The following is a 72,089-nucleotide window of genomic DNA, read 5'->3' as shown; positions in this document are numbered from 1 at the left end:
ATGAGTAAGCTACATTGCAGGTATATTACTATTGTTCCTGCAGGGTAGGTGATTGTAATCTTTTAGAGTAAATTCCAAAAAAAAGGAACTGCTCCAATAAATTTGGTGTTTTACAATAAACGCACTCAACATGTTCATCTTTTATATGGTCATTGTCTAGAAGAAATATCCGTGGTAGGTAGTTAAGACACCCCTGTAAGTCACTAGAGCAATATGCTTTCTATTTCACATTAGGACAGCCAGGCATTATTCTTTAAGGCTGCTGTAAAACCTAAAAAAAAAAAAAAAAAAAAAAATCTAAATGAAAGGTGTTAAACGGTGAAGTTACACAAAGGTGTGTTTCATTAAAATCTTACTGGAAAGTGGTTCTGGTTTTTTAACTCGCAGTGTATTTCTGAAGGTGTGGTATAAATCTGGGGAATTTCTACTGGCACTGAGCAAGCCTTGCACATTTATTGCTTAATTGGAGATAATTGGCCTGGCTGTAGAAGTGTACACCTGGCCATTCCAAGATCACGACAGATAAAGGTTAAGTATCACTTCCAGTAAAATCCTCTCAGGGAATTTGAAAGTTGCAAAGCAAAGTTTGGTGAGATATCCAATTTTCTTGCTGACTGCGATCTTTCTGTTTTTTAATTTAAGGTTAATACACCATTTGAATTTATTTATAACACATCTGCCCTGACCAAAAATGATTATTAAAGCATTTAATGTCACTTTAATAACTGCATTCATTTTGGTTTTTTTTTTTTTTTTCTGAATGGCTTGTGAATTAAGGCTTTCTCAGTATAACGTAATTATTTGAAATAGAATAGGACAATAAAGATATTCTTTCATTAAAACCGAAATAATAGGAAAAAAGTTTAATATTTCCCTCAGGAAATTAATCTGATTATTGGACAAAGCAAATTGTGAAATAACTACTATTCAAAGTAACTATACTAAGAAATCCATAAATATTTATTTAGCATTGTCACCTCAAAATTATATATCATAATTTTATGGCAGTACAGATATGATATAATTTATTTTGTGTGCTGCTGTAATAAACTCTCAGCTGGCACCAGATTGAGCTTGATTCCTGTGTGGGTGAACTGTATCAAAAAAATAAACATTGCATCTTCCAGCTGTAGGTTTGCCATGGGGACACATCGGATTTTCTACTTCTCCATGTGCCACCTAGAAATGAAATATATTAACTTGTATCACAGTTCTATTAGAAAGCAAGACTTTTAGGTATTTATGACTAAGCTGTAAAGCTTGTTTCTGAGTGAAACGCAGAGATTTCCATCTTCTCTAACAAGTTTGTCTCTCCCATTTTCAGACAAAACCAATCTGTTTTATTATATTGTGTGGTTTTGCACTGCAGTTAACGAGTGCAAACACACCATGAAAGATTGCATGGGTCCTTGTGTAATATGAGCCTCTCTGCTACCTCAGGTGAGGGTAAATCAGACAATTTCTAGTTTGCAATTAGATTGAAAGGTCCAAGTTAACACTGAATATATCAGCCCTTCACCCCTCTTCTGTCTGTGCAAACAGCCAGGTGCCCTCCACACAAGCCAGCAGTTCTACTTTGAGTGGCCTTCTGGACAGCTGGATAATAAGCTGAAAGTTAAGGTTGATTAAAGAAAAAAAGAAGTAGAAAATTAATTTTTAAACAATTTTTAAACAGCTTGATTATTGGTGTTGGCACAAGAGAGGTGCTGGAAGTATGTGGCCAACACAAGAGATCTTAAACCTTCATTAAACTGTGTGTTCAATTTTATTTCCTTGCCATAGCAAGGCCAAAAGTTTCATTTCAAGGGAAATGGGGAAGGATTTGTACCCTTTTCCCAGGGGCAAGTACTGCTCATCTTCAGTTTTCATCAGGCTATGAGCTGCCAGGGATCATTTATAGCGACATGAATAATTAGAAAATGTCCCTATGCAGGTGTGTGTTCTCTGCTAATCACATTCGTCCTTCTTTAGTCAGGGGAAAGGGAGGATTAGAGAATGGGATTTTCACAACTTGTTGTTAATTGCTCCAGCATCTGATAGCAGACTTTTAAAACCAAAACTCCCTTCGTTACTTAGTTGGTGTTAAAACGTTTATATTTAAATATAAAATTCCATTTTTATGCACATATATGTGGGCTGTTTCCATCATGAATATTCTTCCATAATACAATTTCTTTACTTATTAGTAGGATTTTAATTCAGAGCTTATTATCCTGTGGACCCCATGACTCAATTTCTTTGTGCATGGGGTCACTGTTGCTTCCTGATGGGAACTTTCTCCTCTGCAGGGCAATATCTCCTGCAGGAGCAGGAAAACCTGGGTTTGTAGCTGTGCTGTGCTGAGCGCTGAGCAGCCACTCCACTCCCAGCACAATCATGAATGGTATCACTGCAGCTCTCAGTAGTTTCTGACTGATTTCATGAGTAGTGCCTGCTGTTGCACTGAGGTTTTTTAGCTCAACATATATATATATATATATAATTTTTTTTCCTGTAAAAATAACCTTCTGGAGGAGGTAGGGTATAACTCCAGCAGTGAAATCCCTAAGACTTACACTGGGAGGACATGTAAGAGGTTTTATTGGTGGTATTTATAGATCTTTTGCACTAGAGGAACTGTAGAAAAAGCCTGTGGTGAGGCTGAGAGCTTGGCTGGGAGGACTGGCTCTTACCTGGCGGATGCTGCATCTTAGCTCTGCTCTGAGAGGCTTGAAAATAGCAATACTTACATGTGGTACAGAACAGGATTAGGTATTGATTAATAGCAGTTAGGGATAGCCTGCAGGGAGGTGTTTTTCCAATCGCCCCTGAGACATCAAAATTATGGTGCTGTCTTTAGTAAAGCTGTAATAAACTCTGGTTTCAGGCTTTTTTAATGGAGTGCAGAGGAACATCTGAGGGCATTTTGGGGTTAAGGCTGATATACTGTAGAAATACCTCAACATGTATGCCGCTTGTTTTCAAATAGCTGAACTGTGGTTTTTGGTCTTCTTGTTTGTTGTTTTTTCTTTTCTTTTTTTTCTTAAATGAGAAATGCATTGAGAATTGAACCAGCCAGGTATTTTATTTTCAAAGGTAGGTTAATATATATACCAGAGTGGGACAACTTGAAATCCTGATCAGAGCTTCAGTGCCTTTTGTTCACGTAATCATTATCTTTTATTTTTTTGTCAAAGCTCATAATGCTTGTGGAAAGATATTGGGGTCCTTTAGGGTCTGAACTTCCATAATGAAAAGGTGCACCCTGCTGCAAAAAGTTTATCTTAAACTTGATTCTGAAAGTGATTGTGAAGTCACGGCCTCATTTTTTTGACACTTATATGGGAGAAGGACAGTGGAGAGTTCACAGACAGGTAAAGCTGGTGGAAACACACACGTGGATAAGTCCTTGGTTTTAAATTGTTGGAAACTCCTTCCTCCAAGGTCAAGTGGAATTTGCTTTCTGCCAGAAATGTGCAGCCTGTGCACATATGTCAGTAAACCATTTTTACAGGCTCTGTCTCTCAAAATCTTTGGCTGGTATAAACTTCATCTTATGCCAGTGGGAACCACATTTTGCCTTTACTTCATTAAAGGAAGATTGTAGAATAACCTTTCTGAGGCAAAAATTAGGGGGGCAATGAAAGGGGCTTTTGTTTTTTCATGTTTTAGCAAAGAGTATCTTCCACTACCTCTTGTGCCAAAGATGGTATGACTGCTTGAAGAGCAGCATCTTCACTGGACCTGATTGAGGGAGCTGGGGATACTCAGCCTGGAGCAAAGGAGCTCAGGGGGGACCTCGTGGCTCTGCACAAGTCCCTGACAGGAGGGGGCAGCCAGGGGAGGTCGGGCTCTGCTCCCAGGGAACAGGGACAGGAGGAGAGGAAATGGCCTCAAGTTGCACCAAGGAAGATTTATACTGGATTTTAGGGAACATCTCTTCCCTGAAAGGGCTCTCAAACACTGGAACAGGCTGCTCAAGGCAGTGCTTGAGTCACCATCCCTGGAGGTGTTTAAGGTGTGTGGATGTGGCACTTGGGGACATGGGTTAATGGTGGACTTGGCACTGCTGGGGGAGAAGCTGGACTTGATGATCTTGAGGTCTTTTCAACCTAAATGATTCAGTAATTCTAAAAGCCTAGTCTGAATGACTCTGGACATGCCTGGGGTCATCCTGACCTGGCCAACAAAGGATGGGGCCTTGCAAGGAGAGAGAGTCATCCAGGAGAAGAAGGTCTGTGTCCAAGTTCAGGATACACCTTACAAAGGAATAAAGACATAAAATAGCTTCATAGTGCCTGAGTGTGGGCTTGGCCAAGAGGAAAAAAGTATTTGTGTAAGAAAAGTTATCTCATAAAGGGAACAGCTTGGTCCCCCAGCCTGCCTCTACATCTGTGTCTGGCTGTCACTGAAGAATAACTGCCGAGGCATCGTGCTGGGACACGCTTCCTGAGAAGATCCATGAGCAGGAATCAGGTGGGCACAGCCCCGTGGACAGCCCATGCTGTGGCCACCAGGCATTTATCTCCCTCTCAGGAGATGAATGGTGAGGGTGGCAAGCACAGGCTGACCAGTCTGTCCCTCAGGAACAACCAGCAGATGGCATTCCCTCGGAGCCCTGGGGTGGCTGGAGATGTGCTCCTTGGGGATAGGATGTTTTAGGGGTTTTTTAATGGGGACCTGCTCTGCTCCAGCTCTTCTAATGATGAGCAGCAGTTATTGTTCCTCCTGAGCCACACTGGGCACCTGCCTGGACTGCAGAGTGGTCTCAGCAAAGCTCTCTTTCCCCTGTGTTAGTCCAAAATCCCTGTTTGCAAAAGGCCTTTCCTGTTCTCCAGGTGCATCTCCTCCCAGCTCTCATCTCAGCTGTCAGCATATACAAATGCATGTGTCATTTGGTCAGTGGTGGCCACCAGCCCAGGGAAGGTAAAGCTGAACCAGCCTCCAGCAGGTTTTGCAGCTCCCATTTGGAGGATTGCCTCCGACACGGAGCACACCCTGGTGCCCAGCGTTTTCTGCCCACCAGCTGCTCTAATCACCCTTTCTGTGCCTGCTCATGATGCTGCCTCCCACTTTAGATTTTGGATGTGCTCAGTTGGTTGAGAATCTAAAACACAGATACCTACAAATTCAATCTAAATCTAACATCAAACCCTTGGATCCTGCCCCAAGTCACTACAGTGCAGAGGACACTCCCACCTTTTCCTTTATTACCATTTGTATTAAAATATTTTTTCCAGGTATCTGGACATCCAAATCATTAACAATACCCAACAGATTTAGCATATAAAAAAATAATCAGTTGTGCATCTTCAATGTAATCTCCTGAATTATGCAATATCACTATGTTACCTATTCTTTCCAAAAAATCTTTGGTATTTTAGCTTTAAAATCATGTTAAAATTAAGTGTTCAAAACCCAGCAGCCTTCAAAAGGCCCCTGCCCTTTCTTTCTTTTTTTTTTTTTTGGTGCAGAAGAATATACAAGGAACTGTGGCAAATAATTAAACATTCTAATTTGAGATAATCTTTGATTAATGAAGAAGCTGCTTTCAAATGCTCTTCTCTGGCTCTAATAATTGATCTCTAATTGTCCCATCTAAAGGTTATATATTGCCTTTCCTCCTGCTTGTGTCCTCCTAATGCCTTATAACTCAGATCAAGCTATTAGCAATGTTCATTAATTCCTCTGGAAAATGCTGTGAACTTTCCAAGCTGAAAAAAAAAAAAAATAGTTCTTTCTAAAACCAAGTTTAGTTTTGTATCAGTTTTATCAGTTTTGAGACTGTTGAGAAAACCACAGCAAATGATGTCACAAACATGATGGGTAATTTTTCAGTTCTAAATTATTTAAGAATTTACAAATAAACTATTTAAGGATGTTGGACAGAGGAGGTGTAGGAGGATAACCTAATTAAAAATAACAGAACAGATGCTTTTTGTTCTCTTACTGCACGTAAACAGGTGGTGGATTTGCAATTAAGTGCATGATGCCTGAGTGGTAAGTGCCTTTATGCAAAAATAGGAAAACTGTGGAATTTAGGATCTGGTGAAGTGTTTGTGATGGTAGAAGAACTCTGTGTTGTTACAAAGGAATTTTACTTGGATCTCTAACAAGATGGGACAGCTAAACATTTATTTTACTGTGTACCTGAGAGATGAGGCTTTTCATAAATTGTTAATTCATTTCTGGAATAAGCTGTGTTTTAATCTTATTCTGCTTTAGTTAGACAAATCCTTCTAACCTGTTGCTTAGCAGACTTCCTTTTGTAAGGTCAAAGAAATATGGCTAAAATTCTTTGTTTTTCCTACTAGTTATTGAATTATGTGCCCCAAATATTTATGTATCTGGTGCTTGACCAGAGCACAACAGCACCAAAGGCTTGTGATTACCCAGCACATTTTCTTTATAGTTTGATATTAAAATATGCATAAGGTACTTGCATGAGCACAGGTTTTTACAAATATCTAATTAATACAATTTGAAAATATTGTTATTTCCTTTGCTCCTGAAATTTTCAGTCTAATTTTATTAAAAGTGAAATACTTATTCATGTGCTTCTTTCCCCAATTTTCGCTTAATTGTTTCCAGTCTGTACAGCCCGGCTGTCTGGAGATGTTTATTACCAAGTAAATGTATTCTGGAAGGAGAGAGCCTGGCTAAATTGCTGGAAAGAAAAATTCTGCAGTCTGACCTTATCAAGGCAGGATCCAGAAGGTTCCTATTTTTCATTTTGACTGCGGACCGTTAGCAAGGCAAAAAACAATCCAAAGAAGTTAACTAAAGTCTATCTCAACAGTCAGTGGTGCTGGGGAAAGGGAAAAAAGAATGAAAAAAAACCAAACAAACCACTGTCAAACTCTTGTAATCCATTCTGCAGAATAGCACAAAAAGCATTACATATTCTGGAATGATACAAAGGTATTTTCTTCTGGCTTTGGAAAACACATACCTCTTCCAGGCAAATGCACTTGGTATTTAGGGAATCTTTTAATATACTTTAAGTATATGATGACACAAAATGAGAGTACGGCATCAAAGTGTTCAATAATCTATTTTGAGTGATCTTTAGCAACTCTCCTAAGCATTTATAGCTTGCTAGAGGGAAATGCACTTTTCAAAGATCATGAGCAGTCCCTATGGAGACCTGTAACCTTCCTCGGAGCAATTCACCACATCCTGATAGGTCTGATCCCAGCACAAGGGAGACAGTCAGTGGAAAAGAAACGCTCTGGGAATACTAATGGAGCCCTGTGACGGCTGAGTCACCTCCTGGAACCAGGGAGAGGGCAAACAAAGGGTTATTTGGGGATTATAAATATCAATCGGAAGTTAAGCATTGGCTAAAGCTTCGTTTAGACCTTGGTCGGTTTGTGGTCTGATTTGCTGCTTAATCAGTTTATTAGTGAATCAAACAATGATAAAATCTGTGCTTAGGGAGGGCTGGGAGGTTCGACTCTGGGGCTGGGGAAAGGAGGAGTCAGAGTGTGTGGATAGCAAAAACCTCCTCCGAGCAGCACAAGGACCTGTGTTTGTTCTTCTAGGCAGAGTTTGGTGCCGATGTGTCGCTCCCGTACAACCCGCTGGCTTTGTGAATAAAGCACAAGCTTTTCTCCTCACCTCTGGCCCCTTGCAAGGGTCGTGCTGTGCCCTGGTGGCCTTAAAGCTTGTTGCTTTTCTCGGGTTGTTTGGCATTGGAGTGGTTTCAGCTTTGCCAAGGAGATCTGCCCCTGTTTGTGTGTGTGTGCTGTTAAACCCGCTCGGAGAGAAAGCTGCAGAATGAGTTGCTTATGACAGGATGTGTGTGACTCTATCCCCTTCCTAAGCCACCGCTGGCCTCCCTCGGGTGTCACACGCCACTTTGCTGCCTGTCACCATCCTTTACCTGCTGTGGGTTCCTCCGTGCATTTACGCTCATTCAGAACCGTAGCGTGCCATTTAAATCAGCCAGAGCCCGGCCTTGCAGTTTCAGCTTTTGGAGGGTCCAGATCCACATGATGCTTCATTAACCCGTATGTGCTATGTGTATTTTATTTTATTTTATTTTATTTTATTTTATTTTATTTTATTTTATTTTATTTTATTTTATTTTATTTTTTTCATTTCATTTCATTTCGTTTTACTTTTCTTACAGCCCACGCGAAGTAAAAGCTCAGCTTGTTATTTTCCGTCCTGCCCTTTCTTCCTTTTCCCCTCCCTGAGCCTTGTTCCAGGCGGTAACTGCTGCAAGAACTTAATAACAAGAGTGAAAAGTGTGAGGTGCATTCACTTTTATGGAGCTGCAAACAAGGGGCAGGGGAAGGAGGGAAAAGGCACCGGGATTGTTTGTCTGCCTCAGTTCCGTTCATGTCAGCTATTTGTAAGCCTGCAATGGTGTGAAGAGCATCATAAGAGACATGGTACACAAACATTTAGGACAAAAGGAAAGTTCTGGTGCTGTGGGAAGCCTCTCAGTGAGGTATTGTTGTTGTTATCCCATTGCATCTGGCTTGCTGCTGGTGTCTGATTTCCCCTTTCTCAGAAGCTCTGTGACCACAGGCAGGAAATGTGCTACAAGCAGATGGAGAAGTGGGCGGTTGTGTTTTTCTGTGAGATCTGGACACACAGCTGGTCACTGGCGGGTGAGGACACCGTGGCTAGATAGAAAGAGGTTACATCTGATACACAGACACCTTTGAGATGACCTTGCAGAAAGAGTAATTAGGATGTTTGCTGGAAATCCATCCCCAAGGCGCTCACTTTGATTTTTAAGACTTTATAAAACACAGCAAGCTGCTGCCATGACAAAAGGGGGTGTAATGAGAAAAGGGAGTGCCACGTCCCCCATTTTACTTTCAGTCTCTCAAATGCCCCTGTGGCCATCCCAGTTCTGATCCCTCGGGTAGGGACAGGCACACTCCCCCTCCCGTCCCTGCCTTTGGTAAAAACCACTCGAAATATCCTTGCTGTCCGGAGCGAACACTGAGACCAAATATTTGACCATAGGCAGGGGAAATCTCTTATTCTTTGCAAAACATTAAGATCAACAACAGTGATAATCCATTCCGTAGAGCAAGAGGCTTTTAAAAAAATATTTATATCTGTGCATCCAGCTTGGACATACAGGTGAGGGCACCCGAGGTACAGCAGCCATCTTTGGTTAGTAGCAGCTAACTTGGAGAGACACAAGGAAATTTCATCTATTCAAAATGTGTTCCTCCTGCTGTTGCAGCTACCATGGAGTTATCAGAGCCGTGGGGAGTTACTGCTCTTGTTTTCTTTACGTGGAAATCACTTGACTCTCATTGCCTTATTGTCCCTCTCTCGGTATTACTATTATTGGTGCAGTGGTGCAATAGCTCTCCTTAAAAGTTACTGCAGAAAACTGAATAATTTCTTATTTCTGTGATTCTATTTTCTTTTCATAGAGGCACTACATTGACAATAGATTTTAGAGGACAAATATTGTGTTTAATGAATCAGAAAGAAATGAAAATGATAACTGATACAGAGCCTGAAGATAAACAATATTAGGAGCAAGTCACATAACAGGAAAAACCCATATGTATTTAGGGAGATGTGCCTAACAGTCTGACCTAAAAGAAAATAGGGAAAATCCATTCAGACAAGGAGGAAGATTTCAGGAGCTCGTTTTGGCTACTTAAAGGGCAGTTAATTATTTAGCAGGAGCTACTAATGACTGCATCATAAATAAATAAAAGAAATAAACACTGGATCATCATTATAGGGAGTTAAGTTTCTATAAAGTAAAGTTTAACGGACTGAGTGAGGGTTTTTCAGTCTTAATCAGAAGACCAAAAGTTAAAATCAGACAACCAAAGCAATCCACTCCCACAAATAGGCCAAATATACATGTTCTTTTCAAATAACTTCAGAAGGAAAAAGCAGCTCCCTGAGATCTGAGGGAGAGGGAGGGGAACCACTTAAGTGAGGGCAGGTGTAGGGCACCCTCATCACACAGGGTTTAAACGGGACCTGAGGTAAGAGAGGAGTTTTCAGGCAGAGCAGGGGTGTTGATGGAGCAGAGAGAAAACAAAAGTGGTAAGAAAGTTGTTATAGCAAGCTCAGCAGGGAGGAGACCAAAGGTTTTATGCTGTTGTTTACCCAGCGATTGCTGTGAAGCCTGAGGTGAAATGCATCGTGCCATCACAAGGTGCAGATGGCATGCTTTAAAAAATAGCTGGGGGGCTGGCCTTGTAAATACAGACAGTCTTGGTTTTTCTGAGCATCTGTGCCTGAGCAGAGTTCTGTGCTGCAGGTGCAGTGTGTGCTGCTTGGACACATCACTGCTTTGCTGCTCCTCTTCTGACTGTAAGAGCCACAGTTTTCCTGCCTGAGGGCCTTCCAGGCCATCTCATTCTGGGTAAGACCTGCCTATTCCTGTTAAAGAGAATACTGCTTTGTTTGCTGGGTCATTTTACCCTCTTGACAGCAAGAAGGCTCAGGGCTAGCAGTGCCAAGGCAAACTTCCATGACCCAATGGACCCAGTGTCCTGGCATCCCATCTGGCACGGGGTGAGTTTGCTTTAGGGTGCCCTTGGTTATTTGTTGTTGTCACATGCCTCCAGAAGAAGGCATATGTTTTGTCAAATTAATTTGTTACAGCCTTTACTGGTGCTTCTGTGGAAAAACTCCCACAGTTTCTTCCAGTCAAGGGACAAGGCTCCCATGGCTGGGGCTTGAGTGGTCTCTGGTCAGTCTGGGAGTGGCAGTGATGGAAGGCAGATGGGCACAGCAAATAATTGGGGTGAAGGCTGAGATGAAGCAGTGTCAGCAGCACACTCGTGGATGTGGCTGGCAGTGTGTGGCTCAGTGTAGTTATGACACAAGGAAGCTGTTGGTATGGGAAATGCATTTTCCTGCCCACCCCTCAATCCCTTCTCTGCCCCACCTATCCCACACAGCCCTTAGTTACGGACACGGAGAGCTCCTTTTTTTCTTCTTTTTCCTTCTCTAAAGTGTCTGTCAGATCTCCCTGCTTTCCCATCACTCTCCTAACAGCGCCTCTGAGAGCAGGAGGGCTGAGCTGCCCTCGGTTGCATTCTCGGCCTGCTCTCTGCCACATCAACCTGTGCCCACTGGGACTTTGGCCATCTCGTGCAGCCTCACTCCCTTGTACATTGATCTTGCTGTAACTTACAGCAGCTCCTTCTTCTCTTCCTGTCCTCTGGCTGCTTCACAGCAACACAGGAAAAAAAATCCAGACCATTTTACTTGTTCTGCAGCTACAAAAACGTATCTAGGCTATATGTTTGCTGATGTTTGAGCCTTGAATTTGGGGGCAAAGGTTTTTGTCTCTGTTTTTCTTTCATTCCATCAGAAGGGTTGAGAAGAATAGCTGGGAAGGAGAAGTTGAGAATTTATTCCAATTCTCATAAAAGTCTGCAAACATATGGCCTTTGCCAGCACAGCTGCTTTCACCACCACCGACAATCAAGGTTAAAACGCATGATGCTCATTCAAAGGGAAATACAGTGGGAAGATTTTCACTCCACTGTTTGTGTAGTTTTATTTCTAAAGGCAAATTGAAAAGCTGCTGTGTATTTCAGCTTGGTTTGACCTAAATGGCCAACCAAACAAGAAATAAATACCCTTTTGACTTTGAGTTGAGACTGTTTGACTTTGGATCCCTTTTGCTTCAGTAGCTGAAGTGCCCCAATCTCCTGCTTCTTTCTCAGACCATATTCCTGGTGGGATAAAGTTTCTTGAGCAGCAGTCCCATTGTCTTGCTGGTGGAGTAAACAAGACGAGTTAGTGGGAAGCCCCAGAAAAAGTCATTTGAGAGTGTGAAAGAGGGCAATGGTGCTGCAGGAGCTGATGGATAGAGGTCAGCTCTGTTTTGGGTCAATATTAAGTGCTCTGTGTGGTTGTTTTGTTGGGCTTTTTTCTCACAAAGAAGATGAAATGTTACAGTTCAAGAGTGTCGCATCTATTGGTGCTTACTGAAAATGGAAATCCAGATAATAAACAAGCATTACTGCAGGGGTCTGGGCACACAGAACTCTAGGATGGAGAGGTATCTCTGAATTACATTGTTAGTCCACAACTCTGACCCTCCTGCCCCTGTATCTCTCCTCACTGTTGCGTTATATTTTTTTGTGGTTTTCTTTTTTTCTTTTTTTTTTCTTTTTTTTAACCCTGCTCTGAAGCTTCAGAGGCTGGATAGAAACAATTTTTCTTGTCCACATTCCTGCATTCTAGCTGTGTGTAGGAATGGGTGTTACTCAAGCTTGAATGGAGGGGATTGAGTAAACACGTGGCTGGTTTGAGATAATGTTTATAGAGAGCAAAGAGAGATATCAACTCTGTTCTTTCCTAATTTCACCTTTAATTCTTCTTCTGTTTTCCACCCTGGCAAATCTGCATCCCATGTAAATTCCCACCACTCCCTCTGCCATGTGGTTGCAAACACAACTGGCTTCTTGCTGTTCTGCTATCGATTGTCTCCTTCACGAAAGTGAAAGAGTTTGGTCTAAAACCACTTTCATCACAACTGTGTTTATTTTCCCATGCCCATACGGAAGAGGGGTGCCTTCTGAATTTAACCAGAGCTTTAAATTTTGCCATGCTGACAAAGGAAAAGATAATAATAAAAGAAATAATTCCATACATAGCTGGTTTTTGGTTAACTCGGAGGTTATGTGGCTGGTGGGGTCAGAGTCTGGGGAACCAGGCACGTGACTGTGGCCGTTTCTTCATGCAACAATGAGTATTTGCTCAGGAGTTTCATCACCCTCTCCCAGGAACAGCTGCTGACCACAGGGTAATGTGGTTTCACTGCAGAGGAGAAAAGATGAGTTTTCTATGTAAAATTACTTTTAGCACCATAGCGCTTCTTGACATGAAGGTCAATAAGTGCCTAAATTACTCTAAGTAACTGAGTTTATTATAATTCCTCTCTGTCACATTCCCTTGCTGCTGCTGTGACACTGTGCTGTATAACTTATTTAATTATACAGTGGTGGTTGCTGCTGCATGTCTGTTGTTGGGGATGCTATGAATATTTAGATTTTTCTTTCTCTCCAGTTCCGTAATTTAAACAAATTCACTGAAGTGTATTTAACCTGAAGTAATCTAGGCTGCATGCTGCCTTGGGCTGTGCTGTTTTAGAAACTTCCTTCTGCAAAATCATAGTCAACCAAAGCAATTTCTTTGGTGTAAAGATGGGAAAAGAATAAGCCCTTACACGCCATGCAGTTCTGGAGTTCCTCTTTTGTTTGTTTTCTAAACCAGCCTCAATTACGGTGCTATTGGTGCTTTCAGTGGGTGTATTTTGACAGCCTGGACCTGTGCTGCAAACTTCCCCACTCACATGTGTGCACACCCCCAGTTTTCATTCCCAAAGGGCGCATTTGGACACCAGCCTCAACGTATCAAAGGTCTGTGGGCTGAGCTGTGTTTAGCAACCTGGAGAACAGCTATTGGAGGGCAGAAAGTGCAGGACGGGCTATTTCCATGACAAACCCTTTTCCTCTGAGGATATTGATACAGCGTAAAGTAGGGATTCATTGTGTGCCTGTCAGCACTGTGCTGGGTAGGAAGACTGTGAGTAACATCTTGGAATATTTAAAGAAAATGCTTAAGGGGAGGGTTGAGGGAACTTTTTTGTTTTGACAAAGACATCAAGACAGAGGGGAGATCCATAAAGACACAAGCGGATCTAAAACAGGATGAATTATCATTCTTATAATTAAGCCTAATGGACCTTCCTGAGAAGGTTTGATAAGATGACTTGCTAATATTCACACTTTTTTTTTTTATTTAGTCAGTAAATTATGCATAAAGGACAAAACTGAAATAATCACCCAGACATTCGTGTCACTTGTGCCTGACTAATTCTCATCCATTGTCTTTCATAGTTGTAAAATGGGAAATAAGTAGTAGGGGCCAATGTCTGTGCTGTTAAAGTGTGGAAAAAATGACTGTTTTCTTAATTTAAGTTGTATGTTACCTTTTTGAAGATGAAAGATTGCCTACAGTCATAGCTGAGCTTTTACATGGAATCAGGGTGTAGTACAAGCAAGCCCCGTGGAAGAGTCAAAAGAGCAATGGAAGAAGAAAAAAGTAAAAATATACTGACTTCATGTCATCTGTTAAGTCAAAAAGTGTAATAAAGTTTCAAGGAAAGGAAGGAAACCTGGTCTAGTGGAAGGTGTCCCTGCCCATGGCAGGGGTTGGAACAAAATGGTCTTTAAGGTCTCTTCCAACCCAAACCATTTTGGGGTTATATGAGAACACCTGAATGCTTTTTTTTTTAGAGTAGGTGGTGGGGACAAATTGTTTCTCTCAAAATATTTTTTTTCTCTAAGCTGTATGAAAAAAAAATCCTGGTAAAGAGCCATGTTTACCAAAGTGGGAAATGCATTTTTCACTGATGGGTCTGAATTATAGTTTGAAGAGGTTACTGAATATTGTTTTCAGTTACAAGGAGATAAAGATGTGCTGTTCTTATACAAATGTGTTTGCTCTACATGTAGAAAAAACCAAATTACCCATGAATTATTATAAAATAATTGCACAGGACTCTATTCTGCAAATAAAGAAAAACCCAACAAAAATGCCAGTCAGAGTAAAGCGAGGGGGAAAAACCCAACCCCTAACAATTCTGGGATTCCTCTCTATGGAGCCTAATTCCTACTCAAAGGACATAAGTACTTTCTTGTGCTGGTCTCAGAACTGGATCTCTGGGATTTCGTTCCTCAATAGGATTTTGATTGATTTCATTTAAGTAGTTTTATCTTATTTCATCGTGCTTGTATTAAATCAGATATCTCTGAGCACTTAATCATTTTTAACTTCTAGATCTTTGTATCTAATATTATATTTGCTGTCAAAATCTTATATCAATGAGAATCCCAATAAATGTAAGTCATTGATCAGATACAGCAATGACAGGGAACGAAAAGCCTGATCGAGGTGTTGCTGTCTGTAATAGAGACACTTATTGACTTCAGTGGGGTTTGGGTCAGGCCTCAAATGGAAACAAAACCAATCTGTGCTTTCCAGGCAGGTCAGTGGATGATGGCCATTAATCCACTGTAATTACTGGGTGACCTTGCTGAAAAATGGTGACTGGTAAGATAAATATTGGGATGCTGTGCTGTGTTCATGAGGTGTAGAGCAGGGAAGCTACAGGCTAGATGAGAAGAATACGGTTATAATACCAAATAGTCCTTCAAGCACCCTTATCATCCACCTCCTGATCACAAATTTCAGAGCAATTACCTCAGTGGTCCCAGGAGATGAATGCTGGAGGCTCCCAAACCACCTTCAGGCTGTTTTCAGGAGAGGACACAGGTGTTGGCAACACTAAAGCTCCATGGTCTCCTTCCTAGGGACCATGGGGGCTGAGCATCACTGAACAAATATTCTTAACTCACAGTTCACCTGTTTAGAGAGCTGAAAAGGCTCCTTACCTTACTTCAGGAGGTATGTCACCAGGGAGCAAAATAAAAACAATAAAAAATAAAAAATCCAGGCATTAACTTGAGTGGGAAGGAGATTGTACAGAAAATATTGCATAGGCAACTGCGTGGTCCTTTACCTAGGAGGAGACAGTCAGGGAGACATGGTTTTCAGCCCCTCATCTAAGGATTTTTTAACATAATTTGCATTAAGTACTCATTAAAAATAGAGGACTATATCTTTATTATGTATGTGCTGGACATGCTTTGATAATGGGATCAGGACATCCATGCTGAAGTTGTAAATCAGATAAACAAGCCTCTGGAAACAAAAACTAATTCTTCCTTCCAAGTGCTGATCCAAGTATTGCTTGGAAATTAGCGGTCATTTACTGGTTACGCCCATGGGTTCTTAACATCTGTAATTTGTGGAAGTGAAACTTAAGTTACCTTGCAGTGTCTGTAGATTATAATGAGGTGCCTGTATTATGATAGCCATGGTTTCTGTGAACATGACTTGCTTTTCTCGTGGTTCACAACATCTCCTGGTAACACTGTCCCTGCCCGGCTCCGTGGGGCCCCGCGTGCCCCCACAGACGCACGGGTGGGTTCAGTGTCACAGTCAATACCAAAGAGTCCAGAAGGGCGTTTGGGTGCATCCTGGCAGGAGCATTTATTGCTGCTACACTGTCCAGGGGTGCAGAGGCAAATACCAACATGAGCCCAGAACTCACAGTTTTATCTGGGGGAAAAGGTGGGACCAGGGAATGGAGGCCAATGGGGAAGCTCTGGGGGAGTGATGAGGGGCGGAGGCTGACAGGCAACTGGGGAATCCAAATTGGGATAGATGAACAGAACAGAACAAGCATCCTGGGAGGAGCCTTTCTGGTCACCCTAACGTAAAGTGATTCCTGTGGTAGGGGGGACTCGTCTTACTGAGAACTCTCTGTCCTTTGTAGTGTGTGTTCAGCAGCCACCACATCCTGGAGGCAATAAAGATCCCTGAGCCATCCTTCCTGGTGTCTGCCAAATCAGGTGCAGAAGGTCGATGCTCTTCTGACCTGCAGAAAAGCACATCTGTTACTGAGATCCCAGCAGGGAATGGACCCTCGGATGTGCTGCTCAGCTGTGGAGGAACTGAGGAGCAGTTCCCTGGGGCACAGGGAGCCTCGTCACACCTTCTTCAGGGCTTTCAGTGGGGTGGCAGCCCTTTGTGACATGGGGAGTACTGACCCCAACCAGCTTGGCCACTTGAGCATCACACTCAACTACCAGTCTTGATGTAGCCCTCTGCCTCCTAGAAATCTTGAAAAGCACTCTGAAAACCAAGATGCTGAAATATCTTTTTTTTTTTCCTCCCAAAACATTTTTGCCATTTTATTTTCCTTTTTACAATGTAAAGGATGATTAGCGAGAATGAGTGGGAATGATAAATTTGGCGACAATGAGGAGGTATGAACAACCTGTGTGGAGACAGCATAAAAATAGGATGTCTCCAGTAACTCCCAGGGGAGGGTGAACATTAGCTAAATGAAACCTGTTGTTTTAAAGAACTCTGCTGGTATTGGCTTTTTTTTTTTTTGAACTCTGCATGCTGGTGGGAGGGAAAAAATTGTTAGTGTAAGGTATCAAGTCTGGAGGGGAAAAAGATTATATTCTCATCATAAACCAAATGATAGCAGATTAAAGCAGGTAAGTAGCATCATGCTGGCCATTTGGCCAGAGTATAAACAGGTTTGGGTTAATTGGCACTAAGGAGGCTGTGCTGTTTAGGGGTTTATATTTAAATGCCAACTGTTGTCTTTCCCGTATGTGTTGACAAAGCTCTTCTCAACAGTCATCTGTTGTTCTACCCACAGCTTGTTTCTGGATAACTGTATGGAGGATATTTTGGCTTTGAGAAATGAGAGCTTATGGAAGATATGTGCTTAAAGAGCTTTCTTTCTCAAACAGAGAGAAAAAGTGATATTCTCTAGTGGCTCTGTGCTGCATGTCATGTGCTAATCCATCCTATTTCAGCCTATCCCCTCGAGTGTTCCTTTGCAGCAAGACTCCTGGGGATGTTAAAAAGGCAGAGAACATTGTGTGGTGTAACTACACATTTCTCTCAACTGGGGCAGCCACCAAGCATCTCACTGAGCCTCTTGGCTGCCTGCTGCCACAAAAACACAGCAGTGAAGTCGTGCCCTAAAGTGCAGAGTATGTGTTGCAAACCTTCTTTGCCAACTGTAAAGCCAAGTGCACAAGTGCTGTCTGGAAGACAGTGGTGTCTCTGAGCATTACAGTTACAGGACTGTTTTCATATCAAGATCAACGAGCTTGTAAATTTTGCAGTTAGTTTTGGATGTTCTCGTAGAGTCCATGGTCTGTCATATTTCTGATTTCACTTAGGCTTCTCTCCTCTCCCAGAAGAAACAGAACTAAACCAGCAGGATACGTGGTGTAGCTGAAAGGAAATATTAATTCAAGGCTCTGATCCTGAAAGCTGTGTTTGCCTGACACCCGCATCCTGCCTGCTCTCCCCTTGCACATGAGCATGGCCGTATACAAACACCCCCTCCAATTTTTGAGGCAAAAAATGCTGCAAGGGGCTGAACGTTGCACAGCCTGGAAACAACTTCAGTGTATCTGTGCACCTGCTATTCTGAGGAGCTCAGACTGCAGAAACAATAATGCTGCCTCTGGCTTTGACATCTCCAAACTGTGAGTGACACTCCAGCATTTGGAACTCCTGTCAGTCTGGCAGGAGAATTTGGAGTCTGATAAAGCTTAAAAAGGGAAGAGCTTTGTATCTATAGAAGGGAAAGAAAAAAGCCTTTGGGGGTTACAGCAATATGTTGCCTTGGAAATATTTGATCAGGCTTACCAGTCTATTCAGACACTTCACTTTTTAAAAGCTTTAAATCAAGTAACTTTGGGTCCTGAATGATGCAGCTTTAGTGACTGCTTATCAGCCACTCGTGACTATGCAAACTGCAGAAGCTAAACTGTCATTTCTGACTTTCAGGTGAAATTGAATGACCTGAAAATGGATCTATCTTCTCCTGTGCTCCCAGCAAGCATTTTGGAACAAACTGCCTTGCAGCTCGGGTGCAGTCCCACAGACAAAAAACTCGCTTTCCACTTAGATGAAAAAGATGAGTTAAAGCATCTTCGGGAATGTTTCTGTATCCCCAAAGTCAAGGATCTGCCTCCAAGTGAGAATTATAATTACTGTGAGGGAGAGGGAGGGGGAAAGGGCTGGGCTTCACATCTTCTGCATGTGTTTATCACAAGTCTTTGGAAATCATCGTCACTTATGAGATAATTGAGCAATTGTAGTCATATCTGAGCACAGAATGTCCCTGCTGTTGCTAAATCAATCCATCAGCTTATTCTAGCACCAAAAGCTCTATGTTCTCGTTCCCATCCTGAATCAAATGTGAGGATACAGTACTTACACGGTGCTTATGCTGTCAGTCAGCAGCTTTGAACAATGTAGTGACTGATTGAAAATTATAGGCAGTAGCTTTTCTGTCTAATGGCTTGAAACAGCAGCGTCGCTTGGGATAGTTCAGTGCAGTTGCTTCCTTGGTGTGATTCAGTTTGGTATTATCTGTCTAGTTACAATTATTTTAGTTAATGAAAGAGACAGTATATATATTATGTGAACATTTATGTCTTATTGCTAGTGTTGGAGCTATTTTCTCACTGAGGCCAAATGGAAGACTGTGCCTCAGAACAAATAATTGATCTGAGCAAATAATTCATAATGAAGTCTTTTATTTGAAGATATTTTCCACTTTCCTCATGAATTGCCTAAAAATAGATAGCACCTGACTTCAGTGTAGCTATGTAAAATTGTTCTGGACATTTTTCTCCTTCTTTCCTGTTCCATAGATTGTTTTGAGGAGCCTGTGGGATGTCTGGGCATGGGGAGGGCTTGGTGTGGAGGCAGGAGGGGTAGAAAGAGGGGTGGCAGACTGAGAGGGAAGCATTTGCTTCAGGCTAGCACTCCCAGCCCACCAAAACTAAAAACCAACTCCACATTCTTTTTGATACCTGCAATAGCCGCATTCATGCAGGGAAACATGGTAGGAGCAGCCACCTGTGGAGGCAGCAAGGTCCTGGTCTCTTCTCATGCTTCCCAGGTCCTGTTTGGGTTTATTTTCATCTCAGTTACATGGAGAGCAAAAGCTGGGCTGGCTCTGCAGACCCTGGTCACTGAACACTGGCCACTGGAGAAATGGCAGATTATTTCCTTAGATAGTGAACACATATAGGCATAGTCACTCTCCTCCTTTCCTGCCTTGGCAAAATGCACCTATTGAAAATCAAAGGAAAAAATATGATAGAACTTTCTTGTTTGTTTGTTTGTTTGTTTTTTCCCCAGTAAATTCAGATAGAATTTTCCACAGATTTTCTGAAAGGAACAGTACTGATGGTAAATGAGAAATTACAGGTGCATTCACCAAACTGTGTCCAGTAAGAAACTGTGACAGAAAATGATGTCAATAGTCAGAATTCCAGGGAATCTTTTGAAACTGTTTCTGTCTTCAGTATCTTCCTGCCAAGCAAAGATGAGTGTTGGGAATGCTGTCTGCTCCTGCCCTTAGGATACAGGGATGATAAATCTCAGTTTTTTATGTTCTGGGGACATTGGCTTTTTTTTCTCCACATTCAAATCCTTGAGTTATGCTGTTTCTATTATTCAGAGCAGGACTGGACACTTTGCAAATATTTAAACTATTGTGCTTCCTCCCTGCCTCCTTAATTTTTCATTTTCATTTTTTTTACCCTGGTCACTTAAGAGAGTTTGCTAAACCCCTCTGTTTGGATAGTTGACTCTTCTGTACTCAAAGCTCCTTCAGCTGCCACCATGGTGCTGCAAGATGTGCCACTAGAGCTGGAAAGATGCTGGAACACAGACCCCATGGAAGTGGTGCTGCTGGAATCCAGCCCAAGAAGGACACATGAGCAGCAGCTGCATCTTTGACTGCAGAAAGTCAAATGTCTCTCCACAATATCAAAGGTCACTTTTCAGTGTACTGTTGTAGCAGCTTCAGATCAAAGAATCTTCTGAGAAGTAGGCAGAGGTTTTGATACCCACGTGACAGTTTTGGTTTCTTCCCTTCCAAACTCCTTTATTGTTTGGTTTTCAATTACCACAATATTTAGACCCGTGGACTGCTGATGTGGGGTTTTTCCCCTGTCACTACAATAATATTTAGTCCTGAGACTGTGGAGATCTATATGTTTTAGTGAAGATAAACAATGTACAAAGTAGTACCAGTTGAAAAGCACAAAGAACCCACCATTCTGATGTTCCTAAATTGAGGGGTTTTTCCCTCTCCTTTTTTTTTTCCTGTCCTTCTTTTCTGTGCTTCAGCTGTCATCATGAACAGCTTCCCCGCTGAAGAACAGCGGGGGTGTAAAGATATATATATTTGCATTGTGTGTCTATACCATAGAGACAGATCTGCCGTGACATTTATCTGCGCCCAAGAGCGGATGCCAGATAACGCGTTCCTGAAGATAAATGTCATTACAGATATTAGCCATCAAATATTCTTTATATATTTACATAAAACATTACAATGAGGCTTTAAAATGAAACCTTACAAGAAGCAGATGAGAACATCCATAGGAGACAACTGTAAGATGACGTACAGGAAAATATTTAGGAAGTCATTATAATAGTTTAATTTAGTTATCAAGTTATAACCTGTCAGAGCTGTTTATTTGTTGTATCAATCAAGAGGAAACCAGTAGCAGCCTAACTCCCTGCAAAGCTCAGAGGCTTTATGTGCAAGCATGAGGGACGAGGCTCAGGTGAGCAAATGAGGAGAAAATGACAGCAGAAGATTTAGAGAAATGCTTGCATCTCCTCGCCCTTCTCCCAGCTGACAACAAAGTCTCTTTAACGCTCTCTTCTCACACCACAGGGAGCAGGCAGGAATGACTGGATTGCAGTTGAGCACCTAATCACCCATCTGATTAAGGCTATGGCTTGTGCTTTGTCACCTTGTGAAGGAGTAGGGCATCATTTGGGTTTCTTGGGAATAAAAAGATGCCCCGGAGTGAAAGCGCTGAGCTGTACTTCCCAGAAGAAATGGTTAAAGGTAGTGGTTAATCATAAAAATCTGGCTCTTTGGAGGGCTGGTGAGGGGGGTACAGGCAAGTGTGAAAGACAATCTTTTATCATTCAGCTAAGGACAGAGCTCAGATAAGTATAAGCAGATTTAGTCCTTCCTTTCTGATTAATAAACCCATTATATTTTTCCCTTTTATATTTCTGACAATAAACTTGCTTTTCCTTTTAGGTTTAAAAGAAGTGCATCTTTAATACAGATGAATGAGGATAATTAGTATGCAAAATAATGTATGTGATTAGATTTGACCAGTTTGCATGAATCTGAGTAGGTGTGTGAATATATAATATATTTAAGTAATCTTAATGTAAATGTATTTTTTGATCCAGGCTACTCTAAGAACATATTTCAATATTTTTTTTCTTTGCCTTTATTTCCTCAATTGTGTTTATTTCCTGTTGGAATATTTCAATATGTGTTTCAAATCAGCCACAGCTCCTCCAGAAATTAAAAGGGCCAATACCAGGAGAAATAAATGTAATTTGGGGAAAGACAGGTGCTAGGCTTAGGGAAAAAAACTGTATCATTCTTAAGAATATCACAGTGAATGTGGAGTTGTTGGAGCACGAGGGGGTGGTGATCAGGAGAAATTACAAAGATGGTAGAAAAAAAAAAAAAGGCAGCAATGTCCAAAAGGAGTCTTTTAGTGATGTCAGAGAGGAGGAAGTAAATAGCTTTTTTTGTCAAAAGGAAAAAAAGTTCATCCAGATTCAGATTTGATAACACACCACAAAAAGAATATCCAAAGAAACAGGTATAGAAGTGCCAAAATACACTTTATCAAAAAGGTAATGCCCTATATATCCAACAGTGAACAAGAGATGTTTTTATTTAGAAAGGACTGTGGTGTAAGAAAAGCTGGCTTGCTAATATTTCCTCACCTGTTTTACTGCTTGGTGACTATTAGTCAGACTGAGCTCCAAATTCTTGAGCAAAGATCCTTCTCTCTAATCCCAGTGGAAAAGTGTTATTGTGTTTCTTGGTAGGAAAAGAACTGTTAATAGAATCAATTTGGGGGCATGGATAATATTTATGCCTCTCTGTTTTCATTCATATTAGAATGGAGATGAAAAACAGACGTTGTGTCTGCAAAACAGATTAGGCTGAGATTGCTCCCTGACTTATGCTTTTTAAAAGCCTCTAAAACTTTAATTAAGAAATTACCCAAGTTGTCTATACTCCTGAAAAATGTGTTTCTGGGCAAGCACAATGAAATTGGTAACTGTTAGTGCAAAAGGTAGTAAGAAACCTTTTCCAAGCTGTTTTTCTACAGGTCTTATAAAATTTTCACAGACTGAATTGCGATCTTATGGTTCATTTTTAGCATGTATCTTAACATGCTCATTCATTTTATCTTTATTCTGAGGCATATTGATTATATTTACCAAAATTATATGTGGTATTAGCTTTTGGGATATTGTAAGTATTGGGTGTAGAAGAATGCAAATTACTGCTTCCAGAAGGTCACCATCACTTGTCCCTCCAACAATCTCTAACATGAGAAATAACAGAAGAAGGCTGTGTTTGGATTGATAGATGATGACACAGGGTAATTAGATTGTTCAGAACCTCACTAGAGCTATTATTTATAAATTTCTACTGCCTTGCTTTTCTCCTAATCACTGAAAGGATTTGTCAACATAGATTTCCTCCTCCTCCTCAGATGATGACATGAAGTGCAGCCCACAGTATTTGCTGACAAGACAAGAACTTTTGAGACTGCCTTAAAGTATTCTGCACAATGACTACATTTTTCTAAATAGAGGTTTAATTGTGCAGGGAGAACTTACATGAAAAACACAGATTTACCTAGTCCTAACTTTTATTAAATGCATGATTCCAGTAGCTTCATGACTCAGAGTAGGCATATATTGGTGGTGGAAGAAAAGTGGATAGCCTGGTTGGGAAAATGCTCCCTGTTTACTCACTGCTGGTTACAGACCTGATAAAATCAGTGCCAGTGACTGCTTCTCACACAGCCCCTGACACCTGTGGATTTAGTGATGCCTGAACTCACATCAGCCCCAAAAATTGTAGGAGGAAAAGGTGAATAATTGCTTGCAAATTGCCTGCTGTCCTCCTTAGATCCTTTGCAGGGTTACTGGGTGGTGTTCTGGGAGAGAGGTCAGGATGTGACACCTCTGTTCTCGTATGGGGACCGTGATGTCCCAGGGGATGGGCAATGGACAGAGCCCCGGTGCCCTCCTGTGCTCACTCCCATGTGCGTTTTGTTTCTGTGCTTTCCCTCCACAGCTGACCTGAGCCTGGTGAATGGAGAGGAGAGCTGCATATACTTCGTTGGGAATTCTCTTGGGCTCCAGCCAAGAAAAGTTAAAACTTACTTGGATGAGGAACTGGACAAGTGGGCTCGAACGTGAGTACCCTGCAGGGTGTGCCAGATGCTCACCTGTGCTTCAGAGGAGCACTTTATTTTGGGATCTTCCTTGGTACTGCTTGAACAGCAGAATAGCATGTTAAAAGTACTGCAGCCCAGGAGTAAAACATGTTCAGTGTTTCCCTAGCACTGTTTATATCTCTTTTAAAGGCAGGAGCTAAAACAGGCAAATAGACCCTTCCAGCTGTGCTAACCCATGCTGTGTGTGGTGGCGCTGCTTGGCTCACCTGCAGGACCTGTGCAGTTTAACCCTCCCCACCCAGCAGCATTTATAAACAGTGTTTCTACACAAGGCACACAAACCTATTTGGTCAGTGCTGCTTGCTGATGAATGTGGTGGTGTTCCAGGCCCTGTGATGTTCTAGCTAGTGTTTTTAACTGTGTGATTCACCCTGCAGGCCTTGCAACAGGCAGTTCCCCTTGAAATAGCACTGAATGCAGGTGATGCTCCTGCCAGCGCTGGCAGGTTTTTGGCTCCTCTTAAACCAAGTCTCTGCCTGACAAGTTCATTTTATTTAGAAAGAAACGTTCCTGTCTTCTCAGTATCATCTCAGCAAGGAGCTGAGTGTGGATTGCAATGAGCTTTGCTGAATGAACCTGATGTAAAAGAGACAGGATAAAAGAAGGACACATTGCAGGAAAGGGACACTGTTATCATAACAAATGAGGAATTTTTTAATATACACAGGGGAAAGAAAAAGCTTTTTTTACTCTTTATTTAGGTTTTTTTTAATATTATGTTCTGTTTCCATTAAGAGTCTGTGCTTTGAGATCTCCAGCACCTGCCTGAGCAGCTGGAGCAGGGATGAGTAAGGAAAATGATGAGTAAAAAACAGGGAACTGAAGGTGGAAAAGGAAAATAACATCCAGATGAGTGAGTGAGCTGGGTGAGAGATGAACTCTTTTATAGGGTGCGGGATATGAGTGGAACAGATGTGATTTCATGGTGAAAGAGCAGAGGAAATATGGAGAGGCAGAAGAGGAAACATGAATTCTGCTAAGTGGGCAGCCTTGTTTCAGCAGGAACAGTCGAGATGGAGGCTTCTCAATGCAAATGTGAAAACTCTGTAGCTGCTCTTCCACTTGAGAATGTATGAATGCTGGGAGTTCATCAACATGGTTTATTGTTTCCTATTTATCACCTGTATTCTCATAGGTAAGAAGGCTGAGAATGAGTGGAACTTTGGGAGGCGCTCGTTCCTTCTGGGTGTTCAGTCAGCATAGCAATGCAGTTTCTCCAGTTGTTTGAAAAAATTGCAACCCTGTCCATTTCTGGGCTGTTATCCCATTTTATCAGGGAAACAGCTGAGCTCCTTCAAAAGGCAGAAGCCAGATAACATTCTCAGAGTGATGCACTGGGACTGCAAACTTATTTCAGCCCCTCCACTGTATCTTTTCACTGGCTCACTTCTATTCTTGTGTTTGTCTTTGCTGCAGTGAAGGATGAGGTTTTCCTCAGTGACTATAAAAACCTGGAAGAAAAGGGTAGGCAGTGTGTTTCTTCAGATCAAAAGTGCCTTCAGGAACTGTAACTAAGGGGGAAATATGCCTGAACATTGATTTCAAGCCACTGGAAGAGAGGGAGCAAAACTAGAAAGTCTGTCTGCAAAAACACATCTTGGCCTCAAAAGCCTTACCCAGAATAAATCATAAAGTTTAAAAACAAATTAAAACCAAAAAAAAAAAAAACCCAAAGAACCAACCAAACAGAAAAGCTCAAGATCAGCAAAGAAACAGAATAAAATCCTGCACCTAAAGCAACTGAGACAGCTGGGGTAAGATCAAGCTGATTTTGAGAACAGTGTATGCTTGGAGAAGGTGGTGAATGGAATGCAAAGGAATAGGTGGCTGAAGGTACAGAAATGGGTACTTTTATTCCAGTCAAGGACAGCTTAGCAAAGCCCAGTCTAAGGTGGTAGCTGTTCCCAGCTGAAGCCTGCTCAATGGCTGGTGTGCTGGCAGTGTGGGATGTAGTGGCTCTGGCTTAGATAAATAAGTAGCAAAAATCTAAGAAATGCCATGCAAATTAGGTACATCTATCAAGTCAGCAGTGGTATAGATTCTGGCTTTCTTATAAATTGGTTTATTGCATTTTCTGTTTGTTGTGTCTTGGGACCCCTCTCAAAGAGCTGCAAGTCTATTTAAATGGCTTTCACTGCTTGTAGTTAATGGCAAGAGTGAAAAGGAAGATTACCTACTGCTGGTCAAGGGCAGGGAAGCTGTACCTTTATCTCCAAGTGGTGATGGTGACTCATTAGGGCAAAGCTGGGAGAGAAAAGCATGGAAAATCCTCTTTTCTTGTTGTGCTCCGTCTTAGGGCTTTGTTCCTTTCCCCCACCTCCACTTTAACTGGTGGGTTATCGCTTTCTTCATACATCTGCCTCCCACACACCTCCTCTGGTTTTGTATTCTTCCTCTCCATATCCTTCATTCCTCTGGTTTTATGCTAATGTGTGAAGATTACAAATCCAAGCCACTGACATTCTCAGTATGGATTTAAAAGGAGTCTTTGAGACTTCATCTTTCAGTTATGATTTCAGCTAAATCCAAGACTTATTGAATGAGGGGCAAAAAGGGATGAAGAGTTGTTCCCTTGTGTTTAGCCAAGAGTAGTCAATAACATAATATTTTAAAAGTCTGAATTTCAAGGGACGTTTTTGGTTGGAGGAAGGCCAAGAGGTGCTTTGCAGTGCCTTGTTTTCCCCTTTGCCCTGCCAGAACTGGTTAAGTAATTAAAATATTTTATAGAATCATTACTGCGTGTGAGCATACTCATTGCAGCAGGCAATGTCTCTCTCATCTGAATAACTCATTAAAGTGGAACAATTAAGACAGAAGGGAGCCTGCTGTAGCCAGTTGTGCTCTTGTGAAGGGCTGACAGGGCGACTGGGGATTGGGGACCCTGCTGCATGCAAGTCTTGAGGACCCGAGTTGAGTAAAATTAAGACTGAAAGGAAAACTTGTTCTCTGTGGATTCATCAATGTTGGCACAGTAAATATAAACAAGGAATTAATAAATTGAGTCTAGAAATAAAATATATATATATTTCTAAGCATTGAAGCAGTCTGGCAAGAGGCTGACATGAACAGAGTAGATTAACAACCTCCTAGTTTGAGGAAGGCTTTGTAATACAGCACTTGCACTAGCAAAGATTATTTTCAGCAAGTCAGAAGGTATCTTTGGGTCTGTGTGCTGAACTAATCCTGCAGGATGTGAGAGCCTTGCAAACAAGAGTGCAGCTTGACCAATCCCTGTTTGACAGATCCACCTCTCCTGCCACTCTCAGGACTCATCTCAGCACTCTGCCTTTCAGCAGGTTGTACAGTAAAGCTGCAAATGCCTGTTGCAATGCCCTGGGTTTTTTAGTTTTCTCTTTAATCTACTGGCCCATACAGTTCTTTTTCTTTCGATATGTCTTCCTTTTCTTGGCTGTTTCTTTGCTTGAAACCATGGTCCAACTTAAGAGTCTGTACTGGCTCATTAAATACCTTGCATCATTTTTGGCAAAGGAGCAAGAAGGAAATTTGCACTTGAACAAGATTTGGATGAGCACAGAAGATTCCTGAAGATGGCAATTAATTTAAATTCCTTTTCTCACCGCCTTTGAAACCCTGGGATCATCTCAGAAAATGTGTTTCTAGCTCCCTTAGCAAGCTTTAAATCAACCAGACCTCAGCGAATAAAACGTGGCATTGTGATTTCCTGCCAAATTGAAAATAAAATGGTAACCGACTAAAAATTAATTTGCACAATGAGAAACTCTCATGGAAGTTGAAGAAATATCTACTTGTCTGATGGTCTGTGATTTGATGGATGAAGTTTTCTATTCATTAATTTGTTTAAATCTCTTTTGCTGCCTAGGGTGCAGTGGGAGAAAAAAAGGGATGTAGGCTCTCCATGTCTGAGGGGAATGCCAGGAGCACTGCACTTGTGTCCTTAAAGATTATTACCCCCAGTGCCTACCAGAGCTGAGAGAGGGGTGGAATAATATACAGAGATATAAATTCTCTGAGGCAGAGCATAGAATTTTACAACCTGAGTGTAATAGGATGTATTGTGCCATCAGCAAAGTCTACAGAGTTTCATGTGATTAAAATAAAAAAAGGGTCCAAGAATATGCTTTTAACTACCATTTTAGCGGCAATAATTTTTGTCTCTTGGCATTTATATTGGCCATCAAGAGGGAGGCAAGCTGTAAGCTGTGCCATAATAATAATAATATGAATAATAATAAATGCTGCCGCTCCCTTCTTTCAATATGGTTAAATGTCCATGTTTTCCTCTCAAAATAAAACATTCTCATGCCCAAAATCTCACAACTGTTTTCATGATAACTTGGAAATTTATTCTGAGGTTTTGATAGTCCTGTGTGCTGATAGAGAGAACTTTCATTAGTAAATTCCCATTAGGATGACACTAATGGCTATAAAATCAGGGAAAGCTAATGAAAGAGAATCCCATAGGTAGTTAGAACTTATTTTTCCCATCTTATTATGTTTGCTATCCTCTTTCAGAAATACAGATTCCCTCAGGCTGGGAGCCACTGAAAATCTTTGGGGGTTTTATTTTAACAGTCTGTATTATCCTAAAGTCCCTTGATCGCTATATTACAGTTAAGAATAAGACAGGAAATTACCAGTAAATGTCTTGCTGTTTGTGAAACATATACCCCTGTCTGCAGGGAATGCAGCTGCATTGTGGGCTGATAGAAGGGAAGACATTTTAGCACTAATCCTGCCCCTCACAGCATTTTCCGGCCTCCCCACCCACTGCCCTTTCTCCTCATCTAGGAAATGTTCCTGTAAATGAGGGTTATTTCACACTGCCCGCTCTCTGCTGTCGAGGACTCATCAGAGAGCAATTCTAAAATGGAGAAAAGCAGTCAGGTGCTGTACCATGACCTTATCCAAACTGAGGAGCAGGCTCCTCCTTGTCTGTGTGGGGTTGGATTTGTTGAACAGAGGGATGTTATTTTATCTGTAAGAGATGTGCAGTTGTACCTGTGCACTCCTTCAGATGTTGACCTAATCTAGTCCAAAATTAAATGGTGTTTTGCAAGGATGAGAGGCTTGAAATGGTTAATACAGCTGTGCTTTTTTGCAGCAGCTCCCCTATTCTTTTTTGGACATATCCCTAGGAGGTGTGAATTAGACCCAAGTCAATCAAAAAGGGTCTGACTGTAAAACACCCAGGTAATTTTTGTGGGAGACAGAATGAAACTCTACCTGAGAAGGGGAAGTATGAGGTGGATAGGGAAAACCAATCTTTAAAATAGCCTTGAGAATGGGCTAGTGTCTCAGGCACCCTCCTTTCTCATGTCTTAATCTGCCAGCTGTTCTCCCATGATTTTGAGTGAATGTTGTGGGCCGGTTCTTCTTTAAAGGGTTTATTACTTTTTTCTTCTTGTTTTCTCACATCAAAGCTTTTAGGGCTTCTTTTGCTCTCTACCCGGCTTCCTACCAGCTTTGTCCTTATTTTGAAACAGCTTTATACTCAGCCTCATGCAGCCTGGTGTTTCCAACTCCACAAGTACCCCGTGGTGCTCAGCAAATATGAAAATCATCCAGTGTGAGATGGGAGCCCAGAGCAATGTTCCCCTGGATTAGCACCATTATTACTTTTCTCAATCTGCCTCCATTTGCATTTAAATCTGTACTCTACACCCTGCATGTTTAAGAAACTGGGCAACTTTTTATTTATATATGCATGGTTAGAAGTTTTCTTCTCCGTCATAATTGAAGGAAAATTTAGTTCAAAGCACATAATCCAGAATTTAATTTATATATCTGTCACTTCAGAGTAGCAGCACGCTTGGGTTTAAGGTGACCATATGATCCCCTGTAGACAGGAGCTGTTTGCAATATAAAGTTTTAAAACAGCCTTTGTCAACCCAAAAAGCTTTATGCACACTTGGATCTAGAAAAAATTTTCAGGGAAAAGAGAAACAATGAAAATTAGCAAACAGCTCTGTTGATGCAGGGAAGCACCTGCCCCTGCATGAAGTACCCTCTGGTTTATGCAGAAGGGTGAGCTCAGACAGGACATACAGGAGGATGGAAATTGTTTCTGACAAGAAATATTCCTGGGAGCAAGGCAGTGTTTAAGTCTATCATCCTCTGCACCATATAATGTTCAGCCAGAGATGCATGTTGGGGAAGTCTGTGGGGTGAGCTCTGCTCTCTGTGCAGTGGTGTGAGCCTGGGTTAGCAGGTGCCATCCCACACTGGGATGCTCTGTCCCAGCTTTCCTGTCCCCAGAGGCTTCCAGAACCCATGCAGCCACTTCCAGGGGCCTTGTGAAAAAGCTATCAGCTTTAATTCTGAGGAATTTCTAGAGGAATTTTGTGGGCCAAAATAAATAATTTTCAAGCAAGTGAAATCCTGTCAAAAACCAGTAAATTGCCTTTTCTCTGCAGTTTAATGGTAGGAGAACAGTGTTGTGCTCAGCTTAGGCAAGTCTCATCCTGCTCATCCATCCTCCAAATGTGTAGTCTCCAAATCAGGTATGATTCTTAGGACTGATCAAAATAGAATACCACACATTTTCATCATTTTTCCATTGCTTTTCAGAGGTGTCCATGGCCATTTCAATGGCCAGCGCCCATGGGCTTTGGCAGACGAGTGCATCCTGGACCTGATGGCTGAGCTGGTTGGTAGGTGTGAACTGTAGTGGAAAATCTTTCTCCAGAAATAAAATCAACTTTGGTTTCTTTTAAGACTCAAAACCCTGAAATTCTGTAGGCAGAATTTCGTTCTTTTTATTCTTGTATTTGAAAGTAGGTTTTCGTGTGAGTGGACTAACACTTTATTTTAAGGCTGCGAGTGATTTAGGAGATGGATGTATGTGATAATGTATGACCATATGCAGATCATGAAAGTAATTGCAGCAGAGGGCTTCTTGGAACATCATAAACCACTTGGACTAACACGTGAATCCCTTTTAAGGGGCACTTGGTATTGGAGAATCTCAGTCACTCTACCAGAAGTAAAATTATGAACTTTCCCCTTTGAAAAATTATTTCTATCTAGACATTTTCTCCTTTTTTCCTCTTTTCCCTGCCACTAAATCCAGACTCATATTTGAGAGCTGCTTATGTCAATGGAGCAGATAATTGGGGCAGGACCTGCTATCAATGCGTTCCCATTACCCTTCTGTACCCCTTGAGGAGCCTGCAGTGCTGCAGGACTTTGGCAGGAAGTGCTTCTGGTTATTCCAGAGATTGAGGAGCCCTCTGGAGACTCCTCTTGGTGAATTTGCCATGAAAGCAGCCAGCTGAGCAGGAATGCAAATTTCCTCTATCACTTCTTACTCCGTGTAGTTGCTGAAATATTCACTGGGATTTCCTTCAGAGTTGTCTCTGGAGGGGGAAGACAAATTATCTTGGCAGGGTCTTTTTCTCCCTAACCGTCCCAGCTGTTGTCAAGGCTAGGTTAGTAGATTTTGGGGAGATTTGGCCCATATTTCAATGTAGGTGTTGAAGGCAACTCTCAATAGCAACTGTCAGGACTGAATTATCAGGCATTCATTTGTGCCATCACTAAGGGAAAATATTACCCTTATGTTGACCTACTGTATTCCAGATATTGTATCGTAATTTCTCCTCCAACTGCAGACAAGCGCTCAATGAGAAAATTATGGTTTTTCTCCTTCAAGAAAAGCAAATGGGGTTGGAACAATTGGAAGCAGGGACATTAAAAAATGTTTCATGACAAATTTATTTATAAACTTATAAATAAAATCCCTCTCTGAATTCTTTATGATGTTTCCAAATAGCTAAAATAGTGGGTGTTATTATTGGAGGAGAACAAATGCAATAAATTATTGTTGTAGTTAGTCTATCCATGATGTAAACACTGAGATAATATAAATATGAGTGTGGTTACACTGGGCATCACTGGGTTATGTAGAAAAATCCCATCTGCAGAATGAAATAAAGTAACCCAAAATGCAGATTGAGGGTTCTGATTTTGTAAGTTGCCATTGTTGTACCTGGTATTGCTCAGGAAGTTAAGAAGTTACTTCTCTTGCTTTCATTACATTCAAGGGCAAGCTCAGCACCCTCATCCGTTAAGCACCATAGAACATAAAAATGTGGAAATATAAAGGGTTGGAGGGTGTTGAAATGCTGAATGGAGCTGATTTAGGGATTTCTCCAGTATGACCCATCTCCCTTGGCCAGTGGATATTCTTGTTCTGGTAGGTACAACTAGGAAGCTGTGGACAGGTGGGGAAAGGTGACTTGGAATTTTCAATTGAAAATCTTGAATTTAACTAAGCAGGCAGTCAAGAATTTCTCTTAGGTCGTACTCCCAGGCACCTAAATTACTAATCAAGGTAAGACCACTGATGTTGTTCACATAACCAGGAGAGAGCGCTAAGATTCCCTAAAGGACAGCTGGAAACTCCTGAGTTATCATCTTTCTCTGCATCACCTTCTGTGACTGTTTGCCTCTGCTTTGTTTGCAAAACGTGGACCCCCATGGCAGGCTGAGCCCTGACCTCCTGCCACTGCCACTGCCAGGGTCCCTCTGGCCTCAGCTGTGGGTTAAGAGTCACTGCAGAAAGCAGGGAACGAGGCTGGGACCCTTTTTCCTTTAACCATCTGTCTTGTAGAGGCTGCCAACTATGTTCTGCTTTAATATTAATTTAACTAAAAGATGCATTGTAGGTGTAAGGAGTTAGAAATGAGAGCTTTGCTTAAATTTCATCTAATTGCTTGTCCATCTCCTTAGTTTCCTTTTACTTACCGAACTCCATGTGACACCAGTGCTTTTACATCACAATGGCTTAACTGCAATGAACTTATTACAATTTTCTTCATGGTAAACAAATATTTTAAAATTTTCAATGAAAATTAAGACTGAACTCACCCTACCACTAACCTAACTTTTGTTTTTAAGATTATTTCCTGGGAAGAGTTTTCTAGTCCTGTTGCTTTCCTCAAAGATAAAGGGCATGATTGGTGTTCTCTTCTCCAGAATTTTCAGGGCTTTGTCTGATTGAATTGTAAAATGTGGTATGGGCACACATCTGCCCCTCAAATTTATGTGCAGGGCTTTGTTCAGAAAATATCCTCATGACTTTTTACAGGACATAAGTGAATGTTTCTTAGCATGCAGATGAATTAATATTTCATTATTATAAATAATGGATGCATTGTAGTAAATTCCAATTTTTAAATTTTAGGCAATCATGAAGAGGCTAAAAGAATAAATGCGGGAAAAAAAGTTATGTTAAAATGCTCTCTTTGAATGTGGTATTTCACAGAATCATTAAATGGTTTGGGTTGGAAGGGATCTCAAAGTTCCAGCCCTCACAATTTATGTTTAAGTACCATTTTGCAACAAAAAATAATATTGATTATGCATGAATATGTAGTTGAATGAATTCTGAATTTACTTTCTTATTGACTTTAATGTAAGAACAATAACAGAATTTTACTGTGTTTTTTATTCAGTATTGAACATGTTATGGAGGAGGAAGAATTGTCATTTCTCACCCTAAGTAGTGGTAGGAAGTAAAATTCTTTGGTGAGATTTATTCAGGAGTGGACCAAAGACTGTAAAACACCTTTGTCTGTTTAATGGTTTATAGTGCACGAACACCTTGCTTATTAAATGCAGTCACATTTTCTTGTTCAATGAAAGTTACAGTAGTAAATACGTTGTGAAATGAAGAGTCAAGGTCAGTGGAGGCCACAGCTTTTTTTCTGCGCTCACACCAAGTGGCAGAACGCAGTGAAGGCAATCTCTGCTTCTCCTACCAGACTTTATTAAAACATTACAACCTTGGCAGGATCACCTTCTGATGGAACAAGATTAACTGTGTGGCTGCGGCTGTACGATGTGCTCGGGCAGGTCTCTGTTGAGGGAAGACTGAATGCTGAGCAGATTTGGAGTGACTTTGAGTGATAAGGATTATTTGAAATAACCAAAATGTTTTTCGAAATTGGGGCCCTTAGCCTTTTTCCAATCATTTTACAAAATGCTTTTTACTTACTCCATCGAGGATCAGACTTCCCCAGCAGTCAGAGAGGAGAAGGATGGCAGCGTCTGCCTAACGCAATCATAATTGTCTCTGAAGTTGTACTTTGCAAACGCTGCTTCCTTTTATTAAAGAGGAGATTTATCACGCAGAACATACAGGTTTTAGCCTGTCCTGGAGATATGGTATAAAGTTAGGAAATAAGGAAGGCAAACATAATTTTGTCTCCCGTGTGCTGGGTCTTTGAATATTGTAATAGGTTAATTGGATCACGGAAAGGTTGTTTTCCGAAATGCAGTGCAGGTTATAAAGGATAACAGTTTTCCAATGACATGGATGAGGTTTGTTTTGTGGGCATGAAATTCAATAATGGAAGGCTTTTAATAAATATATAATTTACAGAAGACCAAGACTTACATGACAAATGTAGTGTCATATTTAATTTGGGATGCTAGCATGCAGCTAAAAATGATCTACAGATTAACCATTTGTTTTATACAGAATCAGTACAGCAGGCAGAGGATTGCTCGTGCAGAATTTGCTGTGAAAGCCCCAGATTTCACAGAAGGAGCAGAGGGACAAATAAGAACAATACCATTTCTTGATCCTGTCCCTTTTTTCAGCCTCAAGAGTTCCATAGAAATATTAAAACTGCAAATAATACTGTTTGGAGCTGCAATCACTCTCTCTCTAGCTGTCTCCTGTATCTGCAATAGAACAGCCCCAAGGTGACCTCTGCCAGCAGCATGGAGCCTGCAGATGCAATGCTATCTGAGGGAAGAAAAGAAAGCAAAGGAGAGGAGTTTAAGGGAAAAAAGCTTATTTTTTCCTATGAAGGACTAGTCCCTCATTTATTTCTTTCCACAAACTTGATGATGTTCCTGGTGTCTGAAGGAGGAGGGAGCTTATTCATGGCATCTCGTTTTTGTTGTGGCTCATCCCCTGGAATGATCATTCAAAGCCACTGGCATTATTTGCCAAATCCTTCTGTTCAAAACTTGGGGATTTCAGCAACACATGGAAATGTCCTTGAACACTTCAATGAGAATGGTGCTTGGCTTTTCCTGTGCTGGCAGAAGCTGAGGCCTGCTCAGAAGGAATTTATTAATGAATATAATTATAGATTTCCATGTTTTTGGGCTATATTTGCCTGTATTGTGTTGAACCCATGGTTATGACTTTCCTATGCTGATAAAGCACTCGCCCTGTGAATTTAAACTGTTGAGGATGTGGTGGGAGTGTGTCAGGTGTCCCCCAAGGCAGGGACAGGAGAAATTCAGAATTCAGCTTTCCTTTTCTTGTGGCTCTCCTTACCTTTTTTTTTTACCCCAAATCATGTTTTCCTTCCTCATTACCGATTTCAAGGGTGGCTGCTGCCCTCCCTGCCTGCTTACACTTGTTTCCATCCCTCCCTGTCCGCAACCTCTCTCCACATTTGGTGAATCCGTGGCTGAGTGATGGCCAGGACAAGGTGCATGAGCCCATCTCTCACCTGAGGAAGACTCTCAGAAGTTGATTTGTCTCAAGGGTGAATTTCTGCTCTTCAACAATGGACATCAAGCAAACCAGAAGGAAACAGGAATTGATTTTCTCCATATCTTTGTGCCACCCTGTCCTGCCTAAAACCTTTCACCAGAGGTTGATAAGTGCTGGAGAACTTGTTACTAAATACTTGCTAACAACAATTAGTTGTTACTAATTAGCTCTGCCTGTGATTAGCTGTAGTCCGAATGCATCTGTTATTATCCTCCTTGGAGCACTGTGGGGATGGCTTCTTGTGAAGCTGCTACATTAATAATGGTCTGTTATATCCAATAGGTCAGTCTTGCTTATTTCATTTTTTAATTAGGGATGAGACGTATCTTTAAATTACAGTAACTACTTAAAATAGATGATTATCTTAATATATTTTCTCACTTATGTTACATATGAACTTCTGACAAAAATAAGTCTTCAAGCCTTGCTTTACGCATAGTCTTTGTGACCTGACTTGTCTGAGGTATTCAAGATAGTAAATCCACTGGTGGTTTTCTGGGAAATGGAGATACTTCACTGTTTTTTTGTTTTCTGCGTCTGACCTGAAAAAATAAATATTTGCCTGCCAGTGCAGTGTAGAGAGTCAGACAAGAAATCTTTTTATTTCACTCTGATGACACCTCAAATGTTCGTTTCCTTTCCAGTCTTTGGAGAGACATTGACTGAACTCATGCTTTTGCTTTCCCACCACTGTTTTATGTGTCTCTGAAATTTTAAAGGAAAACTCCTTTAAATGGAAAACCATTTTTTAAACTTTTTATCTTTTTATTATTCAGGGGCCAAAAGACAAGAAATAGCCTTAATGAATGGGCTGACTGTTAACTTGCACCTTCAGATGGTATGTCCTTATGATGTATGTTTGATGTTGTGTTGACAGGTATTTTTCTCCTTTCTTTGTGTGTGCAAGCAAAGTGCTTTCTGAGGACCTCACAGAGACAGCACTGGGTGACAGATTAACTGTTTAAGCCTCGGGAGTTGTATCTTGAATAATGTATGTGCAAGACCTGGCCTGACTCAGTACTAAGCAGGAAAGCTGGACAGAGAAATATTTTCAAGGACTCTGTAGGGACAGCTGTTTGAGCTGTTCTCACATGCGTTGTATGTCAGTTACCAGAGAAAAACCTTATTATTTAAGAAACATTTGCAGGTAACTTCTCAAATTTCAATTCCACTCCAAATTTCAAGGAAACAGGAGCTCAGCTGTGAGCAAGACAAAGCTGTAATATCAATCGAGCTTAAAATGTAGTTGCATACAAGAGATGAAACTTAGAATTATGCTATTTTATACGTGCCTAAAATGTGCTAAAGCATTTTGATTTGCATGACATAGCAGCCATAAATGTGTCTTATTTATGCTCAGGTGTCCCTGAGGCTACATAAAGCCTGTCTCTGGTTCTCCAGTATTTCCAAAGATTTGGTTCAACCGAGTGTAGATGTGAAGCTTCACTTTGTGTGGTTCACACAGAAAGGTTTATTGTGTCTCTTACCTTTGTTAAATTAATGAACCTGGAGCAGGGCAGGATGGGGCTCAGTACAAACCAATGCACAGGACTACTCTGCCCTGAATTAGGTGTGAAATTCTTGAGTACACAGACCGAGCAGAAGGTTGTGTAACCCAAGCTAGCTTGAGCAGGAGAACTGTAAGTCTTAATTGTAAGCAGGTTTGTAAGTCTTCCTGGTCCTCCTGGCACGGTGGCCAGCCCAGCATGCCAGAAACTGAGAAGAAAAGACCACCCACCTGAAGATGCTGAGATCAGGTCTTTGGTCAGCCTTGTTTCCGAGTGAGGGATGATTCCATAACTGAAGTTTTAGGGCAGGAATGTAAATCCAATTCTTTTTCACTGCCTGCTGCTCTTCAGCAGCTGCTTTTGCTTGCTGGATGGAGCTGGGTGAAATCCCAGCTTCCCTGGCTGCAGTCAAAGCTTTGCCATTGATTCCCTTAAGTGCAAGTTTTCACTGCTGGGTTTTGGTGGCCTTTGTTATGGATATATGAAATACAGTATTATAACGCTCTCCTACTTTGGTAAATGTTATATGGACAAAGAAATATTTGTAATTTCTGGGGGATTCTCTGTAGCTGGCATAAAAGTAAAGCAGTCTTTATTAAGTAATATGCTGGGAGCATCTTTCTCATCTCTGCTTAGATAAATTTCAATATTTCTTTCCTTTTTTTTTCCTTAACAGCTATCTTTCTTTAAGCCTACTCCAAGACGCTATAAAATTCTTCTAGAAGCAAGAGCCTTTCCCTCTGACCATGTAAGAAATTAATATTTCACCATATTTGTATTATTAATCATATTTTTCCAAAGAATATCAGTAGTATGATTTGAATATTTATTAGCTCATCTTGTCCAAGTAACATTATAATAAAAAAATCTGTTAGAAGCTTTTGAGCTCAGCATATTTTACAGAATGTAGCTTTATTCCTTTTGTTCAAATAAGAAGTGTTGCAAGAGGAAAAGATTGAATGGATGCATTGATTTATTAGTCTTTTTAAAGACATTGAGCAAACTACTGGCCTAAATCAACTAAAATTGTAAATGTTTTATTAATTCTTGTTGCTGTTTTACTTTATGAAACCGAATCAATACCAACTCACAACATTAACACTTATATATCCCCAGACAGAGATGGAAATGTTTGTTCTTAGCACTTTAGATTACTAGTTCAAACATAATTTGTCTGCTATAAAATAGGAGACAATAGCCCGTGCATGAGAGCTTCGAGCAAATTAATCTTTGGGTCTGTGGCCCACTGCTACTTTATCAGCAGCACCGTAAACCCCCGGAAACTGATAACAAATTTGATCTCTAAGGTGTGATAAAAGCAACTCGGGCCACTAACAGGTTTATTTGTAATGAAGATGCTGGCACAGATGTATACACCTCAAATTGGTTTTATTCTAAGTAATGTTCACATTAATCCCACATTTGTTCCATGTGTACTTGTACACTTACACTCCATCCTCTTAAATTTCCATGGCACTTCAGTAATAATCTCTGCAACTGCCATCGCTTCAGTTCCTGTTGTGAAATTTTAAACTCTTTTATACTGTTATTTGATGATTGTTATTTGATCTCCAGGACCATTGTTTATCAATAAAATCAGCAGATAGGATTTTTGAAATAGCTTGAGAGCTTAAAGCTCTAAATTCCTCCCAGCTGTGCAGCAAATAGAAGAGGTGAGGATGTCACAGGGGAGGATGTCTGTGCTGGCCAAACCTTGTTTGTATTGGCAGCAGGGCATGTGGGTACCCAGGGCTCCTAGAGAAGGAAAGCTCTTCTCCTTGGCTGTTATCCCTGCATTTTTGGCTTTCTGGCCTCTGGTGAAGTGCATCCATCACATCACAGGACCATGGAATGGTTTAGGTTGGGAAGGACTTCAAGGTCATCCTGTTCCAAGCCCCCTGCCATGCCACCCACTGGATCAGGTTGCTCAGGGCCCCATCTCCACCCTCATTCTGCTCCATGGATTTATCCTGTGGGGTTTAGGCTTTGACTTTTTCCTTGCAGTCTGAGATGGATTAAATTCAGATCTTTTTTAATCCAAAGGAAATCTGTAAATTTCTCAGTGGAGTTGGATAATGCTTTCAAGCATTACTTCTAGTGAAAGGCAAGGCATCTGAGCATCTTTTTGAAGTTCTGATGTGTTTGTCCTTTCTTTTTGTTTTTGTAGTCGTTTATCATGTATTTGTGTTAATGTTGTCTGCATGGAATTCTCTTCCAGCATGCTGTTGAGTCCCAGCTCCAACTGCATGGGCTGGATGTGGAGAAAAGCATGGTCCTGCTGCAGCCACAGCAGGTTGGTGAGGAATCTGTCACTTCTGTTTGCTGCCACCAAGGGCAGAAACATATTTCATGTGAAAGCAGGCATATATTCTGAAATATTGTAGCGTAGAAGTTGTTATCAGTGTTTATTAAAACTTAGATAAAGTTTATGAATCATAAACAGGTGTGTTTCAGCATATATTTTTGACATTAAACCCCATTTTATAATTGCTGATTCAATAGCTAGTTTTCCTGGAAGGACAACAACAACAACAAAGCTATTTTCTCGTTTTTTCCCATTTCCAAAAAAACTGGAAGACTCTTGAGTCACCTACAAAATACAGTAACTCAGTGAGAATGCCCAATGTCCTTTGAATGTCCTGAGGTAAGAGATTGCCATGACACGAGCACCACTGTGTCTGCATCAGCACAGGCTGAGGGAAAGGTCTGCTCTCAGTAATATGCAATTCAGATTAATTTGAAAGGCTGCCTCGCTTCACTTCTGCAGCATTAAGAACTTTGTCACCTAACTATAAACCGAGGGTGACCTTTTGCTTCTGAAATCTGAGTCATCTTGTGAGTAAAGAGCCCACTCCTGAACGCTTGATAGATTTGCAGAGATTGTTGAGATAATAACAGTCCCTTGCAATTCAACCATCTTGCCCAAGCTTTTTTCAGTAACAAGTCTAATTTAATTCTAGGTTTTCACTGCCTAATTGATCCCTAGGTGGTGGTATGTTTTACAAGATCCCTTGCTAGGAAGACAGGAGGAGGATGGGGCAGTAATTTTCCTATAAAGAATCAAAAATGAGGTTGATTTTTTTTTTTTTCTTTGTGGTTGAAATTCTTCTATATTTAATGACCACAGATTTGGGGATTTTTGTACTTTTGATGATGTGAGACATATTGTTTTTGAAATATAAATATGGCAGGTTTATAATAGCTTCCTGTGGGATACCAAGTTTGACAGAAAAGTACAGAGTGAAACTGATAGACAACTTTCAAGTCTTGTGGGTGTCACAAATTTCAGATGCCACTTAAAAATCATTAGATGTTCTGTCTGCACCAGGAATTTTTGACTGTAGATTAAAACTGTCAGAAATATTAAAGAGTATGAAGTGTGTTAGAGTATGAAGCGAATACACTTTTTATAACTGGCACCTCCAAGATTCTCTTGCTAATGATTTTTTTTTTTTTAGGTTTCTACTCATAGGCTACTTCATACACCTTTGTATATCATTACCATGCTAAGGATTTGCTTTTGATCTCCTTATGCAAGCAGCCTGGCTCATGGGAAAATATAGATTATGAAACAAGGAATGACAGTTTCATTACTGCCAGAGTTGATGTAAAATACCTGCTTTAACTTTGTTTTAGGGGGAGGAGACCTTGAGGACTGAAGATATCCTGGCTGTAATTGAGAAGGAAGGGGACTCTATTGCTGTCATTCTGTTCAGTGGGGTGCAGTACTACACAGGACAGTTGTTTGACATCCCTAGAATAACAAAGGCTGGCCAAAAAAAGGTAAGAGTTCACCAGGTGTGTCCTTTTCATACAATTTTAGATCAGTTTTCTGTGTGAAATATTTTTAATGTCAGTGTTTTTTGTTTTTTTTTTTTTTTTTAAGAACAAAACACTGAAATTTGTGGGGCTCTGGTAAAATATAAAAGCACTCTGTGCCCAGACCCTTTGGGGACTGTGTGCTGCATGAAGAAATACCCCTGTGGGAACAATATTTCAGGCAGAAAAGTCCTAAATTATTTGGAAAAGGTAATTCATGGCTATTAACTTTGACATGGCTTGTCTTGAAGGATAGAATACCAAGAGCCTCAGTGCAGAAGGAGGAGGTGGCAATCACAGCTCTAATCTCTCTTTGAAAGTTAGTTTGTGTAAGATTTCTGAGCTTTTTTGACAGACTTTTATGATTTCACTCCTTTCCCGCAGCCATACCATGGCAGTTTTTGCCCCCATGAGCAGGGGGGTGAGCTCCCTGTGGAGCCAGCACCACTCAGACTCCACTGATGAGTTTTCCAGAGACAGGCACAATGTGGAGCACATCAACATCACAAGATGAGTGTATTTTAGTGATGACTCAGCCTTCAGAGCTTGCAGGCAGTGTGTTCTGTGGACATAGCTGTAAAACTCTTTAACCATCTCAATTGCCTTAGGAATCCAGGAGAAAATAGTTTTTAATTAAATTGTCTTATCAACAGGAGGTCACCAGACTTTCCATAGTGGCAGCCTTTTACTGGATGCACCTTATCTCACACAAGATTAAACCACTGAAGGGTAAACTTATTTAGTATCACAGGATTTTTGACAAACCAGCTAACTCTTTATATTTAATGGTTTAACTCCCTGGAGAGGTTCCTACCTCACAACACACTATACATCTTCTGTAGCTGTAGGTTTGGCAGTGGAATTTTTTCTGGACATCTGGGCGTAAGTTATGCTGGTGGCAAGCAATGGTAAAGTCCCCCCTGGGAGAGCAGAGCAGGTGTGAGAGCTAGTGCAGGGCCCATGGGATATAAAAAGGGAATGTTCTCACAGAGCAGCACCTGGTGTTAAAAACAGTACAAAACAAAACCAACTTCTGACACACATGAAGAAAAGCAGGGTGAAAAGAAAGGTGGGGAGTCAGCTGCAAGGGAAGTGGGTTTGTGTAGGAGCTCCAAAAGCAACACTGTCATGGTGCTTTCCTGGAGTGTCTGCCAGTACTTTGCTGACCACAAAAAAATCACAATTACACCATGCTGGAATGTTAGAAAGGGAAGACAGGTTATTAACAGGATGATGCCACCCACTGCTCTACTCTCGCTCTCTCCTGGTGGCAGCAGAGCTTTCGTTCAGCTGCCAACACCTACATGTCTTCAGTGCTGCTTCCCAGAAATCTGCTCCTTGATGTGTCTGAAAGGTGTCTGAGAAAGAGAGAGAGAAATCTTTCTGCCTTTCCAGAAAGATGAACAACCTGGGAAAAGCCTATCACTTTACCACCTCTCTAAAGATGCTCTCTGGACTGTGGGCTGCACACTTGGATATGTGGAAGAGATGCAGTTTCACTGACAGCTCTAAACTGCCCCAAAGTGGTGTTCTGGGAGAGAGTAGACACTCACAGCTTATTACATGGAGTGAAAATGGATTTGATGTTTATAAAATCTGAGGAGATAACCAGGACTTGGTGGAGAAAGATTAAAATTTCTGTAAGGGAGTGAAATAATAATAATAATAATAATAATAATATTAACTCAGGGGTATGGGCTTCCACAGGGATACACACAGAAACACCACACACTTTACACAGACACTATATCATGTTCCTGAAGAGCAGAGCAATTTGTGACAGCAATTCAGCATTCCAGTAGGAACAGGTAGATGTCAAAGGCCTGTTTCCACCTGAATGCCTGTTAGAAATGACATAATGTAGACATGAATCTCTTCTTCCACAGATTTTTCAAGGGGGAGAAAAAAAAACCCCACCAAATTGAATTGCTAGTGTCTTTGTGGTTTGAGTGTGCAGGATTGAGATCCAGGTAGATTCGTGAACTAAAATATCATTAGTAAACTGAAAAAGCAAAATTAATTCAACCTGAAGAACTGTTTGAGTACCCTTAAGGCTTGAAAAGCATGAGCCAGCCGTGTTTTTATTTCTCTCCTGTCAGATACACTCAGCTCAGTGTCCTTACAGATTCTGCCCCCGGGTTAAGTGATGTTTATATGTTTATACAAATCCTCTTTGTAACAAACTGTTACACCACACTTCAGCATCTGCGTATGACAAATATTTACTTGAACAGCCACAAAATCATTGATTCATGAAGAGCTTCTGTTTTAATATTGGTAAGAGGCATTTCTGCTCCCTGCTGCTTCTCTTGGACTCAGAGCTTCTGGTTATCAAAATGCCCAAAATGTGGGGTCTTCAAAAGCAATTGGATCCTCTTCTCTTTTCCCAGGCCAGAGCTGGGGTTAGGAACTGCTGTTGGATTAGAGGAGAACCAAAGCAACTGCTGAAGCAGTCATTAGCATCTATACATCTGTAGGTTTAATTGGACTTACAGACCATATCTCCTTCAAGAACTTCTGGACCTCATGAAACCAGCATTGTTTTATAGACAACATATTGTCACAGATAGGCTGAAAGTCCTTTTAAAAACAGGTAAGACTGAAAAGTCATGTTTGTAGCAAAAATACAAGGTTCTCCTTCCCAGGGATGAAGGGTAGTGAAATGACCCTGTGCTCCTGAACAGAAAATAGGGTGGGAGAGCTGACAAGCAAATGAGTCAGAAGGGGAAAATACAAGGTGAAAATGTCATTTGAGAAGAGAGGGAAAAAAATCACCTGTCAGCCAGTATGTCAGAGAGAAGTCCTACACAGATGGTCTTAATAATTCTTTTAATGTACAATTGAAATAAAATCCCGTGATGTTGTGCCCTATCAGGGCTTGGCTAGAGATTCGAGCTGTGAGCTCTGGAGGCCTGGAAAATGTCCTAGGATTCTTGAGGTCAATCATTTATGAATTAAGTTACTGATTTCCTTTTACATTTTTTAAGCCAATTTCCTAAGTTCTCTGCGTACATTAAGATTCCTCCCAGAGTGAAAGCTCTGCACATAGACAGCTTCATTAAGTCATTAAATATTAAATGAACTAAATTAAGCTTGAAAAATTACCTCAGGCTATTTTTCCATCTAAGGTCTCTCAGATAAATCAAAATTACTACATATTGTGCAAGAGACTCATCAGCAGGCTGAGGAGGATGTAACAGTTTTCCTTGTTTCATACTTTCAAGCTTGCTCTAGAGGATGGAGGAGGCTGAGTTGTTTTTTCTACAAGTGAAGAAATGGCTGACTTTTAGGAGACTCTACCTTTCAAACACAATTTTCATTTCATAAGTTAAATTGTACTTTCCACTGACTCTGTACCGTTATGTAAAATATTTTAATCTCTTGAGTCCCAGTAGGAAGAGCTTTAAGATCCTTCATCTTCATTTCTTTTCCTGTCTCTCTTTCTAAATGTCCCAGCTTTGCTGGCGTGAAGCTGTCATTTCTCTCCCTCTCTCCAAATGTCATTGTCCATGCTGAGTTGTTACCTGCTGGTTATCAGCAGCTACCCAGACACTTTGCAGAAATGACTTTTAGATGTTGGAATAAAATGGAAGAGGCAGGGGAGAGCACATGTCCTCTCCTTTGCCCAGAGCAGATGGAGAGCTCTGTTTTCCCCCCAGTCTGGGGAAGTGCCGTTCCCACGCAGTCCTGGTTCTGCGTGGCTTGTGCAGGGAGAGCTGCTTCAGTTTGTTTTACTTTTTCCATGCAATCTGTGTGGCTAAACATTTGCTGTTTGTGTGACTCAAGTGCCAGACACCTCCCTGTGAAAGCAAACCAGCACAACCCATCTTGCAGATGATGACTCGAACAAACTGGAGCGAGTGGGCGTTTCTGAGACGATGCAGGAACCCTGCCAGCACCGAACCCGAATTTCCAGGCTGTGCCTCAATACTCAGTTAATCAATGCCCAGTAGGATTTGCCAACCAATTTCAAAGTGGTAGGGAGCAGCTAAAGAAGTTCAGGAGGAGGACCCATGGGTGTTACGTCAATGACCTTCCTTTTTGTGGGCTCTGAGCTTGAACTGCAGGTTGGAGCTGATCTATTGCAGCCACTGTCAGTGCCCAAGAAGGTTTGTCCACGTCAAGGTCACACATGTAAATGTGGTTATGGAGCCTCACTACTGTGAGGACATCCAACCTGCCACTGTCCCAGGGTGTCTCCTCCTACCTCCCATCTACTGTATTTTCATAATCTGACATTGTGTGGTTGAACATATCTTTTTATAGATGTACTGACAGGGAAAAGACAACTGTTTTAGGCACACGATTTAGAGAATTAAATTTCTTAAATGCTTTTTCTTTATGAGCAACTTCCATTTTTTTTTTAAATTTGTTTCAATTCTGTTAATATACGGCCAGACACACACATTCTGCAAGACTCTCACTGTATTATTCCTGGTTTCCACTGAAACCAGTGAATCTGTTATAGAATTGCTTCCACAAGTTTGTGTGGGATGTATGTACCTGTTAAGGTTTAAATCCAGTCAACAGAAGTTTTGAAGTAAATGCTTTAAAACCCAACAAGAACCTCCTCATTCACTGGCAATTTGCTTTAGTGTGCTATAGCTTATTTCTCTGATCCAAAGCCATTTTACCCCTGAATGAGGGCATTCCCATTGGAATTCAGTGTGCCCCAGCCTCTTTGCATTACCTTCACCATTTCATTTGATTTGTCTTAACTCAGTTCTGTGTGTCCCTGTGAAATCAAGCCACCACAGCTATTTATTGGGACTCTGATTCCAACGTTTAGATCATGCAAATGCTGTGGCAGTGAGTTTTCTTCCCATCGTTTTGGAGCAAATTCTCAAGCTGATAACTTCACAAATGTCTCCATTAGAATTAACGTGTCACATCTTCTTGAAATGCTGCATTGTTCAAATTGTTATCTAGTTTATACTGAAGATTAAATATACCAAAGTACTGCTTAAATAATTTAGCTAAGACTCCCTCCATGCAAGAAACAGCAGGAGATTCTTAAAAAAAAACCCCTTTGTTTTATTATTGGATGTTGATTTTTCTGAAGCCTGTGCTCTCACTCTTATTCCTACCCTGCTGCTTTGCAAGCAAGCTGTTTGTGTTTTAAAAGCAAAATGCAAAATAGCATTTTAATTTGTAGTCCACGCACAAAACACAGTTTTATTTCTCTGCTCTTAAATAAATAGCAAAGCTTGGAAGAATTTTTTAGTTTAAAAATGCTGCCATCCAGTGGTTATTTCATGTGTAAAACTGTTACTTTTAGATCTAGAAATCTCTTGTCCTTCGATGTTCAGTTCCACCCCCCCCCCCCCTTTTCCCAGTGTCCCGTGCAAACTGTGGTTATGGCAAATACAAGATTTTTCACAGAGAAATGACAGAATCCTTCTTTTGAAGGACAAGAATAAAAGTCCTTAAATATCAAGGCATTGCATAAATTGCTATCTCATCCATTTGGATTCTCACAGAGCAAGGTCCTCCTCGTTTAAATACCAGGGGCATCTTGAGCATAAATACATATTGGAATGTAATTGTTCATGGGTAACTGGCATCATTATGTCCCTTACTGCTTTTTGTCTGCCTGGGGTTTGTTGTGCCAGACAAGTGTTTGTATTTATACACTTGTTCTCAATACTTGTTTCAAGTGATTCCACTTCACTGCACAATCAAATCCTCAGCAATCTACACCCTGTCCAAGCACCCTTGAAGGAAAGCACAGAACAATTGATGATTTCTCTATGTATCTACAGCATAGAAAACTTGTTTCTAGTAATAACTCAGAACATATGGGGCTTGATAGATTCATCATGGAAGGGTTTGGGTTGGAAGGGACCTTAAGGATCAGCTTGTTTCAACTGCCCCGCCATGGGCAGAGACACCTTCCACTATCCCAGGTTGCTCCAAGCCCTACCCAACATGGCCTTGGACACTTCCAGGGATGAGGCACCCACACTTTCTCTGAGTAACCTGTTCCAGTGTCTCACTACCCTGGCAGAAAAGAATTTCTTCCCAACATCTAACCTAAATCTCTCCTTTTTCAGTTTAAATTCATTCCCACTTACCGATCTCTGCCTCTGTAAAGAGTCACTAGATGGCCTGCCTATAGAGAGAGGGAGTTCAGCTCTGAAGGTTTTCTTTTCAAAATTTCACAGTGATGATAATCTTAATAAGTGACCTAATAATCATCTCTTTCCTGCAGGGATGCTTTGTCGGATTCGACCTGGCTCACGCTGTTGGGAATGTAGAGCTTCACTTGCATGACTGGGGAGTAGATTTTGCCTGCTGGTGCTCCTACAAGGTAAAACAGATTCATTGTTGGAGACTGTTTTCCCTAATGTCTCTTATCTCACGGGTCAGCAAACAGGTCAGGTGAATAAGAACTGCGCCTGAACCGTTGAGCAAGACTTGGCTGAATCTTTGAATTGGCCACAAGGAGGAGATGGACACTGACTTGAGTGCCTTTGTTGTGAGTGGTTCCAAAAAACAATAGTGGCAATGACCTACAAGGTCTTGTGCATGTGAGATGGATGCTGGTGGTGGTTAAACATCTGCCCTGTGGACAGGAGATCAGGAGCTCTTCTCTTATTTCTCACACCAAGAAGGTCTCGCAGATATAATAATTTATGAAGTGGTCCCTAAATAAGGGAATATTCTTGTCTAAACTTTAATAATTTCAGATCACAGAGCAAGGTACCTTTAGTTCCTTTGACTCCTAGTGAGATTAAGACTTGACAGACATAGTCAGATGAATTGTTTGATGACTTTGCTATATATATTATGGTATGGAACTGTTTCAGATGTACTTCAATTTTCTGGCCTGTTAGACTTCAAATACCGTACGTAAGCCAAGAGAGATACTTTTAAAACTAATCTGAAAAAATATATCTGCTTTTACCTCCATCAGCACTTTGTGACAAATGCTAAGATCTCCATCTAGAAACCACTAGAAGTGTTAAAATTGGTTTGTTTTATAGATCAGAGTGAGGGAAGGAAAGTGATACTTTACAGATAATACGTTGTTTTATTCTTTGCAGTATTTAAATTCTGGAGCAGGAGGCCTTGCTGGTGCCTACATTCATGAAAAGCATTCCAAGAGTATTAAACCAGCGTAAGTATTTTTCTAAGAATAAATTCCCAAATAAAAGGTGCTGCAAAGTTTAAACGGGAAAGAATCTTCCCTTTGAATTGAGACCTGAAAGTGAAATTGTGCAAATTCCTAGCCACGGAATATGGGCATATGCATCTATGCATATATTTATAGAAACAGAAGGAAATTCCTGTTTCAAGAGAAACTCACTGGGCTAATATTTGTTACTGATTTATTGCATCAATGAAAGGAGTAATAAACATTAAGACAATTTGGTTATCTGATTTTGTTACTTCAGATGGGTTGTTTTATGCTAACTTTAGTAAATTTTGAAATTGTTAACGCACATACTTACATTTAAAATGCATTTCCTCCTTTAAGCCTGCTATCAGTTCTTAAGTAAATAGAACCATAAAAGAGAGTGTTGATAATATTAAAAACAAGCACCCTAAATCATGTCTATGAGGCTGTTTAATGTAAAGAGAATATTTAACATCTTCCTTTAAAAATGGATTTAAAATAATCATTAAAGTCTTTGGTTGGGGAGCAAAATCAAAGACACTTTCAACTCTGTGCCTAATAGCTCTTTAGTAGTGGCATGTTTTCATTAAAATTATATCCACTGGTAAAGCTAGGAAGTATTACATGGAGACCTATTCTGAAAGACTGTATAATCCATGGAAAGCTGAGCTATCAGCTGAGGCTAGCTGCATTAACACAAACACCTGTTATTTAAGCCATTATATGGCTGTACTCTACCTATGTATATTAAGAACAGTGGAATTAATACTTTTAATGCACTGACAAATGTAAACATTTCTGGCTGTAATACTTGGAGAAATTGCTGGCACTTTCTTTTATTTTAGCTTGAAGAAGGCAAACTAAATCAGGTTTCAGAGACAAATAGTATTATAATAAGCAGCTTTGCTGCACTATGTGCTGGTTTCAGACTGTCTAGACTCTCAGGAGATAACAAAATAACGCTGATAAGTTCTTCTCAGTCACCCATAACAGAAAACTCATTAGGATGACATATGACCTGTTGTGAGCTGATTCGATCCTTATATGTGAACACTGGAAAAACGTTCCAGATATCTGGATATTTCTTCTGGACAGTTTTTTTCCTGCTCCTCTGTTAGCCAGGTGCAGGTGTTGTTCCCGTGGCCACACCTGGCTGTGTGGCTCTCACGGATGCTGGTTGTGGGGAGCTGGGAAGATGCTGAACAGTGGGAAAAATGTGAAAAATTATAGAATATCTATAGGTGGAATGAATAAAATATCAAGGACTTTCAGTCTTTTTACCTCCTTGATGACATTTTGGAACTTTTCTGAGGGTACTAGCTTGGTATTGTAGGTAAGAGTTTAAATTAGTTTTTCCTGAACCAGCTCCTTCATACATAGTCATTAATTTGTGTACTGAATCTGGATACTGAATATCTTAAATGCAATTACCTATATGGAATAGGCTTTTTCAGCCTGGGGACCAATTAAGGATATAATTCCAAACTTCCTGCATCGACCCTCTGCATTATTTAATCATAGTTATTTCATATTTCCCGAGATTTGATAATCACTCATCAAATTGTTTGTAGTTCCTATGCCCCAGTTCCATTACTTTTCTTTCTTTCCTGCATCAACCAGCCATTTCAGGTCTCCAAATAAGGCACTGAGACAAAGGAGAATTTGTCTATGTCAAAGTATTCAATTTTATAGCTGATTTAAATGCAGAGCAATTTGCTGTATGTTGTACAATCAAATAGAGTGGAATTTAACTGCTGGGGAAGTTGCCGGCTTTGCACTGTAGCTGCAGTCTCTGGCTGTCATCTGAATCAAGGATGACACCCAGTGGCCGCACAACTTCAGTCAAGAACAGAAACACCAACCACTTGTTTCTTTGCACCTCAGCCCACACATAAGCAGGGAATTAAATTCCAATCCAGCTGACACCCTTTTGTCGTTTGAACTGTCTGAAATAGTGTTTTAACTCACGGCCCGTATTAGGTGAGTCACTTTTTACCCAGCTGTATAAATTTCTCTAATTTGTCTCATCCTTCATATTTCCTGCAAGTTATCGACTAGGTAGTTATTTTTATATGGGAATAATCTACTGTGTCTTAATAGGAAAATGCATGTTCTGACTGTAATTCAGAGAGGCAGAACATTTGCCTTTTACTGTCTGAGGCTGCGGCAAAAAGACTTATTGCAAATAAAACAGCTTGGTCCAAAATTTCATTTTTAAACCCCACAAACCCAGCTACTGCACAGCACTAAAGGAATTTAGGTGCTTTGGTTTAACTTCCCTTAATTTTGTGAGTGTGCTTTGTCTTATGCCCAGTTTAAGAAATTGGGTTCCCCTGCAGCTGCTCCCCTCAACAACAAGACATTTATTTGCTGCTTTCTTTTAAAATGCAGCTTGAGGGAGAGTTGTTAAAGTATTTAAAGTGCCTAGTAGCTTTACCATCAGTACCTGAGGCTGTGCCAGAGCCGTTTTCTGCTTTGGGGCTGCCTCGCTGCAAACCTCCACAACCCAAACCTGGTTTGGTTAGACATACTATGGCATGTCCCAGCAGACAAAAAGGCAAGCCAGTCACACTCTTCCTCTTCATGGAAGTGCAAGCTTCCCACAAGAGTTATAAAGTTGGTAATTCAGTATCTTGGGAAAGGATTTATGCCTAAGGGCAGGGCTTGACCCTTAGATCAGAGGGAAGCTGAGGGTGATGCAGTCTCCTATGTCCCCTTCTCGTTTTGTGTCATTGCAAACACCACCCTGATGTCCTGCAAGCAGCTTGGCTTAGTGTGGGATGGTTCTCTAATTCACTGCGGGGGCCATGGGTCTAAAAGTGACACGTTGTAACCAGCCCAATTAACATCTCTACTCAAGCATGTGGGGTAGTCCTTTGCTGGTCCCCATCTCGCTCCTTAGGGCAGTAAACTGAATCAATCTGACATATATGGGTCCGATATATCCCCATTCTTCCATGATCTCACCTCCTTTGAAGTCTCTCTTAATACTCAAATAGCTTTTTTAATACCTGCTCTATATATCACAATGCAATATATTCCTGGCTAATTGTGTGAGAGTGATTTCTTTATGGGAATGTTTCAAATGAAAAAAAAGGACCTGGAGAGAGCAGAGCTATGAAATACTACTGAAACCACCGGGTCAATGCAGGCTGAGCCTGTGCCACCAGGTTTCCATGTAAGTGTTGCAGAGGGGAGGTTTCCAAGACACAGAGAGCACTGAAGTGACCTGCTAATACTGAAATTTTGCTTGTCTAGCTGTTTGGGCTCCAGAATAATTCCCGTTTTAATTTTTGTAATTTTTTTCTCCCTCCCTAATTCTCCATTTATGAAAAGGATAACTTGAATTACCAACCAATTTAGCTGTAATGAAATGTGAATGTTTGTGAGCACCTGGGGGAGAAGAGTCAGGTGTTCCCAGCAGGGAGTTTGCAGCTGTAGATGGTCAGTGGTCTCAGCTCTGCTGTCAGGGGTGAAAGGGACAGGAGAGGACAAAGCTGCAGAGCCCTGAAACAGTAAGCTAGGTAAAAGTAAGGCACAATGTAAACAGATGAAAGGGAAATAAATGTATATAAAGCAGTCAGGAAAATAATAGATAAACGCTGGCAGAGGATTAAATGAAAACTGTACAGTGTTTAAAATGAAAGGATTTATCAAGACTTTAGCCCACACTAGCAGCAGGTAGTGTTTAAAAGTGAAAAGTTTCTGTGATGTGAAGAAATGCTGCATGTGCAGGAAGCAGCTGATGTCCAAAGAATATATTGGCTTTTACTATAGCATAAAAAAAAAAAAAGCTTAAAAGAACAAGAAGCAAAAAGGTAACTATTTCATATTACCTTTGAGGAACAGAAGGCATCTTCAGCCAATTTCTTCATAGACAGAGGTGAGATATCAGCTCTTTTTCTTAGACCATTTACCCTTTCAGCATTTTGATGCCAATGAAAATGCCAGTGCACAAATAGCTTCCTGCTACTTCTTTCTAGAGACCTGCACAGCTTTTTCTTGGTATGTGAGCTTTAACCCTGGCATCAGATAAACAGAAATATCCTACTCCAACTCCTTATACTTCCGCCTTCCCATTTTTCCTGGGTGCTCTGGGTCCCCATCCTGCTCCAGGGCAAACCTTCTCTCTCCAGTAACTCTGTTCTGCAAGAGGTTACTCTACACCATCGAGGACTGGTAGCTCTTGCTGAGTTTTTCTTTACTAGTTTTCTTGATTTATGAGGAGATATGACATTTAGTCTTTTTTTGAATTAGAGTCACATAATCCCCAAAATAAAGAGCTGAATCTTCTGTAAAACTGCTGAAAATAGTGTAACTTTGGAGGACTGTGAGTTGAGAGCAAAGGACAGTCATAAAAGGATTTGGGAGGTTGTTTTATATCTGTTGTACTGCAAAGAGCTAATGCTGCTCTTCTTGAGAATGCTTCTAAGAATCATGGGGTTATAGAAAGGTTTGAGTTGGAAGGGACCTTAAAAATCATCTTGTTCCACCCCCTGCCATGGGCAGGGACACCTTCCACTATCCCAGGTTGTTCCAAGCCCTGTCCAACCTGGCCTTGGACACTTCCAGGGATGGGGCAGCCACAGCTGCTCTGGGCACCCTGTGCCAGGGCCTCCCCACGCTCACAGGGAAGAATTTCTTTACTCAAACTGAATCTTCTACTCAGACTTTACTCAGGTAGTAGGCTAAGATGGTCTGTTTCTCACTGACTCCTTGAATTTGTCACCTCTGAGTATCTCAGCACTGCTGAAAGCTTTATCAGAACAGAGCACCTTGTCCTGGTCAAGGAGAGGATCAGGAGAAGCAATGTAGAGACTTGTAGGGAAGCTGTGCTGAGTGCAGCCAGGTGGGAAAGTCAGTGGTGACAGATGGCAGTGAACATGCTGCTGTTTCCAGAAGAGCTTCTCACTGGTCCTACTGGACTCAGATTGTGGGCTAATGTAAATAAACTACTCGTGTGGTGAACACATGTCCCCCGAGTGCATGAAGTATCCTGTGCTAAGGTAGGAATGAACTGTTGCTTTGCCAAGGAGATGAGAGCAATTTAGCTCCTTGAGTTAATTTAGAAACCAAAAGTTAAAACCTCCCTTGGGAAGAGACTGTTTAGGAATAAAGCTATCGGCTAATTAGGCTTAATTGCATTGTCTTGGGACAAGTGATTTATTAGGCCAATCTAGACCCATGATGGGCCTGCAGGGGTGTGTTCTCGGATTCACCAACTGCATGGCAAATATCCAAGAGCATTTTTTAACTTTGGAGTGAGTCTCTGGGAGAAAAAATGAGAGAGGTTAATGTGCACTCACATCATCTATTCCCATTCTGATTTCTTCGGCTCCTTTTATGCAGCTCTCATGATTGTCTCCTTGTTCTCTGTCAAGCATTTTCTCTCTCTCTTCCTTCAAATCCTTCCTTGTAATTAAGCTGTACCTTCAAGCAATCTTGCCTCTTTTCTCATTATAAATAACCTTCTTGTTCCTTCCTCCCTCAAGGTCTTCCCTTTTGTTTTGTTATCTTTGCCCTGGTTGGATTTTATGGTGACTGTAAAGGTGCTGTGTGTGAACTCTGCACCACCTATGGGATAGCTGGGGTGAGTGTGGAAGAAATGTGCTGTTCTCATTCCCTGAGTGCACCCCCATGCATTTCTCCTCCTGGATCACACTGAAGGGACATCACTTTGCATGCTCTGCCGTGGTCCTGTCCCACTCCCAGCCTTGGGAATGAGAGGGAGATGGCTCTGTTCCTTGCAGATTTGCTTTCCTCCCACTTTCTCATCAGATGGCGTAAGATACAACTGCTTGAACACATGAAAGGAAGCAACAGGCTTAGCCTGATGGAAAGGTGAATGTAGCCTGAGGGCGACTCTTGCATCCTGTTAACTAGCAAGGAAGGGATCCTGGGGCTCTCCTTGGAGTCTGGATGGTTGCTGTGATTTTCCCCTGCACTTCAAAGGCCGTGTGTTATCGTCTGCCTGCTCTTTGTGCCTCAGTTCTCCACTTCCAGGCAGGTAGTTTTGAAAGCACTTTGCTGTGTCTTGATTTTTCCCAATAAGACAAAGCAGCAAGCTTCCTTCCTGCTGAATGAATTCCCAGAAATGCTGCACTCGTACTGGTGTCACACACCTCTAACAAAATGGAAAGAAAACCTTCTTTGCCTGCTTTTTTAATAAGTCACAAAAAGGGGCGTTATTTCTCCTCTTATTCTTGTCCATTCATCTGTGTGTTTCTGTAACCACCTCAGAGATCCTTTCTATCTTAGGGAGGAAAGAGTTTATTTTTAACAAAAAAACCTCAAGTAAATCTTCTGCTGTTTCTGCTAAGAGCTCGCTTACCTCTGTGCAGAAATGTACTGGAACTAATGCAATTTTGCATCTGGGATTTCCTAGTAGATGTTGACTCACTTTCAGTATTTGATCATTTTTCACTTTTTCTACTTCAGAAATTTCGTAACTTTCTATGAAGCTTTCCTCCTAAGATTCTCAGTTAAACCTGCAGACCTCTCAGTCTGCACATGCCCTTTAAAAATGAGATTTGCTCATGCTTTTTCATTGGTTCATTAGACCACAGTGGGGAATTGTTTCTAATTTCTCCTTATAGAGTGTGCTTTGAGGTCATGGTATGGCTTGAAATTGCTCTAAGCTGAAAACACCAGCAAGAGCCTTTATGCTTTTGTGCCATTTATAGTCACCAGTTTTCTCTCCATTTAAGTCCCCTGGAGTCTGTTCCTGTAATTGTCAGCTATGGGTTCAGATGGGGTTTTGTGCCCGGGATATTTCCCAGAGCTATTCGTGTCCCTGACCTGGCTGAACACCTCTCTGGCTTTAGCTGCAGCTCTGGGGTCACAAATACAGCTCATATTGTGATTCATGTCTCAGCCAGAACCTGGCTCAAACCGTAAGTATTTTCAAAGGTCATTGGAAGGTCATTGCTCAGGTTAAGGAAATAATTCAGTCTTGTTACTTTTTGCTAAGTTGGCATTCTGGGTTTGTGCATTGGGGGATAATGAAAGGCTTTTCTTTTTTTTTTTTGCTTGGTTTACCACTTGTGCCTATTTGTTTCCACCTGTTCGCAGGGTTTCTAGCCCTCATACCCCCTATTTCTCCTGGCTGAACCTTCTTTCCAGCACTCAACCAGGATAAGGTCTCACCAGGTCAGAAACCTTCATATTTGTCTTCTTCCTTCATCTTCCTTAATCAAATCTATTTTATCTTGCAAAGTCCAGCAAAGGACATACACATCTTGCTATCTTTTATTTCTTACTCCTTTCCACATCTCTGAATCAGGAGTTTCCTAGAGGCCTCCATGACATATATTGTCTATTCTTGCCCACTCGCTGGAAGCCATCCTTCCTCTCACTTTCCATTTGTGAAATACTTACTTTCACACCTCTTTGTCGCTGCTGGTAAATTTTTACTGTCACAGTGACTACTCCTCATTTTTCACCGGAGTAATTTTCAGTGCTCGCTGGCAGCTGCCTCTTGCTGCCTTCCATTGTGTGGAAACTGCAGGGCAGCTGCAGCCACAGAGAGCTCACTCAAGGGTCTGAGGAGTGGTTTCCAGAGAGAAGCTGGGAGGAACACAGAATCTTCCCTTTCCTTTTCCTGACCCTAGTTTCTCAGTCAGCATGACATCAATTCACTGATCTAATCACACCAGTGCAACTGTTTTGGGAAAATGTTAGGTTCTTTCTGTCCCAGGCCATGAAAAATGGCTGCTCAGTGTGAATAATTATTTATTATATTCTTTAGCTGTTTACAGATTATTGACCAAAAATTGAATTGTTTCCTAATGTAGTTTTTCAGCATCCTTCTGTTTCCACTGACAGTTTTCTGAGATGACTTTCTAGCAACCCTTTGTGAGCAAGTGCAGGGAGATTTTGTCAGTGTGTGTTGAAGGTCAGAGTTGCAGGTACAGTTATTTTCTGACAGAAGAATAAGTCCATATAAATGTCCTTATCTGATGGCTTCTCACCTGCTTCTGGTGTGAGAAGAGCCTGGGGCTCCTGGAACCAGCGTTGGACCTCATGTCAGACATGACATGCTTATATTGGGCCTCATGTCAGATCTGCTTTAGACCCCAAAAGACTGTTAGTTTATGGGCTACTGAAAATTTGGGCCCTATAAAGAAAGGTCCCTAAGTCACATTTTTCTTGTTTTCTATTGATGGATGAAATTTAGTCTTTTTGAGGAGACACTCTTCAAAACAACTCTGAGAGATGCCCATTTCTGTTCTCCCCTAATTATTTCATATCTTAGACTTCAGCTGAAAAGACCCCATCCAAGTTTTCCTCCTTGAGTATCATTTCATGAATGTTTTGTAACACACCTACTGGATTCTGTGGCAAATTTGCACATGAAACTATGAATTCAATTAGTTCTAGACACTGCCATTAAAAAAAATCTTGTATAATGTGGCTTGCTTCTTGTTTCAGGCAAAGAGCAGAGGTGATAACTTACATTTTAGCTAATTAGGATTCTGGTATGATAAAAGTCTTGCATTAATATTGTGATTACTCTATTCAAAAACAACAAAGACCCAAGGAAGTGCAACTTCCCAGATCTTAAAATTTTTATGTTATAGTTCAGTCAGATACATTTATTATTTAGAAATCTATCTAGATATCCTCCCCTGAAAGATTTATTCAAGGGATTGTAAAAACTGTATAGTTCAGTAAACGCATCATAGTAATCAAAACTATCCAAGTCTCCTTTAAGTCAGAATTCACATTTAAAAGTAGCTCTAGGAGGGATTGTTGCTTTCACTTGTTTAATTTAATCTATTTGAAACAGCCTTGAAAAAAAATTAATGAATTCTTAAAGAATGTAACATGCTTTTTTTTTATCAGCATAAAATATTTGAGAGCTATTCAGTACTTTATAAAAATCACTGAGAACTTTATTAATATCTCCATGAGTAAATTGGCTCCCTGCTTGATTTTTAATTTCTGATGTTAGGCAGAACATTCAATTTCCCCTTACTAAATGTGTGAACATACTGTTGGCTGTATTCCCCCTTTTCATATATCTGATATTTGGCCAGTGAAAGTGTTATATGAGCACTTTGTGGTAATAGTTGTTCGTAAGCTGATTTAACAGTTTTTAATTCAACTTCATTAGCCTCAGGGGGTTTGTTTTTTGTGAAATCTTCTCCTGGGATTTAATTTAGGCTCCCATTTTGTCTGCTGTTGGATCATACCTTTCTTTTGCCTGATCATGGCGAATGAAATTATCATCCCTTATCGCAAGTGCCTCAGAGGTTTGGTGGAGAGCTCTGCGTGGCTCCAAAGGGCCTTGATTGGATTGGCAGCATTGCAGCCATTCCTCTTCCTCATGCCCTGACCACAGCAACTTGTTTCCTGCTACAGAAGTGAACTCAATCTCCTTTTGTTTTGACCTGGAGGGGTAATATGTATGGACGTGTTGAAATTGGTGTATTCCCACTTGTGCCGAGCCTAAAAGACTAACAAGGTAAAAATCAATCCAGGAAGAGCGTGTGCACCCTCTGTCTTCAAGGACCCATGAGCTGTAAATCACCTTGTACTCCACTGACCAAACAGCCCAGGTTTTTCACCCAAGAGCTTCTCTAATTGTGGAAACAGTTTTGTTAAATCTCCCACCTCGAAGAATAGCAAAGCTCTGGGAGCTGAGAGCTGCCCAGCTACTTTTGGAAAAAGGGTGATTACTCAAATCTAGAAGTTTCTTAATTCCATCCATGCAGTTGCATAGTTAAGTGTCATTGTTTAAATTATGAGACTGTTTTTCAGGATTTGGGTCTTTGCTGTTAAAACTTGCTGCTAGGCAGAAAGTGAATTTAGCTATTTTTTAACCAAGACAAGCCTCAAAATAGAGGAGAAAAATTGTCTCCCTTTAGATGGTACTGAAAATGCAAGCCTCTTAACAGAAGAAAAATGTCATGCTATTAGCCTCTAATACAATCACATTACTTTGGTCCTTTGACAAAGTAAAGCCTCATTGATATTAAATATGAAAAGTTACTACTTTCACAGTAGCAACTTTTCATAAGGAGTTTTGATTTTTTTCCACTGAGTTCTAAGAGACTGGTCCATTAATAATGTATGGCGCTGCTCACAAGTCACATATGCTTAATAATTAGGAAACATTTGTAATGAGTTGAAAAGGGTAAGGAAAGCAGCAGAGTGTGTGCAAGTCCTAAACTACAGAAGTCTGAGGCTAATAATTACCTGGGCTTCAAAAGCTTTTCAAATTCTAACAACAGATCCTACTTAAAATTAACAGGCGCTGCACAGAAGAGAATAATGAAACAAGTCCAAGCTTACCATTTGGGATAAAGGATATCTAAATAGATATAAGGGAGGAAAAAAAAAAAGCCTTTAAATATAACTTCTGGCAATCTTGGCAAGGTTTTCTGAAGGAGACTGGTTGAGTTAGGTTCGAAATACTGCTAAAGTCTAGCAGGGGTTATAACAGCTGCTATAACTCCCTTAATCCCCCATGCAAATCCTAGCCCTTGTAGGTATGTACTGTGGGGCTTCTCCAAAACTGACAGCTTCTCAGTATGTGAAGAATTTCACCTACACAAGGAGGTTAAAATCATTGAATTCTTGATTTCAGTGATGAAACCAGGAGCTACTTTTCCTTTATGCTTTGTTTTGATTAAACAGACCCCTCATCATCCCAAACATAATTTAAATGTTTTTTCTCCCTTCCAGTGAGCTGTCAGCAGGGGAGCCCTGGGTCAGAGCAGGACCCTGTTGGGGTGCTTAGTGTGGAGAGGGTGGAGTGGAATAACCTTGTCCAACCTCTTGGGCTTGTTTTTTTTTCAGCATAGCTGTAAAATACCATGTGGAATTAAGCAATAGAAATATTGATTTTTTTTTTAATTTACCTTTTTTTTTTACCTTATTGGAAATGCCACTTAAGTGATCTAGATCAAGAAAAATATAAGATTCTGAACTGAATAGAAACACAGCACTGGCAACAGCTTTTGAGGGCAAGGTGATAATTTGGGGAAAGGCTGACTGGAGGGGGAAGACACCAAGTTACATCAACTTTACTTCCACATATCCTTTCCTTATGTGCATATCAAAATCTCCTGTATAAGATGCTCCAAATAAATCTTCCTCTTCATCCTTACATGGTCCTCGTTGCTAAATATATGAGCACATTTTAACAGATATATTCTCACCCTTCACTGGAGAGTTAGGGCAGTCCTGAGCAGAATTTCTAGAGATGAGGGCTTGGGGCATGGAGAGACCAAATGACTCATGAATGATCAGACAAGTCTGTGATCGCAAAGATAATTGAAACTCCTTCTCAAACTCCAGCCAGTGAGCCAAAAATATGCCATTTAAAGCAATGAGCAGGTTTTTCTGTTTTCTTAGTTGGTGTGTGTGTGTGTGTCATTCTATTTATTCTGAATTTTGGCATTGAATTCAAAGAAATACAATCATGCTCATGTGCTTGCAGTAAAATTAATGCCATAGAAATTAAATTAAAATGTATAAAAAATGCAATTAGAAAACTGCAATAAAATTAATACAGAGTAGAATGGAAAGACCTGAGCCCAGCTGTTGAACCTGGGGACCAGGTCTGTGCTCAGAGGTTGTGGAGAGTTGTTTGTAGATCTGGGTGAGAGTAAGGTAGATTTGAGGGGGTTAGAGAACTGTTTTCCATGACTTTGGTTTCTGGGACTGACCTTTGACTGAGTGCAGCAGCATTTGGAGATGCTCCTGCTCAGAACCTGAGTCCTGGGTGCTTTTTCTATTTGTATTTCATTGCATGGAGCCCAGGAAACTGGAGCAATGTACCTCAAAATATGGAATTAAACTTTCAGTTGAGCTGGAAATATGTATATGGGTATAAGGTACGTTTAGAAATGGTTTTGGGTTTGGGGAGTTGATTGTACCTTTTTTTTTTTTTCTTTTTTTTTTTATCCTGGCATTTAAAATATGCAAACTGGACTTTGGATGTGGCACCAGTGCTGTGGTACCACCACTCCCTCCTAGGCAGAGGATGATGGTCAAACATGGTCAGATGTGGATTGTTCCTAGCTCCAGGCTGCCTCCAGCCTACAGGCTTTCCATGTTCTTTTGTAATTTAATTTCTAAGATGTCATGGGTGTTTTTGTCGCACATTTCCTGCTAAGGGAGCGGTATTTGAGTCACAATTAACCTCTGTCCTCTAAGCTTGTGTCACACTCCACTTGGGCCTCTTGGTTGCCCATCTTAGGTCTTTAGGGTGTCCTCAGACCTGGATGTGCTGTTCAACCAGCCAGTTGTGCCATGGACATACAGGACTGCAAGAAACTGCACTTAATCATTCTTTTTGGCCCTTTCATTCTTTTCCCTGCACGAAGCTGCCTTTGCAGGCATAGCATAAGATCTGCCTAGCTCTGTGTAATGAACTTTGGGAGCAGTGACAAGTCTTGTTAACTCCTCAGAGCTGATTCTTTCTCATGGCTGGAACAGTAGCATGAAAAAATCAAACAAATCTTTGGCAACACCTGGATGCTTTTGCAAAATTAAAGCAATGTGTGAATGAAGAGCTTAGCTGCCACCCAGCAGTTACATCAGCTGCTTTGCAGACACAGCCTGCCCCAAAACTGCCTGTTTATGATTTGGCTTAATCCATCCTTTCATAAACATAACATGCTTTGCTGGTATATGCTCCTAATATAATCTAAATAAGGGCTATGAAATTTCCAGCTTGCTTTGTGACCTGATAAGGGAGAGGAGACAAACTGCTTCATTCCCAGGGAAGCTGGAAGATGTAAAATCAAGTATTACAAATTTCACACTGTATTCCTGAAGCTTTTCAACTTGCCTTCTCCTGGATGTGAAATGATTATCTCACACAATATAATGACAGGATACTTCCAGCACATTGCCCTGGACTGTAAAAGCTGGGCCACATTAGTGGTATTTCCCTGTTTTCTGTACCACTACTCAAGAGTTTCTGCCTTTCTTTCTTTCTGAGAAGGAAAATGAGACCCGTGTTGCTCCAGGCTGTAAATTATAGATGAGTAGCATGATCATCTGTAACGCCGAAGCAAAGGTCAAAGGAATTTTTTTTGGTTTTTTTCTGTGTTCTATAACTGGATCTTCTTTGATGTTTACACTGCACATACATCACGATCATTATATCCCGCACTCCTGCATCATTAATGCAACTACAAACGAGATGACTCAAGTTATGAACAACCAGTGCTTCAGTCTAATGCAGACAGATAGGAAGGAGGAAAATGAGCTAAATAAAAATACTTATTGAAGGGATCGTTCCCTGGTGTAAATGTCCTTAAAGAGAGTATGACTAAATAAGAGGATACTGTTCCTCTCTGCAGTCATTTTCCAGCCCAGCAAACCTTTGTTTGTAAAACAAGAGAACATTTTGGGGTAAAAAAAAAATAAGGAATTTGCAAACCTTTCAGCAATATTTCATTATACTCTTACTTGCCTCATGAAGCCGAGCTAGTAACAGTTTGCTTTAAATTTTATGCGGCACATGTAAAAATTCTGTACAGACTGGAAACTGCAGATTTCCCTGGGAAAGGCTCAGAGTTATCAAACTGTGAGGACTTAGACCACGTTGGATGGGTCCTTCAGCAACCTGGTCCAGTGGAAGGTATCCCTGCCCATGGCAGGGGTTGGAAAGATGTTCTCTTCAAGGTCCCTTCCAATCCAAACCATTCCATGATGGCAATAGTTTTATTTGAGGCATAGAATGGAACAATCTACTTTAAAAGTTATTTTCTAATAGAAGTGGGCTTGTAAGAACATGCTCACCTTGCAGAAAAAGGCACAGCTAGTTTGGCACTAATTTAATCTCCTTTTTAGCACGATTTTGCAACAGATTTCATATATGTTTTGCTCCAGGATGGAGAGAGATTCTCTGTGGAGGTGTTCCAGGAGCATGTTCGCTGAGCAACCTTGGGAGGCTGCTGGAGGTACCTGGGACTGGCAGCAGGATGCTGCAACCACAAGCTATCCATCACTGAGATAACAATTTTGTTTAGTGATGTGTTAAGACAAGGGCTTAGTTCGGATAAATTTGCATTCTTAAATTTATAGTGGAACATTTGCTAAATTAGACCTTTATCTCCTTAGACACTGATTTTTTACACGCTTCCCACAATGGGTTTTCTCTGCCATAGAAAGCATGTAACTTGACAGGCCCATTGCTAACATGTTTAAGGTGTTTTTAATTACAAGCACATCATATATGGCTTCTCAGAGCCTTCCACCTTATGTATTTTGCCAAAAGTTATGGTTTGGAATTCAGAATCCATTTAGACCTTGGTGCCTTTGTTTCTGAAGCAGGAGCAGTTGAAATGGTGACTGCGGTTCAAAATGCTCACTTTGCATGCAGAGTAACAACTCTTTAATAAGAAATTTTACTGCACTAAGTTAATGTGCAGTTTTATTGCCTATTATTTTTAGTGAGCATTTATAAAGCGTTATGTTTGGGGTTTAACACCATAGCTCTTTCCCATCACAACAGGTTGAAATTTGGCATAGCAGTGGCAACCTTCATTTCAAAATTTTCACAGAAAATTGTAAACAGCAAATTGCTATAATTTGTGAAGATTTTGTTAATTTCCATGCTTTGAAGCCTGTCAACTTAAATGTCAAATAACGTGACATCCATATGGACCATTAGATCAATGAGAGTGTAGGACCAGAGCTGCCTCAAAGTGCACATCCTGCAGTGACACCTCTGAAGTTCTAGAACAGCCAAAAGAGAAAAAATAAAAAAGAGGAAAATCAAATTGTCAGATTATGGTAGGAAAGGGCAAGACATCTAAAACTGTCTTTTAAAAAAAAATCCTTCACTCTGTCATTTTGGAAAAGTTTTGAAATTTCACTTTCCAAGTTGCCTCCATGGTGCTGCAGCTGAGATCTGGGTTGAAGCCAACTTCAGAATTAGCAAGTTTTGAACATTCAAAGTGTCACCAGAGAGCTTTTCATCAGCCCTGATCTGGGTAATGATCTGATTGATCTGTATTTTGTCTTTGATTTTCGGGTGTGGTCCAAGTGGAACATAGTGTTGTTTTCTCCTTCTCACAGACTATTAGTCCAGATGTTTTATTTCCCATGGATTTTTTTCTGCTTAAAACTTTTGAAATTCATAGAATGTGTGTGCAATTGATATCAGTAGATTGTTGCAGGAATATACAATATTCAGGGTTGCAGTCCAATGTTGTCTATATGTTATAGAGTTCCTATAAAATAACTGAAATATCTTTTGTGATTTGAAGCATCAGCAATGGAGTCAGTCGGGCAGAGGCTCCGTTGTGCTTTATTTGGGATGTATTCATTTTGGCAATGTAATATCTCATTTAAAATGGATGTATATTGCATTATTAATTTTCATGGCTCTTAGAATAATAAAAACATCATGCAGCAATAAAGAAAAAACCATGCCTTTTCTGTAGAGCCTCTGTTTAGATGCAGCTCACAGAAGTAAACATAAAACCTGTGTTGTTATACAGAAATATGAACTACTTTATTTTACACTCTGCAGTATTCATATAACAAGTTTCTAACTCAAATGTGGTCTTAATCCTGCAGAGCTCAGCTCTTTTAGGCAAACTGCAAAATGCTCCTGCTTTAGGGAGGGGCCGTGACTTTCTTTTCCCTGTTTGCTTCCAGGAAGGCTGATCTACTGTGACTTTTACATAGAGACCTTTTTATCATTACAAGTTCTGCCAGGCTTCACTCCTAACGACTTTGCTATCTGGCATAGGGAAAACTGAGCAAAGCCTTGGCAGAAATGGTGTCCAATATGTCCAGGCGTGCAGAGCTGAGAAGTTCTGGAAGGAGTCTGTGATGGTGACTTCTTGATATTGTAAAAGCATTGATACATGGGAAATCTCAAGTGGGGCTGGCATTATTAATCACTGATATCACCGTGTGCTGAGTTAAGAAGTGGAGAACCCAAGGGAGGTGGGGAGAGACTCCTTGATTTTGCAATATTGGTTTTATCTGCAGTGCCCTGGCAGTAGGTGATCCAGTATATCCAGCTGCTTTAGAAAACTGTATACAGCAATGTCCTTGGAGATATTTTCCATTAGATATGAGTTAATAATGCAGTGTCATTTTAATGTCTAAGCTCAGACATATTATTTTTTAAATAATTGAATTTTTTTTTTTTTTTCTGGAGATGATCTTTAAAAAAGTAATATTGCATTAAACTGGTTTGGGTTTTATTTTAAAGAAAGATTTTGAATAGTAAGTTTACTTCATTGAGAATGAAAGTGTATGCAGAATTCACACTGGTCTCACAGTAAGGACGAGGCAATGCCCACATAATTATCTTTCCAAGGTCCTGTTGTCTGCTTGCTGTTCACCAAAATGTGCTTTTCTTGGTGAAACTAAAGCAGATTTTATAACTCCTTTTAGCTTTCAATATTCATTAAACTAAGTTTAAGAGCACGGGGAGAATGGTTTGAATTTAATGCCTTGGAACCAAACAGTGGAAATATTTCTGCACTGTTTTTTGTTTTGTGAAGTGACTTCACATAGAATGGATATTGTTAAAATCAATAGTTAATTGAAAGATGTGGTGTGTTTTATCATTTGCAGTAAAAGAGAAATTCTCAAACGGTAATGTTAAGTTTTTAGTGCTAACTCTTTATAGAATTTATTGCATTTTTATGTCATTGTTAGAAATAAAATGTATTATTATAAACATATATATTGCTCAATCTTATATAATTCTTAACACTCTAAGCTAAATTAAAAGATATTAAGTTTTCTATTAATTTATTTTCTTTAAAAAATCTTAGGCTAATCGGCTGGTGGGGCCATGACTTCAAAACACGATTCCTCATGGAAAACAGTATGTACTCATACACTCTCAATTTTACCTTTTTTGATTTATTTATGTATAACCAGCTTCACTTTTTTAGCAGTTTGACAAGGACAGAACTTTGCATTTCCTCATTTATGTTAAAGGCATTAGGCTAAACTCATCCAAAAGATGTAATGCAGTGCAGTCAACAAAATAAATGTTGGAATAAATGTATGTTTGGGCATAAGGGTTTGACTGTCTGCTCCTTGATATTCTGCTGAAATACCTTCAAAATGCAGATATAGAATATGGATGAAACTTTCAAAATATCTCAGTGAATTAAATTCATAAGTCTGTGAGGAGCAAGGATCTGCTAACATTCACTGGGGCAATATCTTTCTTCAGGATTAGTTCCACTGGAATTAATGAGAAATTATATAAATAAAGGTAAGGCAAGCTGGCATAAGTCGTGAAATCTCGCTTACGTTTCAGCATCTCCAAATTTCCTGCACTAGGGAAGGATGGGTTGTAAGACAAACCTGCTCTGAAATAGTGAAGTGGTTTTTGTTCCAATACATAATGAGGACTCCTGTCCAAATCTGACAGCTAGACTGTTCCAGTTTAAACTATGGCAGAGAGAATATCCTGAGGGATCAGGATGAGAAAGGAGCTTTTTGGTTTGATTGGTTGTTTTTTTTTTTTAATATATTTTTAATTTTCTGTGGCGGTGCCTGTTGATGTGGCTTTGGCTGGAGAGCACCTCTCTAATAGCCTCAGTCTGCTCTTTGTTTTCGGACCAAATGCAAGAGAGTGGCACGATGGAAAGCCAGCAGGAGACACAAATTGCCTTGAAATACTGCTAGAAGAAGAAAAACATTGTTTATTCATTTCCATGAGCAGTTTACAGGGGAGAAGTTGGGCATTATAAAATTAGTTGGTCTGTTGTGCGTGAGAAGCATTTCCTCCGCTTCATCCTCCTGCTCTGGTGCTGGAGCGTGAAATATGAACGGTGACACAGAACTTACAGTGAGGCTTTGTAGACTTATTAAATAGATTTTGTGAAATTTCACAGCCCAAAGTCTAGGCAACTCCTCTACGTGGCCTGAAGCTACACTTAGCTGCATATGCAGCCTCCCATGTGTCTCGTCAGCCCAATAAAGTTAAGGAACGTGATTCCTTGCTCCGCGTGAGCGTGCCTCTGCTGACTTGGAATTTCTCAGCCTCGTGCCAGCCTTAAAAGAGATTCAAGTGTAAAGGTGGTTTTAACACACACCATTTAAACAAATTAATTGCAGTTCTCTGGTTCCCATGAAGCTGCTAATGAGGTCTTCTGCTGGATAAAATTGGGCTTCTCTCAAAGTTGAAAGTATTAGCTGGGAATAGATTACTATTTCCTTTTAATGACCCATTCCTACAGGCCACATTAGGGAAATATTTTACTGTGTGAGGACAGACTTCAAGATAAGGTCCAATCCATTAAAATGAAGAAATCAAAAACACTAATATAAGTTATTCATTTTCCAGAATTACAACTAAGTGAAGGAATTAATGGATTCCGGTTATCAAATCCTCCAATTTTACTGGTCTGTGCTCTGCATGCCAGTTTAGAGGTAAGTAATTGCTTTACTTTGAGCGTATATTTAGGAGTATAAAAATATTTAATGAATGCTACTTGTATTATTGCTGTCTCCCTTAAAGAAATCTGTGAAATATTTGAAAATTGAAGGGGAGAAGTAATGAAAAGCAAACAAAATAACCCCACAGCCCTGAGGGACCAAGGGCTTTAATGAATATACTCACCTCCCCATGTCTCTCACAAACTGCTGGAGGATGCAGAGTATTTGAGGTTTGCACCTCCAAACCTGAACTCTGGCATTGCATTTGTTCCTGCTTTTAGGGGCTCAGTACAAACAGCACCTTTATCCTATGGAAGTATTCAGGGCTCGAAATAATAGAAAAATTTGGAAGTGATCTCTGAGATCACCAAGTATATCAGTGACTTGTCTTAGTGCTACTCAGGGGAAGGATTCTGCTCAGCATCTTCCTACAGAGGAGTCATGTAGGTCTGAAAAGTTGCATCCAGAGCTGCTGTTTCCTATACTCCATGAGCAAAGCAGACTTACATCCTTTATGAAAGAAAATTATGTATCCTGGGTGCCCTGGATTAACCAATCCAGTGGCTCAGGGAACCTCTTTTTCCTTTGGTTACAAACAGAAGAGACAGAAGCTCTCTGCAAATGTTTCCTAAAAGGGGAATTCATGAGTTTGGCATAACTCCAGCCTTTTTTTAATAGAATCTTTAGTTTTCTGGTGGTCAAAGGAGCAGAGCCCCATCTCTGACCTATCTGTGTATGAATCACTGACACTGAGGCTGTGGAAAGAGCAGTCCTGCCATACAGAGCTAATTCCTCCTTTTCTCCAAAGGTGTGATCCGTGTGCTGAAAGCCTCTGGTCCACTTTGGAGAGCACAGCCCATCCCTCTTTGAGGGCATGGAGCTGTCCCCCAAACACCTGGGTTTCACATCAAGATGTTCCAGCATTCCTCTTAAGGATGGTTCACCCCTGAAATCAGGACTCTGGGTCTCTGTGGCTCAAAAGGGTGGTGTTACTCAGATTTACCTGCTATATGCAGTATATTATTCTGCTCTAAAATCATCCTTAAGCTGGTTTTCAAGGCAGCCTTGGGTAGCAAGGTTTTGCTGCCAGCATAAATGGCAGAAATTTATTTCTGCTTAGCATTCCATTAATTCTAGTGGAATGACTGAGCTGATGCTGGAACAAAGAGCAGTGTCCACATCCCTCTTCAGTATTTATTGAAAAAACAGCATTTTAAGCAAACGAAGTCAGAAAATTGCCAGTTATGCTCTCTCCATCCTGCATGCAACGCTGAAGGACTGCAAAGGGCACAGTCATGCTTCTTGTTCCGCCTGACAATTTATTTTTTTAGTCCTTAAACATCCAATATATTGTTTTAAACTTTATGTGACCTTTGAGATAAGCTGAAAGCTATTCTGCTATGACCCAGATTGTCAGTGCTCGGGTTTGTGTGGGCTGGTGTCATTTAGCCCACTGCAGGGAGCCTCGAACAATGAGGGCTGAGCAGTTTCCATTGCCTCCCCTTTCCCTGCCCACATTACCTTTTGGCACAGCCAGGATTTCCCAGTGCTAATTGCTCTAATACAGTGGGAAACAAAATAGTTTTCATGTCTGGCAATAGATGGCTAGTGAAATTGCATGCCACCTTCACTGGGACACATTAAGCAGAAGGCAGTGTTTCCGATGGAAACAATGAAAGCTGCAAGTGTTAATGGATGTTATTCCTCAATAATGCTTAAAGTGACTGTTATGGCACTGGCTGCTGCCTTTTATGGAAAAAAGGGGAGCGCTCTACAGACACATTTTAAAGACCTTTTTCAAAAGTTTCACCCAGGAGACCAAATATTCCTTGCACAAAGCCTGTGGAAACAGATTTTTGCATGCAGCCTAAGGAGATCCATCCCTCATACTCCTGCAAATCCTGGAGGAATAGGAGGCAGGTCTCTGTTTTCCCTCTAGTAATGCACTGAATAGGCCTGTGTCTGCTCTGCCTGCCTGGGTGGAGAGGGAAGCACCTCTAGATTTTTTGTTGGCCTCTGCAGGTGCTGACTTCTGGTGGCTCTGGTCCCTGTCACGTTCATTCCCTTGCAAAGTCTGTCTTACAGCATCCATATTTCATTTCTCAAACACGAATGCAGGGGTTCTTGGTTTTGTGCAGCATCTAGTGGCTGTGATAGCATCAGGGAGTGAGACTCGGGATGTTCTACAAAAGAATGATTCCCAGATGCTGCTGGAAACCAGACTGTTGTGTTTTGAGTAGGATTTCTCAGGTACCTCTCTTTATGCTTTTCCAGGTTATGATATAAGTAATCTTAAAATTGTTACTTCTCTTGTGTGAAACAGTTATTTCTTGAGAGTGAAGATCATGGACTGTCATCCAGGGCACTGCCTTGCCTCTGATTTGCAGCTGCAGTCAGTGGAGAGAGAACTGTCCACGAGCATTGATGTGCCAGGATGTGATTTGAAGTGGCTGTTGGGCACTTGCATGTCTGTATCTTGTCATTTTCCCCTGCAGCCAATTCCATAAGAAGAAAGAAAGGGAAGATTTGAGGAAGGCAGGGGTAAATTATTTCTGGGGTTGCTTATTCCATCATTCCCTGTAATGGAACCTTTCCAGAGTAAAAGAAGAAGCTATCTCACCTTCTGCTTCCAAACTCCTCTACCACACTGATCTTGTTTGTGTGGTCAAACGGCACTGCCATTTTCAAGCAGTCATTTTTGCACCTCTCATGATATTTTGAGTGTGTAAAGCTCACCAGTTCTTGTAGCTGTGCAAGAGCACAGATCTACTGAAAAAGAATTCAGTGAATATTTTTTTTTTTTCTTCTTCATGTGGTTTAGGAGAGAGGGAGCCTGTACAGGACTTAAGGCTACAAAGTCAATATGTTAGTACACATTTTGTGCTTTCTAAGTCAAGGATTTGTACATCAGTCATGATGTTTCAGTCTTGGCCCTTGGATTTTGTTAGTAGAATCATTTAGTTTGGGAAAGACCTCTGAGATCATGGTGTCCAACCATTAACCCCGCACTGCCAGGCCCACCACTAAACCATGTCCTCAAGTGCCACATCTATGTGTTTTTTGAACACTTCCAGGGACTGTGATACCTGCCAGGGAGCCTGTTCCAATGCTTGACCACCCTTTTAGTTAAGAAATTCTTCCTAATATCCAAACTAAACATCTCTTGGTATAACTTGAGGCAGTTTTCTCTTTTCCCATCACTTGTTATCTGGGAGAAGAGATCAAACCCCACCTGACTACACCCTTCCTCAGGGAGTTGTAGAGAGTGATAAGGTCTGTAGTAAAGGTACACACAAGGGAAAAATTTTCATGTGATATTGAGTTTCATGCAGCACTGTTGCATCTATGGAGGATTTATGGATCATTTTCAGACATGCGGATGAATGCTCTCTTAGCAAATTGGCTTTGTATGCAAGCTCATTTATGCAGACATAGATGTGTATGAAACTTTTAAACAATAAGCACAAATATCTGTCATTATCTAAAGCATAACATTATCCTGGGTTTTCCAAAGCCCAGTCCTGCCATGTTTATGTAAAATGCCTATCTGGTATTACTACTTAATTCCAGTGATAATGTGCAGAGAAATCTGTCACCTTTTTAGTCTTTCTTTATTTCCTTTTCATTTTCTACACAACACGTTGTCATTCTAATGGTTTCAAATCATTACAGGTTTTTAGTCAAACTACGATGAAAGCATTGAGGAGGAAATCCATTCTGCTCACTGGTTACTTGGAATACCTGATAAAACATTACTACAGTGAGGATAAAACAAATCCAGAGAAGCCCTTTGTAAGAATAATCACACCATCTCGGATTGAGGACAGAGGATGCCAACTCACTCTGTCATTTTCCCTTCCAATCAAATCTGTGTTTAAAGAGCTGGAGAAGAGGGGAGTAGCTGTGAGTAAATCAAACTTCATCTTCTTAACAAGTAAAAAAGTATTAATTTACTTTTATTCAAATATAACCTCATATAAGGCAAATACCCTCTAGGACTGATGACAGTTTCTTACATCTTCAATTTTTACTTGTGCAAGCAATCCAATTCACAGAGTTATTTTATAGATTATTTGTTACACTCTATGTTGCCCTTTCACTGTTGACTTATTTCCAGTAGTTCTGGAGTCACTGCTGAGGTTAGAGCTGTATCATGGGTGCACTAGGATGGGAGGCACACCTACAGACACATGACAAGGAACTCTGAACCTACATCAGTTGCCTTCTTGATCCACAAATGGCCAAAAGCTTTGTGAGGCATCGAGATGGAGCAGTGGAAAAGCTGCCATTTCCTTAGAGATGTGTTTTAGCACTCAGGAAAAGAAGCCACTAAGCAGTGCTTCCATGTAATGGCACAGCTACCGTCGAGCACTGCTCCGAAAGAATAAGGGGGAAATTTAGGGCCATACATTGGGTGATTTAGATGTGATGGGAGGTGAGACTGATAGCATAATGCCATATAAATGAGATATCAGTTTTATTTCTGCTGGTGATTTGTCTCCCCAAAGGACACCTCTTTTACGTTACGTATGCTGCTGCTTTGATGCTGCCAGGGAATTCCAGGAACTCCTGCTTTTAAGAGGCCACGGGGCCTCACGCTGTTGGCTTGCCTTTGCAATGCAGTGATATTTTTCAAATATGAGAGATTATTATATTCAGGAAAATGTTCAAAATCACAGAGGGGGAAGAAAAATACTGCAGTGCCTGTGCCATCACTTGTACCTTTAGAACAAGACATTCTCACATACTGGAATGGGTTTTGTTGTGTTTGGTTTGTTGTTTTTTTTTTTAATCAACTGTGTGCCTTTTCAACTCTGAGTTGCTGTAGGCACTAAGGTGAATTTTGGGGCTACATGGCTGGTTGGAAGCCCTCAATGGCACTGATAGAGTCCTGCCAATCCTGAGATTTGCATCCTTTTTTTAGGCAAAACATTACTCTTCTTACTAAGTTCTTCACAATCCCGCTCCTCACTGTAGTTGCTTGAGGATCCCAAAGCTTTTACACGTGCCTCTTTGTCAGTCCAGTCATTCTTCCTTGAAGACAAGTTGTGGCATTTAAAAATATAGCCTGACAGATAAACATGAAGTGACCTGAATTTACTGAATGTTCCCTCTCTGTTTTGCAGTGTGACATGCGAGAACCAAACGCTCTTCGTGTTGCCCCGGTTCCTCTCTACAATTCTTTCCATGATGTGCACAGATTTATTGAAATCCTGGGATCTGCAATTACATCTTCAAAACAAACAGCAAATAATACCATGCTATCTGGTTCTTATTGATGGCTCAGCTGTATCTTTTAATCTATTTCTGACTAAGATGCATTTATCCTGCTGAGCGATTCTTTGCTTCGAGTAGACCGAGCTATATCCCATGCAATTTGCAAAAAAATGACTGTGCTTGAATAGTTATTTACAACAGACATAGTTTTATTAAAGCTCATATTTCCACTCTGCTTTGACTTTGACTTCATGAATTAGTATGCTTTGTATATTTTAATGGGGCTTTTCTTAAACATTTTATGTAGTTTTATTACATTAGCTTTGAGAAGCATGGAAGAATTGCTATCAACTAGAACAGGGATGAAAAAAAAATCCTTCTTTATTATAAAAATTATGCATAATGTGGAAAATAGACAAATCACCAGCTGTTAAAAGATACAGTTCAATTTACATTTTTAATTTAGTAATTCTATTTAAAGTACAGGGTATACTTGAAAAGTAAAAGTTGAACAATTAGTTGTTTCAAAACTCCTGACTGCTGCACACTGAGTTTTTCAAAGGGCCCAATATTTTGAAATTCTGGTTTAATTGAAGAATGACTTTACATTG

At 40.7% G+C, this 72,089-nt stretch overlaps 1 protein-coding gene across 5 annotated transcripts; it reads left to right on the top strand.

The window, feature by feature from the left end:
* Positions 1–13,339: 13,339 nt before the first annotated feature.
* On the top strand, positions 13,340–71,719 carry KYNU (kynureninase). 5 transcript variants are annotated; one of them, XM_019290135.3, is made up of 14 exons: positions 13,340–13,358; positions 18,391–18,580; positions 23,768–23,888; positions 30,480–30,562; positions 36,207–36,268; positions 37,615–37,686; positions 39,157–39,231; positions 40,575–40,721; positions 46,969–47,067; positions 47,804–47,877; positions 64,641–64,693; positions 66,170–66,255; positions 69,934–70,164; positions 71,388–71,719. In XM_019290135.3, exons 2-14 carry the CDS (start codon positions 18,412–18,414, stop codon positions 71,538–71,540), a joined length of 1,425 nt encoding a protein of 474 aa, XP_019145680.2. In that variant the 5' UTR covers positions 13,340–13,358; positions 18,391–18,411; the 3' UTR covers positions 71,541–71,719. The 5 variants fall into 5 exon arrangements, with proteins under 5 accessions (XP_019145680.2, XP_019145679.2, XP_019145676.2 ...); XM_019290131.3 differs by lacking the exon at positions 13,340–13,358 and adding an exon at positions 13,391–13,524; XM_019290133.3 differs by lacking the exon at positions 13,340–13,358 and adding an exon at positions 13,495–13,513.
* The last annotated feature ends 370 nt before the right edge of the window (positions 71,720–72,089 follow it).

Source organism: Corvus cornix, chromosome 7, assembly GCF_000738735.6.
Source record: "Corvus cornix cornix isolate S_Up_H32 chromosome 7, ASM73873v5, whole genome shotgun sequence".
Taxonomy (NCBI): Eukaryota; Metazoa; Chordata; class Aves; order Passeriformes; family Corvidae; genus Corvus; species Corvus cornix.
This window is presented reverse-complemented; position numbering and strand designations above follow the sequence as displayed.

Bases quoted from the DNA above. Each gene is read 5' to 3' on its own strand.
- KYNU (XM_019290131.3), top strand. From the start codon at position 13,435: ATGACAAACCCTTTTCCTCTGAGGATATTGATACAGCGTAAAGTAGGG. The intron at 18,581-23,767 runs GTGAGAATTATA...TTCCCTCCACAG, and splicing joins AGTCAAGGATCTGCCTCCAA to CTGACCTGAGCCTGGTGAAT. The intron at 66,256-69,933 runs GTAAGTAATTGC...AAATCATTACAG, and splicing joins CTCTGCATGCCAGTTTAGAG to GTTTTTAGTCAAACTACGAT.